Raw genomic sequence first — 72,089 nt, forward strand, 5'->3', positions numbered from 1 at the left:
GAGAAACCTCAAACTTTCCGTTCGGAATGGGAAAGCCACTCCCAAACTCTTTTGAGGCTATATCTGCTCCATATTCAACAGTAACATCCTCCTCGATGGCTCCCACTAAGCGCCAGAACTCTTTCTCCACCAGCTCTGTAGGTACCATCTGCAAGATACATGAACAAAAAAAAATTACTTTGAGGATTTAGATGTCTTTCTTTCGGTACAAACTGTGTTCCACTTACATGAACAGGCATGTTAAAATAATCTGATTTAAAGGCATCTGCCATTTGCCCAAAAGCACGCAGGGAATAGTCTCTGTAAGCCTGCTCGAAGCCAAATGCTTCGTGAGGTTTGCTGCATTCCTGAAAGAATAAGATAGGTATTAAAAACATTTGTGTACACGTTCCAGATATTCTTCATTTACACAACCACATATCATTTTATATATTAGAGTGCATCCGGAAAGTATTCACAGCGCTTCACTTTTTCCACATTTTGTTACATTACAGCCCTATTCCAAAATGGAACAAAATCCTACAGACAATACCCTATAATGACAAAGTAAAGTTTTTTTTGCAAATGCATTAAAAATGAAAAACAGATAACAAAAAAAATCACATTTACATAAGTAATTGAAAACAATGTCACAAGCTTGGCAGACTTGTCTTTGGGCAGTTTTGCCCATTCCTCTTTGCAGCACCTCTTAAGCTCCATCAGGTTGGATGAGAAGCCTTGAGCCAAGATGTTTCTGTACATTGCTGCATTCATATTTCCCTCCATTCTGACTAGTCTCTCAGTTCCTGTCGCTGAAAAACATCCCCACAGCATGATGCAGCCACCTCTATGCTTCACTGTATAAGGATGGTATTGGCCTGGTGATGAGCGGTGCCTGGTTTCCTCCAAACATGACGCCTGGCAGTCACGTCAAAGAGTTCTATCTTTGTCTCATCAAATCAGAGAATTTTGTTTCTCATGGTATGAGAGCCTTTCAGGTGCATTTTGGAAAACTTTTTACTAAGAAATGGCTTACGTCTGGCCACTATATCATACAGGCTTGATTGGTGGATTGCTGCAGAGATGGTTGTCCTTCTGAAAGGTTCTCCTCTCGTCACAGAGGAATGCTGTAGCTCTTACAGAGTGACCGAGTTCTTGCCGGACTAGACCAAGATAAAAGCAGCAATGTTCAGAGATATCCTGGATGAAAATCAATGCTTCCCATTCAATTTGATGGCGCTTGAGAAATGATGCAAAGAGGAATGGGCAAAGTGGAATGGGCGAAACTAAAAAGATAGGTTTGCTAAACTTGTAGCACAGTATTAAAAAATACTTGAGGCTGTAATTGCTGCCAAAGGTGCATCAATAAAGTATTGAGCTGTGAATACTTATGTAAATGTATTCTTTTTTTTTTAATACATTTGCAAACATTTTTGAAAAAACGTTTTCACATTGTCATTATTGGGAATTATCTGTAGAATTTTGAGGACAAAAATGGATTTGATCTATTTTGGATTAAGGCTGTAACAAAACAAAAGGTGGATACTTTCTGGATGCACTGTATATACTTAGAGCTGAGCATTTTTATTACAAATGCCATTGCTATTTATAACTATATAAAGTAAACAAATTCACATGTACCACCTGAATTGCTCTACGTATGTTTTAATAATATTTTTATAGAGCTTAATTTATTCTCACTTTTATTACTATTTTTACCTAACCTCTGTTCTTATTGTGTGTTTTATATATGATAATGTTTGTAGGTCGCTGCTGCTCACTGCTCCCCTCACCTCCCAGGGGATGATTAAGGGTGATGGGTCAAATGCAGAGAATAATTTCGCCACACCTAGTGTGTGTGTGACAATCATTGGTACTTTAACTTTTTAGTGCTTTGTGTCTCCTGTGTTGGTGACACACCAATTTTCCACCTCAGTGGACAACAAAGATTTATTCTAGTCTGTTATTTTTGTGTGTATATAATTTACATCATTGTTTACTTCAATTGCTCATTAAAGAAACACACTATTTGCATCGGACATTCAATTATCTTCACCTGAGCCAGACACTTGGGGCACCTCCAGTCCCCCTTGGGGACATCATGTAGCGGCGGGATGAGGCAGAAAGTGTGGTAGCTGTCGTCACAGCCGTCACATAGCAACAGGCGGTCTTCGTCTCCCCCACTGCCACACACCAGACACTCGACCAGATCAACCTGGAGAATGCAATAAAGGCTCGTAATTAATCTGCTGCAGAAGTATTAGTAATTCATAACCCATTAGTAATCTCTAAGAAAGGAATTTATAGTTTTTTTTCTATTAATTTGTTATTATTTCTGAATTTGAGAAAAATATTATTTCATTAGTTAAATTCCAACTTTAAAAAAGCCTTCTTTGGTCCCGCGCAATTAATAATAAATGAACACATTTCTGGTAACTTTTATATTCTTCTGGACATTTTTGTTTGTTTGTTTAAATATAACAAACTAATGGTGAATGATGAAAAGATAGTAGGGATGCACAATATTTTCTAATCATTTCAAGCCGATACCAATAACTTCCTGATTCTTAAGACCAATATCGATAACATATTTACTGTATATCTATTATTTTTTTAAATGTAGATATGACTGTACTTTGTGTGCACCTGGAGGTAAGAAAGACTCAAACAACGGTGGACTTGACTAACTATACCTGTAGATTTGGCATAGCCAAAAATGACATCAATGCTATGTTAGAGCAAACATCACATACATAAATAAGTGAAACTTATGCCCTGATTAGGGATGGGTATTGTTTACTTTCTAACCAATTGCTGAGTTGCAATCACGTGACCGACAGGCACATACAGCTTTCAGGCGATGGTCTAGAGTCCCATTAGGCTACTGTTTATATACCTGCATCAATGCAGATTTGGGCGTATTTGAAAGGTTTATGAGCAAATTTATAAGGGATCATGGAAAAAATATTTAAAAAAAGAATGCAGTGGATTTATACTCTCTTAAGAAAGGTTTTTTGGAAAGATTTAAACCATTCATCATCACCAAGACGTTGCTCGCTACGACCCCACATCATTTGACACACACGGAGCGAAGTATCGGCTTGAGAAGCAAAGATTGGAGGCTCATCATGTCTTTATATCTGGAGAGGTCTACAAATTAAGCATTAATCTGTGACAAAGTAGGATTTATTCATGCATCGCTAAGTAACGTATTTGATTGACAAATAGTACAGTGCAGCTGGGATCGTGACGCTAATGAGAAAAATTATACGTCTGTTTGCAGGTAATTTCCTGCTACAAATATTAGTCAAATTTACAATTCATGTCTGCAGTTGTTTTATTGGTGTGAAGTTAATAGTTTGTCTCATTAAAGGCACGACCAACGCCATGTTTGTATACACGGTGAGGTCTGGTGATCTTAGAGGCATTTTGTAACATCCTACCTAGCAGGAGCGCTTGATTTGTTCACCCTAACCCACCTACAGCATAGTATGGCTAATCTTGTTTCATTTGAGGGCTTTCTTAGATTTTTTTATCGGATATTGTTCATCATATGTGACATCTTATGTGACATCATAAGTCCTAATATTACCTCACACTTATCGGTCGGAAAATTATTGTGCACACCTAATAGATAGCTTTACAAATGTTATAGTACACAGATGCTTATAGATTAATTTGAATATATATGAGCCCCCGCGACCCCAAAAGGGAATAAGCGGTAGAAAATGGATGGATGGATGGATGGATATATATATATATATATATATATATATATATATATATATATATATATATATATATATATATATATATATATATATATATATATATATATATATATATTAGGGGTATAACGGTACGTGTATTTGTATTGAACCGTTTCGGTACGGGGGTTTCGGTTCGGTTCGGAGGTGTACTGAACGAGTTTCCACATGGACATATTAAGTAGCGTACCGCACGTTGTGTAAACAATGCACACCGAGGCACAACACACGGCATGCTAGCAACGACAGGGCTACGATAGACTGACCATACGTCCTCTTTTCAGCGGACATGTCCTTTTTTGCGGGGCTGTCCGGGCGCAGTTTCTTAAATGCCTCAAATGTCCGGCATTTTGAATTAGGGTTGCGTGTATTTTCAGTGTACGTTCAGGGTTACGAAGGGGTTAAAAACAAAACAAATTGTGGAGGTGTGCGCAGCAGCATTCGTGAGGGAGGGGCAGAGACAGAGAGAGCGAGAGAGTTATGATAAACGCGCATGCGTCGCCAGGCTCTGCTTTTTAATCGATAGATTTATCAGATTTAATTTTTTATTATCTATAGCAGGGTTGTCAAAAGTGTGCCCCGGAGGCCATTTGCGGCCCACAGCTAATGTTTTAAAGGCCCACGGCACATTCTAAAAATACTATTAAAATAAAAAAAACATTAAAAAAAGTGAAATAAAAAAGCTTAAAGGTTAAATGTAATTTCGAAAAAGTTGCAATGTTGACTAATAAAACAAAGCTGTTTTTTTTTCTTTCTAACTATCATTGCTCAAAACATAATATTGAATCAAAATCAATGTTATTATGAATTATTGACATATCCAAGGTTCCGATTACTTCACATCAATTATTCCACTAAGAAAAATATTTTTGGTGGAAGATTTTGCAAATTTGGTAAATAAATAACCCAAAAAATTTATATTTTGTTGTTTTCTTACTGTACCGAAAATGAACCGAACCGTGACCTCTAAACCAAGGTACATACCGAACCGAAATTAATGGTGTTTCTACTCACTGGACTTGGAGGAACAGGGGGGGTGTATTTCTTGTAGCGTTGTTTGAATTTGTCTGTTTCGATGACTTGTTCCTTGCTTTCAACTGGCTCCTGCTTAACCAGAATGGGAATCTCTTTCTCTGCAAGGCAGATAGAAGCACCAGTGACCCATCAGCATTTACTTTTATTTAAAGAACCACATGCACGTATGGGGTTGTTTCCAGCTGTGTGTTCTGAAGACTGACCTGGTTCGGGCTTGGCAACAAAAGAACCCATTCTCCTCCTCAAGTTCGGCCGACTGTCATCTGGCTCGCCTGGTTCGATTTTCACGCAGATAGACTACAAAAAAGGTGAAGAGGTAGGCAATTTGAAATAAGTAAATCTGTGTGGTGGGTCTGCAGAGAATAATCCCCACCTCAGTCTTCATGCGCTTTCCTCTGCGAGCGCTGGTGTAGGAATCAGGCATCGGAGTAGACTGCCCCAATGCTGGCTCCTGCAGCATGAGCTCCTTGCTGTCGACCAGCTTCAAACTTTCGACTCCTTCTTCTCTCTCTGCTGGCTGGACTGGCTTTTGAACACACTGAAGCAAATAATGCAGAGGTTAGACTAACTGCTCAGTGGTTATTTACAACATATGTACTTAACTGGAACTAACTGCAGGGCAATAATATTAGAAATCAGCTTTTATTGCAGTTAACATGCTGTAAATGTGAGGTCAAAATGGCTAAAACAGATCTGCTAGTAACATCCTGCATCATATGTCCTCCTTTGGAGGACAAAAGTACTGAATCATTGTGAGACTTAGTGCAACAATTTCATTTAAACTTTAATTCAGCAGTCAAAAGACAGAAAAGTCAAAAATAGGATGTAGTTGTTGTGCAACTTGACCAGAGAGCAAAGAAATAAAGAAGCAACATGCAAGCCCAGAAGAGATACAATTGTAATGAATGCAGAGAGGTGTATTTGATATTCAAATAAATAGAAGATACTTATATACAGTACTTGAACTGATTTATCTTTGTGAACATATGTTTACCTGGCACATAAACATTGGTATACTGATAAATGCTATGAGGTAGGCTGTAAGAAGTTATTTTACCATTAAAATGACATTTATGTATTTGTGTAAGCATTGTTTGACAAAGTATAGAACACAGCCAGAGATAAACATGCATCTAGTTAATTGCAAGGTGTCTTCATAATTTGACATAAACATACCTTTTCAAGCTCAGGATCAGCCTCCAAACGCATCAGTTTGGAAGCTGCCTCTGGTGCCTGAGGCAAGAGAGAGCTTATGTAATTAAACAATTTAGCGTGACCTTCCACAGAAGGTCACGTGGTACCAATCTAATGATCTTGGATGAGCTCTCTTACAGAATGATATAGATTTTTTTCTAATTATATTAAATTAGCAGTCAATGATTAGGCAACAGATAACATAATCAAAGGGGTAAAAGTGAATAGAATATATAAAAATGTTTTACAAGTTTCCCCTGCACATCCTATAAAAGCATTATTTGGCACATTCAAAACAAAATTAAACAATTTTTTGACAAAACATCATAAGCAAGTGATTAGATAACATGGTTGGCATATACAGTATAGAGACACAGTTTTTCATAAGGAATAAATTGTCTTTAACTTACCAGCAGGTTTGCGCCACTCTGAAAAAGATTGTAGGGGTAAAGAGTTTTCTCGTAATGTCCTCGCAAGTGTGAGCCAACAGCTTTACCAGGGGCAAAGCCCATCTTTATTGCGATCTTAGTCCATCGTCTGTCCTGACAGACAATGTCAAATCCGCCTTCCTCTGCTACAAGCTGGTTATGACAGTGATGAGCAGGTTAGTGAGGCAATTAAAACAGTTGAACAAGGCCAAGTTATATGTCACTTACCCTATTCAGCTGGTATAAATCCAGAATCTTTCTGTCCACGTGGGGAATTTTCAAGGCACATCCTTGCAAATCCCAGAATTTTGCAATCTGGTCCAAAAAATTCAGCTTGACTCTGGTCTGAGCCTGGGAGGACATAGAGGCGATCACAACAGTTAATTTGAAATATAACCTAGACAAGAAAAATGGCTGCCATACAGTATTATACAAAGGCTCTTATTAACCCCAGATAATGTGAGGGTCATTCTTTTTCAGTTTAATTATACCGTTTTACTTTCTGGATCTCAAGTTTAATTGACACTTAAAACACCCTGTAATGATGCCAGGTTCCAAAATATATGAACACTCACCTCTAGTTCATTGAGCCTCTGGATGCGAGGAACAAAGTGAAGTCTGTCAACATCGCAGGCAAACGGAGGCTGCCAGCCCTGGTGAATGTAAAAAAGGAGCATGCTTTGTTCAAATCGTATTTTCATATTTTAGTACAGTGGTACTTAGTTTTTTTGGCAGAAACTTTCCACCAAAAATATGTGTCAATTTTAAGACACTGTCTTGGTTTTAGTACATCCATCCATCGTCCACTGCTTGTTGCGGAGCATATCCCAGCTGCTCTCAGGCGGATGGCAGGCTACACCCTGGACAAGTCGCCACCTTATCGCAGGGCCAACACAGATAGCAGACAAGCATTCACACTCGCATACACACACTAAGGTCCCATCCATCCATTTTCTACAGCTTGTCCCGTTTGGGGTCGCGGGGGTGCTGGAGCCTATCTCAGCTGCATTCAGGCGGAAGGCGGGTACACCCTGGACAAGTCGCCACCTTATCGCAGGGCCAACACAGACAGCAGACAAGCATTCACACTCACATAATAATAATAATAATAATAATAATGGATTAGATTTTATATAGCGCTTTTCTATTATTAGATACTCAAAGCGCTCACAGAGAAGTGAGAACCCATCATTCATTCACACCTGGTGGTGGTAAGCTACATTTGTAGCCACAGCTGCCCTGGGGTAGACTGACGGAAGCGAGGCTGCCAGTTTGCGCCTACGGCCCCTCCGACCACCACCTATCGTTCATTCATAATTCATTCACCAGTGTGAGCGGCACCGGGGGCAAGGGTGAAGTGTCCTGCCCAAGGACACAACGGCAGCGATTTGGATGTCAAGAGGCAGGGAGCGAACCTGCAACCCTCAGGTTTCTGGCACGGCCGCTCTACCCACTACACCATACCCCCCACGTACACACACTAAGGCACTGCTGCAAAATAAGCCAACTATTGAGGAAAATAAAGTCGTTACATACAGTAATAAAAATCACTAATAGCATAGGGGTTTGTGTTTCCAGAGTGTCACTAAACACACCACACTGCTACGGTAAGTCTGATTAAACAATCAAGACTAATATGGCATGCATGTGATTGCATCAGTTAATGTAAACAAAGTCTTGTGAGAACACAGCCGTTTGTCAGTGCCTCCTTGGACTGACAACATTTGATTAAAAAAAGTGCGATCCACTATTGAAATCAAGAAAGAATGTGTGGTTAAATAGGTAGGTGGCGTCTGTTGGGCTCTCCCCCACATCCTGTTCCGCTCCTCGGCACTTATCACCAACAAGAGTCTTTCCTAAAATGGTTAAGTGATGAAAATGTTTATTAATTCATTTCATTTATCGTTTAAATGCATTTGCATCGTTTTCTGCATGTAAAACTCAAATTAGTCTCTAAAAAATGTGTTTCGTGTTAAAAACATTTTATTTATTTATTGTATTTACATTGTTTCCCATGGAAAAATGTTTTTGTTTTACATACGATTCAGTTTTCAAGCGACACAATAGAGCAGGGGTGTCCAAAGTGTGGCCTGAAAATATTCCAACGGCCTGCTGCACATTCTTAGAATCAGAATCTTTTTTCTTGGCCAAACATGTTTCACACACAAGGAATTTTAAAAGTACTATTACAAAAAACATACAAACTTACAAAGTGGAATAAAAGAGCAAATATGTGTAAAGTAACGGGAAAAGGACAATATTACTGCTTCTCAAGAACGAGACTGATAACCGATTAACTTATCTATATCTATTTTTTTTAATGTAGATTAAATGGTGCCCTTTCATGCAATTTTTATTTAGTTGTGGTCTAAAGTTTTAGTCAATAAGTCCCTTATTTTTCCTCTATCTTCTGGCTTGAAAATGTACATACATCCTCCGTTGTTGCCATTTCTACTAGAAAGCAGCGTAAAGTTCAAACGTATATCTGTCAGTAGACTTAAAATGGAAGTGCTAAAAACTACAACATGGCTGACGGGGTGGAGACACCATCGAAGGGGGCTGAGCCTGGAGGCGCTTTTGGCGCGTAAATAAGACCGGCCACAAAATGGAGCATTCTGAAGAGACAGTCAGAAAGTTGCTTCAAAATGGTCTGTAAAACAAAATCAATGCAAAAGTTTGACAAATCACCACCATTACATGTTATGCAGACCACAAGGAAGTGTTTTAAATGTAGGAAGAAAAAAAAGCATATAATGACCCCTTTAAATCTAGTTTGTGCACACAATTATTTTCTGTTTTCAACCTTTATTTACCCAGGAATATCCCATTGAGCTTAAGAATGTCTATTGCAAGGTAGCCCTGCCAGACACACATTCATACACTAGTGTTGGTAACACTGGTGTTGGTGAAGTGTCTTGCCCAAGGACACAACAGCAATAACTAGGATGGCAGAAGCTGGATTCATTCCGGGAACCCTCAAGTTTCTGGATGACCGCTCTAACGTCTAAGCCACGCCGTCCACACGCAGCCCTTTGCAGCTGGCTTTGAGGCAACTTCTTTAACATCGGACAATGTTTTCTAAACACTGTCGTAGCGATGCTTACTTCTCAGGTGGCTGATAAGGTTTCATGTGTTGACGCTTGATGTTTTTTCCCTCCTCGCGGAATGTTTGCAGAACATTTGGTCCAAATAGCACATAAAATGTCTTTCTCTGAAACAGTAAAGAAGTCTCAAACGATTAATGCCATGTTTGTTTACAGCTTAGGAAGTTTACAACACAAGTAGGAGAAAAGTCTCACTTGATTTGCTCACCCTAACCCAGTGGTTCTGAAATGGGGGTACGGGTACCCCTGGGGGTACTTGAAGGTATGCCAAGGGGTACGTGAGATTTTTTTTAAATATTCTAAAAATAGCAACAATTCAAAAATCCTTTATAAATATATTTATTGAATAATACTTCAACAAAATATGAATGTAAGTTCATAAACTGAACATCAAATCAAGTACCGGTAGGCTATTCCATTCATTACCATAAACCCAGAGTTCCCCCCCCATGCCATGATGGTTTGACCCTCACTAAAATGTCTGTCAAAAAGAACTGTGAAAACAAATGCAACAATGTAATATTCAGTGTTGACAGCTAGATTTTTTGTGGACATGTTCTATAAATATTGATGTTAAAGATTTATTTTTTTGTGAAGACATTTTTAGAATTAAGTTCATGAATCCAGATGGATCTCTATTACAATCCCCAAATAGGGCACTTTAAATTGATGATTACTTCTATGTGTAGAAATCTTTATTTATAATTGAATCACTTGTTTATTTTTCAACAAGTTTTTAGTTATTTGTATATCTTTTTTTCCAAATAGTTCAAGAAAGACCACTACAAATGAGCAATATTTTGCACTGTTATACAATTTAATAAATCAGAAACTGATGACATAGTGCTGTATTTTACTTCTTTATCTCTTTTTTTCAACCAAAAATGCTTTGCACTGATTAGGGGGTACTTGAATTAAAAAAATGTTCACAGGGGGTACATCACTGAAAAAAGGTTGAGAACCACTGCTCTAACCCACTCACAGCATAGTTCAGGTAATCTTAACTCATTGGAGCATGTTTTTTGTTTGTTTTTGAATTGGTTATCAAATTATTATTTTTTTGTTATAGGCATGACATCATAATTCCTATTATCGACAAGATGATTATCTGTCTGATATGTATTATGCACCCCGATTAATAACACAAATATGACAAGCAGCATTTGTTTCTTTTATCCATCCATTTCCTGCCGCTTGTCCTATTAAGAAAACAATATTTTGTATTGGCTTTGAAAATAAAATATATTATACAATGGATTGGATGGATGGATTGTTTTTATTTAGCAGCCCTCAGTTGAAAAAGTTTGGACACCTCTGCTCTAGAATTAATTCAGTGGTTCTTAACCTTGTAGGAGGTACCGAACCCCACCAGTTTCATATGCGCATTCACCGAACCCTTCTTTAGTGAAGTTTTTTTTCAAATTCAAGACAAAGTTATATTTTTTTGGTAACACTTCAGTATGGGGGACATATTCTAAGTAACAAATACTTAATTTAGAGTTTTTTGGACACTAGGGGAACATATTCTAAGTAACAAAGACTTAATTTAGAGTTTTTTGGTTAGGGTTAGGGCCAGGGTTAGAGGGTTAGGGTTATAATAAGGCCATGCCGAATAAGGCATTAATAAGTACTTAATAACGACTAGTTAAGAGCCAATATGTTACTAATTTGCATGTTAATAAGCAACTAATTAATGGTGAATATGTTCCCCATACTAAAGTGTTACCATGTTTTTTTACTGGTGCACAAAATTAACCGTGCATGAACATCACCTTGTTCAAAGAACAAAACCAACACAGTGCATAAACTCACAACAAATTACACACCTGCAAATCAGTGTGACTTCTGCTGTTGCTGTATCCGTAATACGCCGATAGGGAGAAGTTTTTATTTACACGATGAGTCGGGTGTGTCTTGACCTCCGCCGAACCCCTGAGCCCGACTCACCGAACCCCTAGGGTTTGATCGAACCCAGGTTAAGAACCACTGAACTAATTGTAAAAACAACAACAAGTAAGCCTTCCACTGTATTGATCTCCATGATACTATGCCTTTGTGGCTTTTTGCCTTTCTTTTTTTGATATATACCCTCAACAAGATATGCAATGTAAGGTAATGTATTAAGTACTGTATGGATGCATTTAACCTAGTCAAAATGCACGATTTTGGGCTGAATACCCCGTTTGACACAATATGAATAGAGCTGCCGACAACAGAGGAACCCTGCATCGTGCTCGGTTTGGTTACTACACACATCAAGCAGAAAAATATGAGCCAACTCCTCACACAGCTGAGCGCTTACAATAAAGATGATCCGTCACAGAAGGGGAGGCCCAAGTTTTTGTTACAAGTCAGTAGCATACAACCCCCACTGGTGTACAAAATGGCCAGATGGAAGACTCAAGTCAGTAGGCCAGCTTACCACAAAGCCAACATGGAGGACAACAAGACAAGCTCATACATGGAAATGTGCAACCATATTAATGTGCAATAATATTTATCATGTTGTAGAACATGGCAAGTAGTTACACCTCACATTTTTTTTTAACAATAATGAGTGTTATTACATAACCTGTTGTACTTGTTGAGCTACTAATTTTTTTAACTAATCAACACTGACACCATTAATGAACATTGTCCTGAAGAATAAACACACACAGTCACTGCTGTTTAATCTGTTGACAAGTGATGCCTTAAATCAGTGGTTCTCAAATGGGGTTACGCGTACCCCTGGAGGTACTTGAAGGTATGCCAAGGGGTACGTGAGATTTTTTTTAAATGTCTGTCAAAAAGAACTGTGAAAAGAAATGCAACAATGCAATATTCAGTGTTGACAGCTAGATTGTGGACATGTTCCATAAATATTGATGTTAAAGATTTTTTTTTGTGAAGAAATGTTTAGAATTAAGTTCATGAATCCAGATGGATCTCTTTTACAATCCCCAAAGAGGGCACTTTAAGTTGATTACTTCTATGTGTAGAAATCTTTGTTTATAATTGAATCACTTGTTTATTTTTCAACAAGTTTTTAGTTATTTTTATTTCCAAATAGTTCAAGAAAGACCACAACAAATGAGCAATATTTTTGCACTGTTATACAATTTAATAAATCAGAAACTGATGACATAGTGCTGTATTTTACTTCTTTATCTCTTTTTTTCAACCAAAAATGATTTGCTCTGATTAGGGAGTACTTGAATTTAAAAAAAAATCACAGGGGGTACATTACTGAAAAAAGGTTGAGAACCACTGCCTTAAATGATGATCAGCAAATAATCTATGGCGACAAATGGTGTAATCGTTTATGATTATGTTGTGGACCGCAGCAGGATGGCTTCCGCATAGCCGTGTATGGCAACACGATGTGCTACAACATCATGACAGGTTGGTGCTTGCTAGCATTAGCCTGCTAGCCCAACGACCACACGGGCTTTGTTGCCACACGGCGACTAACAAACATCGACTAAAAGACGCCCGTACAACTTGTTTAAAGGTGTACAGCGGGTCAAAGCTGGCGGTTCACGCCACGAATCACGCCGAAAGAGAGCGAGCCAGCCGTCGCAGCACAAAGAATGAACCTAGCCGTTCATCCGCCATGTTGAACAGTCCCTTTAAATATCACCGTGGTCGCTCCATCTCCGAGCTCGATGCAGCATCCACGTCCGAGCGACCTTTAAACATCCGCTAAAACACTCACCTGAGGCGGTCGGACTTTGCAAATGCCCGTTTTCTCAGCGATGGGACGGATCTTATTGATGAATGCATACGGGTCTGCAAATTCTTCCCAGCTGGGCTCGAACACCGGGCACTCCGGAGGAGGCTTGAACTCGTCCGGCCGAGGCTGGCTCATCGTGTCGGACCGAGCCAGTTGCTCCGACAGGTCAGGTCGCGTCTTCTAAAGCGGGGTGTTCCGTCTGCGTGTGTTTTTAGTTTCGTTATTTCAATATTTACTGAAAGGCCCAGTGGCTGCGGGTCGACATCAACACGAGATGAGGCAGCTGACACACGCACACACACACACACACGTACACACGCGCGCGCGCACTTCCACGCACTGTGGAGAGAATGTTCCAAGGCAGTGAGCACGTCCGCTCAAAAAAATAGACACCAAACAGTTGCGTTTATTTTCTTCATTGATTAACATACACACACAATTTGCACTTAAACATCTTTAAATAAACCTAAAACTAATTTTAATATTGAACTTTGTATTTTACTCATGCCCCACTTTGCACTTGGGACAAAACAGGGTTTAGTTGTTGTTGCTGTATGCACTTACAGTTAGTTCCCAGCTTCAAAATTATACATATTGATTAACTAAAACGCATTATGTACATATATACACCAATATGGCTGGGATTATACTGCTGTTATGTTTTCATGTCATTTTTAATAATTATTATTCAAACAAACCCAATTGAAACTGTTCATGTTTGTAGGCTCAATTACAGTAATAATCACACTGCAACATGCTTATCGTGTGTATTGTGTTGTGACAAAGCATAGTGTGTGAATAAAATATATTAAATTATTCTAAGTTTTGTCGTATAGGTTTTTTGCGTGGAATATTTCCTGTTTACTCTTGCGCGGATAAATATATGTTCAGGTAACACCTTAAAAAGGCTGCCGGAACTAGTTTTGAAATGGATGTTTTTTAACGTCAAACGTAACATAATTAGTCAAATCGAGAATAACGTGAGTACTTACTATAACATACTTTTTACTTCAGTTGAGTTTTCTAAATAAGAGTTTTGACAAAAATGCGTGGAATCCAAGACAAAAAAGCAGTGTCTTTCGGAAGATGTGAGACAGGCCTCGACGTTGGCACTTTTATTTACTTGTGCATTTGACAACGGAATTTATTTTATGGACACTATTTAATTGATTTTAATTGTAATTATGATTTATTATATGATGATTTATTTTCTGATTTTAATTGTAATTATTATTATTTTATATTTTCATTTTTGCCTTTTTGTAATTTTCTGTAAAACACTTTGAATTGCCTTGTGTACAAATTGTGCTCTATAAATAAACTTGCCTTGCCTCGCCTTTTTCAACATGGTTTATTTGCGTAAGATAAGTTAATGTGTAATCAACTTAAAATATTTTTCCCCAATGTAAACTACCGTATACAAATAATTCCACTGCAAAGCCCAATTGTTTATTTTCTTCGTAATAGGCTCAGCTTGATATAATCAGATAATACACATTTTGTAAAAAGTACTGTAAAGCTCAGAGTGACTTCTAGGTATCCAGTGAAAATTATGTAAATTTCAATATTCTTGGTCTTGGCATTTTTAATCCAATCCAATCCAATTCACTTTATTTGTATAGCACATTTAAACAACACACATGTTTCCAAAGTGCTGCACAACAATATTAAAAACAATATTAAAATATTATCCTTAGCTCTACCAATGACTGAATAAAAACAAAAAATAAATAAATATAAAACCAACATAAAAACAATATAAAAATAAATATAATTAAAAACTATTTTAAAGGGTAAAACCAATTAAAACAATCAAATTGTATTTATATAGCGCTTTTCTCTAGTGACTCAAAGCGCTTTACATAGTGACACCCAATATCTAAGTTACATTTAAACCAGTGTGGGTGGCACTGGGAGCAGGTGGGTAAAGTGTCTTGCCAAAGGACACAACAGCAGTGACTAGGATGGCGGAAGCGGGAATCGAACCTGGAACCCTCAAGTTGCTGGCACGGCCACTCTACCAACCGAGCTATGCCGCCCCAATAAACAATAAATAAATAATAAATAATAATAAACAATAAATAATAATCTAAATTTAAAAACACATAGGACCACACAACTCACGTAGTGTTAAAAGCCAGAGAATAAAAGTGGGTCTTAAGACGAGACTTAAAACACTGCACTGTGGGAGCAGTTCGAACATGGAGGGTCAGAGTGTTCCAGAGCTTAGGGCCGAACACAGAGAAGGCCCTGTCTCCCCTGGTTTTAAGTCTCGTCTTGGGCACCACAAGCTGGAGCTGGCTCTGGGACCTCAGAGCGCGCGCAGGAGTGTAAATTTGAATGGGGTCCGAGATATACTGAGGTGCCAGTCCAGGCAAAGCTTTAAAAGCAAACAGCAATATTTTAAAATCAATTCTAAAATGAACAGGAAGCCAGTGCAAAGTCTCAAGAATTGGGGTTATATTTTTAAAGTCAGTTCTGTTCGGTCCAAGCCCCTCTTACATGTAGATATTTTTCAAGAGACTCTGGGTCCTTCAGCAAACCTGCTCTTCATGCCCTCGCCTTCATACCAGAGGACATTGTCCATTGGACAAAGGCCTGTTTGGCATACATCAGGTCAGACTTGTGGTCAAGATGAGACCAGACCTCAATTAGCAATGGCTGTAATGTTGCTTTGCATGCACAACGCCCGCTGGACGTTGGCCAAGTCTCCTCCAGGAACTTCAATTACATACTGATTATTGATGCTGACCTGTGAAGACAAAGCACTTAGTAAAATGAAGCAGCTAAAATTGGACCTCCTTGAAGTGGGGGAAATAACTGATCTCCTGCTGAATTTATCAGTTTGCAAGTTGTCAGCTAGTCCATATTTTTTTGTGGGAGGTATACGAGAGTAAGATAGGCTGAGTGACTAAATCGCCATGAAGCCCACAAATTAGTCATGTCCTTTCAGCAAAAAGGTTGGTGATACAAAGACTACTCTAAGATAGAATGGATCTTTATCTAAGATTTCACCAAAAAGAGGTAAGGATGATTCTGAGAAAAGAAGAGATTTAGTCCACAATTACACAAGAGGTGTTGGTTAATGATGTCCAAGACGTTGTGCTGTGGCCACAGTCAGCAAGGACACCATTAGTGGAGTCAGGGGTGCAAGGCAAGGCAAGATTATTTATAGAGCACAATTCGTACACAAGGCAAATCATAGAGCTTTATAAAAAATTACAAGAAGGCAAAATTAAAAATAAAATATTCATAAAATGAATCATAATTCAAATAAAAATAATTAGAAAAAATCATCACAAAAACAATCCTAATTTAAATTAAAATCAAAGAATGTAGATATATTATTTGCTGTGTTATATGCACAATTAGATACAAGTTGTTAGCCTGGATTTGAACATTGCCAACCTTGAGGCCTGTCTCACAGCTTCTGGAACACTATTCCAGATTGAAATGCAGTTTCACCAAATTTCGTCCCGACTTTGGGCACCAGCAGGAGACCACTCCCTGAGGTTCTCAGAGCCTGAGATGGTTCATACTGTATGGTTCTAACATGTTAGAGATGTACTTCGGCACAAGACCATGACAATACTTGTACACAAGCATAGCTGTTTTAAAGTATATTCTCTGAGCAACAAGAAGCCTGTGCTGTGACCTAAGCACTGGACTAATATGGCCATATTTCCTGTTTGTAGTCTGGCCTTACCATGAATTGATTAACGTGGACCCAGACTTAAACAAGTTGAAAAACGTATTCGGGTGTTACCATTTAGTGGTCAATTGTACGGAATATGTACTGTACTGTGCAATCTACTAATAAAAGTTTCAATCAATCAATCAATCAATCAAAACTCAGGCAGCATTGTGGATGTAACGTAGCAGCTTTTCAGCTCGTTTAGAGAGCCTAGTGAGAAGGGCATTACAGTAGTCTAACCTGCTGCAGACAAAGGCATGGATTCATCTCTCTAAGTCTTCTTTGGACAATATTCCTTTGATTTTGACAAGGCTTTATGTGCTTAAGGTGGCTCTTTAAGTTAAAGTCTGAGTCCATTATTAATACTAGATTTCTAACCGGATTATTAGGTTTCAGAGAGATTGTTTCAATGTGACTAGTTTATATTTGCTTCTGTAGGCCACAGACAATGATTTCAGTTTTGCCAGAGTTTAACTCAATACAATTATTCTTGCATCCACACACTGATCGATGCAATGACAAAGTAAATCAACAAGCCAACGTTCACCTGCCGCGACACCTAGATCTGAGTGTCATCTGCATAGTTGTGGTAGGACAAAATGAACCTGCGTATTAACTGGCCAAGTGACAGGCACGTTGAACAATGGGGTTCCCAGTATCGAGTCCTGAGCAACCCCACAGGTAATATACAAATGGTCAGAGACACAGTTACCAATTTCAACTAAGTATGTCCTGTGATCTAGATAAGACTTGAACCAGTTAAGAGCAGAACCAGATATTCCCATCCAGTTTTCTAACATCTGTAACAAGATAGTATGGTCAATTGTTTCAAAAGCAGGGCTCAAAGACTGAAACTTTTCCTGCATTTGTGTTTAGACATATATAATTTGTCACCTTGATCGGAGCTGTTTCGGTGCTGTGGTGGGGTCTAAAGCCTGATTGGAAAGTATCAAACATGTTGCTGTACAGGAGAAAGTCACTAAGCTGTAAGTATACAACTTTTTCCAGGACTTTGTCCAAAAATGGCATGTTTGATATGGGAATTGTTCAGTTCTGTGGCATCAAGACTAGAGGGGCTTGATGACAGCAGTTTTTAAGACGTGAGCAATCTTCAAAAAATATCTGTTTAAAATTATTTTATTGAAAAATATTTGAGCAAACACAGTTATTGAAAAACAGTTTTTTTTTCTTATATTCAGGGTGGTCTTTTATTTAAGTGAGAATGCTAAATTTGCCTCTAAATGCAGTAAAAATGTTTGTTGGACAAGTCGTTTTTTAAAGATTGCTCACATGTGCAAACTTTTAATAAAACATTTTCATCAACACTAACATTCATTTGTCTGTCAAGTTTTAGAACTAGTAACTGACCATTCAGCGGATGCGCCCCATATTTGTAATGACCAGAGGCATGCATCCGCTTTTCTGGAGATCAGCTGCTCTGGAAGAAAAAGATCAAATTTACTTCACCCAAAAATAAATCGTATCACATCACTGACCACTGTGGGACGTGATGTACAGAATTTCGTCACGAGAGTTTGGTGCCACAGGTCTTGTCCAGGAAGTGCCTATCGAGGCAGTAGGCTCCCAACATGCACTTCCTGTCTGCACACCTGCCTGGTCCACATGAGTATAGATCAGTGACGTGCGGTGAGGTTCATGACTGGTGAGGCACTGACTTCATCACAGTCAGATTTACAAACATATGAACCCTAAAGAGTATTTTATTCACCATTTGATTGGCAGCAGTTAACGGGTTATGTTTAAAAGCTCATACCAGCATTCTTCCCTGCTTGGCACTCAGCATCAAGGGTTGGAATTGGGGGTTAAATCACCAACAATGATTCCCGGGCGCGGCGCCGCTGCTGCCCACTGCTCCCCTCACATCCCAGGGGGTGAGCAAGAGGATGGGTCAAATGCAGAGGACAAATTTCACCACACCTAGTGTGTGTGTGACAATCATTGGTACTTTAACTTAACTTTAACTTTACACATGCAAACTGTAGCACACAAAAAAGCACATTTAATAAAAAAAACGTTATTATGGTCTTACCTTTACTTATAAGTGCGGGAACAGTGGTGTTCGTGTTGGAGGAGTTGTGAATGAATGAAATATGAAATCCGTGCTGCAGTCTGCAGGTGTACCTAATGTTGTGTTCCTGCAGTCGTTCACGGCTCCTCCGGCGCGAGCATTGTTGTTATTGCACTTTTTGGCTTCTTGTTAAGTGACTTTTTTTGGGTGGATTCGGTCTTGCACGTGGAGGGTTTGGGTGTGGGCTTTGGTTGGTGTGGCGTTCCCGTCGGGGGGTGCAGTCTGCGGCGGAGGTGCATTAACCGGCACCAGGAGGCGGGATTACGCGAGCCTCACACAGTGCGTCTTCGCAGCAGTTTTATGATTGCTCAGCACAAGAAATACGTTACACACATACAGTTGTTGACAAAATACACTGTACATTATATACCTCAGCTAACTAAACTATGGAAATGTATAATATAATTCATATAGCAATACGGTCTCACTGCACAGCAGGCCAGCAGTTAGCCGAGTCCGCAATCCATGGTGAGGCACAATTGAGTGACGTGCCTCAACTGGCTGCTGATCACCGCACCGTCTCTTCTCAGTATTTGAACGGCAAATGTGAAAATTCAGCGATTTTGAATAAAAATAATCTAAAACTGGTGAAGTTAAATGGAAAATAACTTTATAGTATAATCACTGGATACATATAACAATTTAATTAATTTTTTTTCTTTTTACATTTTTTTTCTTTCCATGATGGCAGGTGAGGCTCTGCCTCACCTGCCTCTAGTGACCGCACGCAGGGGCGCCGCTAGGGATTTTGGGCCCCATGAAAAGAATCTTTACAGGGCCCCCAACACAGTGTCATTATTTATTTATTATTTCTGTATTATAATTTCATCATCATTAGGGGCCTCTCTGGGCCCCCCTCCATCATGGGCCCCTAGAATCCGTCTCCTTTACCCCCCCCCCTTTCCGCGCCCCTGACCGCACGTCACTGGTATAGATGCACTCTCTCTGTGAACTAAATTAAACTGCAGAGGTTGAGAAGCACAAAGTTGTTTCCCTAAAAGTGGCAAACGCCTGTTTTATTCCTAAACTGTAAGAAACCGAACAACAACAAAAATTGGAAGCTTGAAGTGAATGCGGTGTCCAAATATACACTCCAAACAAACAGCCTTTTTATTATTATTTTTTTAAATCATCGTTTCACCACATAAACACAGGAAGGATTTTAATTTGTTGTGAAAATGTACTCTGACAAGATTTTTTCTAATGTATTGATGAAGTTGAATTGTTTCTGAATCGATATCTCAAATATCACACCTTAAAATACCTCAGGGCTCAACAGATTTTGTATGTATTTACAAAAAAGTCAGTTTTTTTATTATGACCAAAAGTGGACTAATTGAAGTTCTGAAGGTGCAGTAGGAGATTTTGAACCCGGATCACCGATAAGTGTTATGTTATGACACAATTTTGAAATGCCCTGATATTAAATAATTGGACAGGATAGCATGGGATAGGATAGCGCTACACTGAAAAAGCACAACAAAATTACATTTTCAGCACAAAACCGTTCAAGAGCAGACGTACATTGTACAGGGTGACAGAACAGGAACGCTGATGGGTCTCCACTGGGCGGTCCCCCGTTAAAGGTGGGCGCCGGGGGTTGGGGAGTGGGGGTTGTAGGGGATGAGTATAAAAAAAAGTTGACCCTAGACTAGGCTTCTATGGGGAGGGGGGGCTCAGTCTGGGGCGAGGAAAAAAATTGATAAGCACATATACACGTTACAACACAGAAACCACGACGAGACTTGCAACAGGAGGGCATCCGGTGTGGAAGCTGCAGCCCTTCTGGCGCTGCTCCAGGCTTCCATCACACCTCAAGGGGATTAAGCGGTGGCAAATGCGTGGGTTGGGGCCGGGGGTATGTGTGCATATGTGGCAGTCCATGGTCCATGATGTGTGTTATGTCTGTAGGCCTGGAGTTGCTTTGCAGGCACAGCGAACAGAGTTCAACTCCACAGGTGTTGTTGACAGGAAAGCAGTTTGTTGAGTCTTCGCTGCATTGTCTTCTACGGTAATATCGAGGCAACAACCTTGCCAGGTTGCTTGCAGCCAGAGAAAACAGTCCAGATTAGAACGTTTGTGTTTGAGTGAACGAAAATAAATTTCAACTTTTCACTAATTGTCTCTTTCTGGTCTTTAAATTCATCGTACTTCACCATGCAGAGCAGGCGAAGAGAAGAGCAGAATTACAATTTAATTCAATAATGTCCCACAGTTATGACTGTTTTATCCATCTTTTAAATTGCTGCCTGTGATGACCTGTCACACCAGGTCTCACATACTGTCATGTTTCCTTAGTTTTGTGTTTATTTCCTGGTCATTGCTCTTATTTTAATTCCACTTCCTGTCTGTTTACCTGAGCCCTTTTTTTCCCTCACCTGTCGCTGATTGGCAGCCTGGCCACACCTGGTCGTGGATACCAATCAGGCTTATATTTATGCCTGCCTCGCTCTCCAGTCAGGGCTTGAGAATTGTTTAGTGTGACTAATGTTACTGACTCTGTAAGCTGCTTTTAGACTTAGACTTCCTTTATTGTCATTCAAATTTGAACTTTACAGTACAGATACGAACAAAATTGTGTTGCATTAGCTTGTGGTAGCGTAGGATAAAAGAACAATAAGGTGCAGAGTGTTTGCATTTACAAAACAAGGTGCAGATGATAGATAGATAGATAGATAGATAGATAGATAGATAGATAGATGGATAAATATATTGCACTTTTGCATATGCATCCACATTTACGAATGTATGTTTTATTGTTTTTATAGTTCAGCAAGATAATCCGTTTTTTGGGGGGAATTGAGGGGATTATTATGATGCGTTCAAGAGTCTTATGGCCTGAGGGAAGAAGCTGTTACTGGACCTGGAGGTTGTGCTACGGAGGCTGCAGAACCTCTTTCCAGAGTCCAGCAGTGAAAACAGTCCTTGGTGGGGGTGGGAGGAGTCTCTACTGATTTTCTGAGCCCTGGTCAGGCAGCGTTTTTTGCGATCTGGCAGACTGATGTGCTTATGTTACCTGTGTTACAATAAGTAAATACTTGTCTTGCCTGTGCGTCGTCCTCCAGTCTTCTGCATCCTGAGGTCGCAGCAATGCGTGTTCTTGACATTGTCCAACTATTTTCAAATATCTCAAAATGTTGACGATACAAAATGTCAGATGATGCAAAAAGTCGTGTTTTTCTCATTCCCCATTAAAGGGTTTGAGCATTTAATTTTAAACAATGCTTTTAAGTCGCGCTTTACAGTTTTATCTCCTGCAAGAATTTACCGACGTCATGTTTCAACATGTTGAGAATTTCAGCTTCTGTTTTTACTGGATGACAAACATCAAATATGATTCTTGAGTCTTAGGTGACAATTGCAAAGTTGGACATGATGTTCAAATCTTTCAAAAAATGTCAAAATAGATTCCAGGAGCGACGCTACATTAATGAAGCGTTGAGATAACGATCATTACTCTAATAGTGAGGTCATTAAAGACGTACACAGTTATACCACTGACATCACGTCTATTTCTAGTAGAGTAAATGATGCTTTTATGCAATGGATAAAATCAAGATGTTAGATTTACATCAGGAGAGAAAACATTAAAGATTAGCTTTGATTGTACTCACCAGGGCTGAATGTTATTTGTCAGACAAAAAGGCTCCAAGCTGACATTTTAATTCCTCTGCAGTCTGAGTGTCTGTCAAGGCTCGTCCAACAGGTCAGCTGTGACTGGCGCTCTTCGTGCGTCTTAGCTGTCCTGCTGCTGAGGAGGCTCTCAGTGGACGAGGAGGGAGGGAGTAAGATTCTACTCCATCATCTGCTTCCTGAAAGTCTTGTTTTACTCACATAACTTCCTTTTATTGTCATTCAAATTTGAACTTTACAGTACAGATAAGAACAACATTTCGTTGCATTAGCTCGTTGTAGTGCAGGATAAAAAAGCAATAAGGTGCAGATATAAATAAATAGATTACTGTACAGATAAATATATTGCACTTTTGCATATGCATCCAGGTTTATGGATGTATGTTATATTGTCTTTATATTCCAGCGAGTTAATCCGTTTTTGGGGGGAATTGAGGGGATTATTATGATGCGTTCAAGAGTCTTACGGCCTGAGGGAAGAAGCGGTTACAGAACCTAGAGGTTCTGCTACGGAAGCTGCTGAACCTCTTTCTAGAGTCCAGCAGTGAAAACAGTCCTTGGTGGGGGTGGAAGGAGTCTCTACAGATTTTCTGAGCCCTGGTCAGGCAGCAGCTTTTTGCGATTTCCTGGATAGGAGGAAGAGGAGTCCTTATGAGCTTTTCCGCCGTCCTCACCACTCTCTGCAGAGACTTCCAGTCTGAGGCACTGCAGGCTCCAGTCCAGACAGATGCAGTTGGTCAGTAGGCTCTCTATAGTGCCTCTGTAGAATGTGGTGAGAATGGGGGGAGGGAGCTGTGCTCTTTTCATCCGACGCAAAAAGTGCATGCGCTGCTGAGCTCTTTCACAAGAGCTCCGGGTGTAGGGACCAGGTCATATTGTCACTTATCTGCACCCCCAGGAACTTGGTGCTGTTTACGATCTCCACTGCTGTGCCGTTGATGAAGAGTGGAGTGTGGCTGGACTGGTGCCTCCTGAAGTCGAAGATGATCTCCTTGGTCTTGTCGACATTCAGGACCAGGTTGTTGGTTCTGCACCAGTCAACCAGATGTTTCACCTCCTTCCTGTAGTCCATGTCGTTGTTGTAATGTACTGTTTGTTGATGTTGCTCAGCGAGTCAATGGTATTTGGATAACAGACTTTAATAGTGTTGTACCTCAACTTAAAATAGTTTTGGGATAAGAGCTGCCTCTCGGGTAATGGTTATGCTTTAGGTTAGGTTGCACGCAAAAGTTTGAGTTACAAGCAACACCGCCATTAGTTGGTGTAGCAAATGTCAAAGTGAATTCCGTAAGATCAGACCGAAACATTTGGTCTTACTCGCTAGCAATAGCTTATGGCCAGAGATTGACATAACTTAATTTTCACAAGCATGTGAAGGAAGAACGTGAGTGTGAAGGACAGTTCTGAGAAAAAGTGACTCATACTTATTGAATAAAAAAATAAAAAATCATCAAAAACTTGACCGAGTGTATCACTGCTGGTCTGCACCATACTGAAGCAAAATGAGTCAAACATCAGCCAAGGATGTTAAAATAATATCTAAACGGTGGACATTTATTGATGAAATATGGAAAAGCTGCTGATGCTGTCTATGACGGTGACGCAGATGGAAGGCGATACTGTATAAGTCCACTCTCCAATGTAAAGGCTGTACATTATTATTGCATTACTTTATGAAACTACTACAGCTGTTTGTGGTTCATTCTATTCTTTTCAATTTTCAGAAAATATAATATTTTGTCTGTGAAAGTTAATAAAAAAAAATAATAAAAAAAATAAAACCGTGATGTTTATAGGGGCTCAAGCACCAATTAAATCGATTCCAGGAGGTGTTTGACGTACAAATGTTTTGAGTTAAGAGCTTTGTCAAAAAAACACAAATTGAGGTACTACTGCACATGGAAGAAAATCCTTGGCTACTTTCACCTGCTGGTAGCTTTATTGTAGGATTCTTATCCATTTCTCTTTAATTACATTTATCTGAAAGTGAGCATTATGAAATTACGTGTATGGAGGCCTATACACATATTCCGTATTTTACTTCAGTCAGCATTCATCAGTGTTGTTTGAAGTTACACATGCACATATCAAACAACTATCCTTGTTTAAAACAGGACGTGGTATTATAGTTGTTTTTGTCCCTAATTCTGATACAAGTTAGTTTCATGAGAGAATGTAATTCCAGAATGATAAAAAAAAAAAAAGAATAGTTTTCTAATCTGGCTGTCTTGTTCTTGCAGTTATTGTGGATTTGCGCTTCATTTCCCCCATATTTTGTTATGTTACAGCCTCATTCCAAAATGGAATACATTCATTTTGTTCTTAAAATTCTACAGACAATACCCCATAAAGACTATGTGATTTTTTTTTTGTTGAACATTTTTGCTAATTTATGAAAAAAAAAAACATACCAAAAAAAACCTAATTCACATGCACATCCTTTGCTCAATACTTTGTTGATGCACATTTGGCAGCAATTACAGCCTCAATTATTTTTGAATACAATGCCTCAAGCTTGGCACACCTATCTTTAGGCAGTTTCGCCAATTCCTCTTTGCAGCACATTTCAAGCTCCATCAGGTTGGATGGGAAGCGTTCTTTTTTTTTATCCAGGATGTCTCTGTACATGTGATTTTTTGTTTTTTCTTTTTAATACATTTGCATATTTTGTTCTGAAAAAAGAAATGTGTATTGTCATCATGAGTTATTGTTTGTAGAATTTTGAGGACACAATAAATTAATTCCATTTTGGAATAAGGCTGTAACATAAAATGTGGAAAAAGTGAGGCGCTGTGAATATTTTCTGGATGCACTGAATGAGGTAAATGTTTTTTCTTCACCATAAAAATGATTCTATGATCATCATACACTTTTGATTTCTATTATAAGCTCATTGGGACTTTTATAATGAAAACACACAAAATATCATTCAGTGGTCTGATCAAGACAATAGAGAATGTCTTTCACTTACTAAAGATAAACACACTCGACCATAAACAAAAAAGCAAGTAAAGGTGTCTACAGTAAAATATGGCAAAGCATCTCCAGAGTCCAAACTCAGATTTTAAAGTTACCAATACCAACTGCAAATTAATTTCATCTAATTATTTGAAATCATGGTTATATTTTTAATAAAAAGTAATGGTACATGTAAATGCTATACTTTTTTAAAACGTCTTCCTTCAATTATTCCCTATTTGTTTATTTTAAATCCATAGTTGAACATTAAAAAAAAAAAAAGTTGAGTGATACTTATTGAGGAGATTAAGGCCACAATTAGATTTGTTTTCACCAGGCTATAATGAGCATATACAGTGTAATCAATAGTCAAAATCAATACTATAGTATGAGTTGGAAGTCAACATGACAAATGAGTTTCTGGACTTGTGTTTGCATTACATAACACACATTCATAAAGCTAAGATATTAAGTGTCAATTAAGTGTGTTTATTTACTTTTCAAGCAATAGTGAAGTTACATATTTAAACTGAAATGCTTGAGCAATGACATGCACCTCAGATGTTTGTCATTTTCAAAAACATAATCTAACTGGTACAATTCAGTTATTTGAAAACCATATTCATCTCTAACATGAATGAAAACATTTTATTGAGAGGATTCAAAAAGCAATTCTAATCAATAGAAATGCAAAGACGTGGCAAATGCTAAATAAGCAAATGGCGCATTAACAAGAGGCACTATGAATGTTCACCACACGATGTAGCCAGAGTCAAAAGGCGCATAGCAGCATCTCCATTGTTCATGTTTTCTGATGAATTGTACAAATATATTGCACTTGAAGGACAAATTGAAAAAAATACTCTTACAGCTGTGGATACGGCGGCCACGAAAGAGTCATGCAAATGACGATGGGCTCCAGTTGGTGGTTGACCACGGCCAAGCTCTGTCTCTGTAGCAGTATTCATGGCAAAAGGTCCAGCTTCATTCTCATAGCATTGAATCACATTCTTGCTGCCTATCCTTAACGCCACTTGTGGCTCTTTGAGTTCTCAGGTAGGGATCACTTTTCTCGTAGAACACAAACTCCTGCATCGCACCGCTGCGTCACCATGGAGGTAACCACCTCCCAGGAGTCGATAACCGGGTCGTAACATTCAATGCTGCTGAGTAGAGAGTTCCCGTCATATCTAGGAAAACAACAAGAAAAGAGGCAGTGTGATCAAATATAGTAAGAGCTAGCAGATAAAATATGATATAAAAAATTTGATCTGGAACTCTAACTATACTGTTTTTTGCATAAAGAAGCATATGTCAAATCAAAATTATTGGTTGACAAGTCGCTCTATATAAAATTTTACCCCAAACGTAAATCTGGGGGTCACTGTCATTGTGTCCTTGGGCAAGATACTTTGCCCACCTTCTCCCAGTGCCACCCACACTGGTATAAATGTAACTTAGATAATGAGTTTTACTCTGTAGAGCGCTTTAAGCCACTAGAGCAAAGCGCTAAATAAAAATAATTCACTTCACTTATTAGATTGTCAACTTCCTACTATTTTGGTTTAACACTGAACTGCGAGGAACACAAATTAAAAACTAAACATTTTTGAATAAATCAACATACAGCTTGATCCACATGAAAACAATTTAAACTATAGGGGAGGTATAATATTTTACCAGCCTTCACCTGTCATTTCTTGGAATCACATTTTCTACTTACCTCCAGCAGGTGCTAAGCATGATATTTTCGGATAAACTGCATTTACACAGACATACAGTATGTACCTCATCTGTATGTACAGTATGTTTAATTCTACATACCGGTAAGTAACGCTGCAAACTACCGGAAAAGGAAAAACATGACGCTGGTGTCTTCACCCCGACTGATGTTTTTTTGCCTTCTTTAAATTTGTGTGAAATGATTTTTATGCTATTTGGCTCAAAACTTAATTGAATTACATGCATGTTTTAGACAAAAATCTTATGAAGTGGTACCTCAACTTAAGCGTACCTGAACTTAAAGGAGCGTACCCGAACTTAAAGGAGACCCATTATACAAAACCAACTTTTCTTACCTATTGGTACTTGTTTTTGTGTATTGATTAATTAGAAATCAAACCATGGAGGCATGGCGGAGATGTTTATAAAACAATATTTCCTTCCGTTATACTTCCTCCCAACAAGCCGTACAGAAATTTCCCAATGTTTTACGTTTTTCCCAAGTCTTTTGACAAACATTTATTTTAGTCATAATTTAGTCATCTAAATGTATTTGGTTTTCGTCTAGTTTTAAACCGACTAAATTCCTCAGCATTTTAGTCGACTAAAATTACAGTAAATTTTGTCGACTAAAAATCAAATTTAAAGGATAATGCAACTTTGAAGTAGTCTTGAAACACTTATATTAAGGTTACTGCACAGCATCTCAAAAATAAAATTCACAGCAAGATCTGCACTCCATGAATATATCATAAGTACATTTTACACTAAACTTATTATTTTAGCTGAAAAGATTTTTTTTCAAATGTTGAAAAATATATGATTAAACTAGTTGTATTCTATACATGGCCGTAGCTACCATTGAGGACACCAAGGTAATTTTCTCTGTATTTTTTTAAGTGACACAAAGAAGATAACATGACTGACTGCAAATGTACTTTGTCTAGGACATCGTGTGTGCTGTACTGTACATCACCATGCATTAGATCATCCTCTCACAATATACGATCTTTGGTCATGAACAGCCAGTTAGAACTCCAGCAACGTGTGTGTGTGTGTGTGTGTGTGTGTGTGTAAATGTCAAGTTGTGCTAGTAACAGCGTGCCGAGAACGTGAAATTCGCACTGTGCGTATGTTAGCTTATCAAATCAGCGGGCAATATTGCCAATGGTGTACAACAAAAGTAGTGGTGAAGTAAGGGGTCTTGCTCCTGCTCTACTGTCTTTAATAGTAACAGTAATTCAGTACAATAAGAGTAATTTCGAAATATTAGCTTCGGCCTACTTACTGTTGTGTAGATGTCTGGATGATGCCTGCAGACGTCGCTACAAGTTGGTTGTATTTTAACCGCAGAAAATCGAGCCATAGGGTTTAAAACGTGTCTTGTTGTCATTTTGTGTTATGAGTTTTACCTTGCCCGGATGTGGGTTTCAGATAAGGGGATGTCATTCGCCCCGTTTACACTACACAAAAAATGTAGATTTTTTTTGCCCTCAAGTTACAGAGATCAGATTTTTTGGCCAATGTAAACGCTCCAAAGCGCTTCACATCTCATCTTTTCACTTCAGATTTGGGCCAAATCAGAATATAGACTGAATCTGATTTGAAACGTATCTTTTCCAATGTGAATGCAATGCAATGCGCCCTGAATGTAAACTGAATGCGACTTTTATGTCAACTTTGGGCGAACGTCATTTCTGTGCGCAGCACAATGACTTTCTTTTTTGCAATTCTCTTCTTCCTCCTACAGTTGTTTTCCATCATCTGACTACTTCCTTTACACAACAGCCGCGGCACAAACCAGCTAACACGCCGATCTGTTCAGGTTTTCTCGCGTAGTAGCGACTTCCCTGTTAATTTTCTGAATTTAGTGTTCTGTTGAAATGAGCTACTTTATTGAAAAAAGCTTCAAGTGGTGTCTATCGATTTATATTGCTGCCGCATCAAAAAATTATACCTCAAGATTCGAAATGCCGATTTAAATACTCAATTAAAAATATATACGGTATGTAAAATAATCACTTTACTTTGTCAAGTAAAGTGATTACAGTCAACTTCATCTACAAGAGGTCGCTCATTTCAACAGATTAAGTTCCAGTGAACTTCCTTTGTTTATACTTTATTGAGGACAAGGCCACATTTGGGCCTGTGCGCATTTATACTGGAGTCTAATAACGATCACATTTTACTTTCAATGTAAACAGTCAGCTAGAAAAACATCTGATTTAGAAATTAATTAGATTTGGGCCACTACGGCCTGCAGTGTAAACGTAGACGTTGCGTTTTGTGCAGTCCTTGTAGGCACTTGTGATTAAGGGCTACATAAATAAATGTTGATTGTTAGAACAGTGGGAAAACCTTACCCTGCAATGGCATAGAGACGTCCTCTGAGGACAGTTGCTCCTACGTAGCATCGAGGAGTGGTCATACTGGTCACAGTGGTCCAATAGTCTGTTCTGATGTTATAGACCTCAACAGAGTCGAGGTGCGAAACACCATCAAAGCCTCCAACCACATAGATGTGGTCATTGAGCAAAGCCACACCGGCCCCTGAAACAACAGGACATTAGAGTTGCTCACACATTCCGCACTTGTAATTCGCATCCTGGGAACCCACCTGAGCGCTTTGTGGCCATCGGAGTGACACTTGTCCAGTGGCCTGTGTGTGGGTCATACCGCTCTACTGAATTAAGTATATTGAGTCCATCATATCCACCTTTGAGGAAATATTAAAGACAGTTTTCATAATTCAATGAACGTGACTCAAGAGAGACAACAAAGTGTGTCCTACCAAGACAAGTGACTCAAGAGAGACAACAAAGTGTGTCCTACCAAGACAGTATATCAGTCCACTGGCCACTACTAGACCAGCACCTTCTCTAGCTGTCTGCATATCTCCCAGCATGCTCCACTGGTCAATATTAGGGTCATATCGTTCCATGCTTGTGTGGCGTCTGCTGCCATCAAAGCCACCGGCAACATAGATCATGTCTGATGGAGGAAAAAGAAAATGAAATCAGATTTTTACTCATTTCTGTGTAACGTGGGTTACACAAAAGCTCACCTCCAAGTGTTGTGGCGCCAGCGAGGCCACGCCGCACATTCATGGTAGCAACGGTGTACCACACACCATCTTCGTCTGCCGTGTAGTCCAGACACTCCACAGAGCTGAGTCTTGACCGTCCATCATAACCTCCAATCACATAAACCCGATCATGGAGAGACACTGTGGCAACGTAACGCCTTTTCCTTGCAATGTTCTGCAAAAACAATGTGCTCATTAGCGATATTGTAAAAAAACTGCAGATGACAAGCAGGAATCTGAAAAAAAAAAAAGATTGATGTTTTCCTTGTTTTCACGTGTTTTTTGCCTTCTGGTTGACTGCAGTGGCGTGCTTTTTTGTAAACTCTTTTGGATACACCTCAGGGGACTTTTGCACCAGAAACTATTTGCTTGTTCTCAGCCCCACCTGAGTCCGTATAAAGAAACCATAGGAGATGCGGAGGAATAGCCTGCGGAGCTAGAGTTGAGCGTCGGGATGGATGAGCTTCAAGGAGCCCTGGCTGAATGAGCATGCATTGGGACACTTCGGTTACCCAGGATGGATTCTCACTCATCAGCGCGGATCGGGCTGAGAGCCGAGAGCTAGTGGGCAGCCTGGGACGTAGTCGGCTCTCTTGGTTGTTTTGTTAGTATAGAATAGGATATAGACATTGTTCATCTTCCAATGGGGAAATCATGTGGTTGCAGTGTAGATGCAAAAAGTACACCAAACCCGGGTAAAACACATGAAAACAAGAGGGGAAGCATCAAAGAACACACAGGACATAAACGACTTAAAAAGAGCAGAGCTGATGCAACCAGCTGCTACTTCAGCAGCGCTATTTCTACAGACAAAGTAAAACAACAAAAAAAAAACAAATTGCAATAAATTATACATATTAAACACAAATGAACAAAGCAACCAAGAGAGCGGCCTCTGTCCGAGACTGCCTGCCTATGCACAGTGCAATTGTATGTGCTCAATATGTATAATTTATTGCTCTTTTTTTGTCGTTTCACTTTTGTAGCTCTTAAGTGGCAGCCGGCTGCTTCCGTACAGTGATCTTTTAATGTTTTCCTCTTGTTTGCATGTGTTTTACCTTATTTGTTGTGGACTTTTTGATTCTGCACTGTCTAGCCATCCATTTCTACCGCCTGTCCATCTTGGGCTTGCAGGGTGCTGGAACCCATCCCACTGCACAGCAACCACATAATTTTCCCATTGTGGGACAAATAAAGTCTATTGTATCTTAACACCCTCAATTTATGCTGTTTGTTTACTTCAGTAACTTTTTGGATGAATTGTACTTGTCAGAGTACAGGTAGGTTTAATGCAACATACTTCTTACTTTTATTTGGTTTTTTTTTGTAATTTTAATCATTTCATTGATTACTGCTTTCAAAGGCTCATTAGAAAGACCTCTTCCAGCGTGCACAGTCTACATTGCCATCCTCTTCAACACACACTAGTTGCGTTTCTATTACCCCTAGAAATGCGCAGAACCTAATATTGCAATAAAAAAAACTGGTAACGGAAACACCCATATTTTGAAAAAACTCAAATATTGCTAAATCATTTTGCACTCTCATGAAGTGTTTTTTGAGACATTTCAATATTAAAGTGTTTCGCAAAAGCATGATGCAACTTGCAAATTTTGGCATTTACAGTTCACCCTAAACACCGAACCGGTGGGGCGCCAATAAGGGCAACTAAGGCAGACGGGCCCGTCTTGGTCTCGCTTTGGATCAGTAGGTTGGGGGCTCGGAGAGACCCACATACCCGAGCAATGTCAAGGGGGCCATAATGACGTTGCCTTCGTCGTTTATTGACATCACAGGCAACAGCGGTGGCTGCAATATCTTCCTCAAAGTGGCGTCTCACGGGATGAGATTTTACGAGAATTACGGCTCGCACATGTACTTTGTCGAAATTTTAGAAATATTTTATTTTGCAAAAAACTGCAATAAGAACACAGCTATTGACATACACAGTCAGCACTCAAACTGTCGCCATTTTCAGTCGGAAATCGCAAGCCACCCATAACTGCTGAAATACATTTTATAGAGACTAAGCCTAGTTTTACATGCAGAAAACAATGAAATATAATGTATGCAACAAATGGATGAATGAACATTTAACAGCACTTTCACCTTCATTAACAACTTCTTGGCTAATACGGCAGGGTGAGGAGTGGAGAGGAATGAGGCAACTTCCTGTACATCCCTTTGAGATCTGCCATGCGCCACCTTTGTACTTTGCAGCAAAGTTTTTTCTTGGATTCAATAGTGTTTCTCACTTTCTTTACCAAGTAATTTCATTTCTTTGTATACATGGCCGTGCGGCTCCCGACCCCAGCCGACGATGGATTGGAGCAATGCAGAGGCCACTGCGGTGTACAGTATGTGGGTGTTGAAATAGTGTTTTTGTTTTGTTGTTTGTCCATGCTTGGTGCAATCGTATGTGTACAATATCTATTATTTATTGCTAAATTTTTGTTTTTTCATTGTGTTTTACTTTGAGCTGTATGTACAAATTTTGTCACTAAAGTGGCAGGTGGTTGCATCAGCGCTGTACTACTTTAATCTCTTATATGTCCCTTGATGCTTCCTTCTTGTTTTCATGTGCTTTTGTAATATTATCTTTGTGGACTTTTTGCATCTGCACTGCAACATAATATTTTCTTTGTGGGATGTATAAAGTATCTTATCTTATCCTATCCTACAACCGAGAATGTGTACAAAAAAAATGGCTTTATTTTGGTTGAATTATACGAAAAGTGGGGTGTACGAACACCAAGGTTTGACTGTGTAGATAATTGCCAGGATAGCTGTTTCAGATTATATACTTACTGGAAGAAAGCTCCACTCTTGTGTTTTCGGGTCATATTTCTCAACTATGTCAATTGGTGATTGCTGGCTGCCAAATCCACCAATGACAAGAAGGATTTCTTTGGCACCTGAACAAATAGCAGAAACCATCGGTGGTGTAAACAGCAGTGTGGATGACAAACAGGATGCAACGAAAACTAACACCAAGACAGCTAACCTAATCTAGCTTGTGTGCGTGGGCCTTGCATCTCGCTCCTCAGCTCTGGTCTCAGATGGAATTTCTTTGCTTCATCAACAAGGTCTCGACACGGCAGGCTGCTGCGTACAAGAGGCTAATACGTGCCAGAGCGTGCTTGATTATGCCAAATACATCGGCACATATTTCTTAACGAAAAGAACCTGTGGCAGGTCTCACCTCGGCATCAATGACATCTGTAATGTAGCGCGGGGTCAGCAGAGGCATTCGGACGAACACCAGCATGTCTGGCAAATGTGGCTCTCTCTCTTTTCGGTTGTGTTTGACCCAGTTTAGCACAGCTTCAAATACAGGCTCCTCTGAATCCACCTGGAAACAAAACACACAACAAAAGAAATTATGTCTCTGAATGTTAGTCTTGACAAATACAAGTCAATAGTAATATAAAAATATTAAACTATAAAAATGTCGATGTAAAACCATTAGTCACTTTTACTGCAGTTAAAGCTGACATTAAAACAATTCAAAGTTGATTGAAAATGATGATAAACTCTGTTGCCGCCAAAATAAATTATGTCCAAGCTTGAGGACAACGATCATTGTTAGGCAATTGTTTTTATTTCCAGAGACGTGTTTGCTTTGGGGCAATACAGCAAAAATAAACTCAAAATATTTTGGCTCGTTTTTTTTTCGCAAGATACATGACGAGCTGAAATGTCTTGAGTTGAGCTATTCTATAAATCATTGTGTGATCATAACTAGGTTGTTGCAAAGGAGACTTGTGGTTGAGGACAGGAATTTCCTGAGCACTTAAAACTCGCTTTTCTTCGCTGCAATTTCAATGTGACTGCAATCGGTAATAATATGCAACAGTGGGAGCTGTGGGTGAACAGGCTTAGACCACGGCAGGTTTATACTTGCTTTTCTTTTTCCGTACTCAGGGTTTTGTCTTACAACAGGAGAGCTGTGACAGTTTGGCTCTGACAATTAAAACAAAAGTCTCGACATAAGTAGCCATTCATATTAAGCATTAAGAGCAAACATCTTATATTTGACGTTTCCAGGAACTGTGATTATGACACAAAAAACAGTCCCCCTGTTTTCTCACCTGGATTTCATCACATTTTATGAGCTTTTCCACTTCTGTCTGGCTCAGAAGCATGAACTCCTCGTGCTGAACCACCTCGGAGAAATGCTTTTGGGAAAAGAGCTCGGCAGCTTGCATCAAGTCGAGGCAATTGTGGGTGTCAGCAAAGTCACGTATGCCCAGGCAGTTTGACGGGTCGAGTTGACTCTCCAAAAATTCACAACACGCTCTTTTCACCCCTGAAGAAAAAGATGTGTTACTGGAGACGCACATGTCTTTTAACCGCTGATTTAGCCAGGATAATGTTAACAGTAACCTTTAAGTTGAAGCAAGCACGCTGCTGGTAACAGTTCTTGTACATTCTCCACAGTAACCAGCACTGTCTCTGTGTACACAAAGTCCAGCAGGATCTCCATAGTTGATGCTGTGAGCCCCTGAATGTCCACAAATGATTTCCCCTTTTCTGAAAGCTAACAAACAATAATATTCGTAAGAGGTGCATTAAGCTAAGTTGCCTTATTTCTCTCCTTGATAGGTCTCTTTAATTGGAATTGTAAATTGTGTAATAGGCTTTATGATGAATAGTTTGATGGTTACCTCACTGGTGAACATGGCACAGAAATAGTCACTGCAGGCAGCTAAGACAATCCGGTGAGCTGGAAAATGAGCATTTTCCACCCTTAAAGTTATATCGCACAGTGTGTTGCTCTTGCGGAGAGAGTTCATGGCATTGAGGATGGACTTGGCGTGGGAGTTGGTCATGATTTCCTTGGGAGCCATGCTGCATTGAGAGTCTTTCAGTGCTCTCAAACCACTCCAAGAATCTAAATGACATGAAATCGTATTCTTACTTGAGAACATATATTAGTACAACACTATATGTGTTTGCATTGTTGCACATTTATTTATATGTAAGTGTGATTTAAAAAAATAGTAACTGTGTGGATGGGTGGCTCAATTTATATTATAATACCGCCTTGCAAACAAATACAAATATAGTTGAATGTTTGTAGATAGTATGATCAACGTTCATGTAAATTTGTTTACTGGTTACATTATTTCGATCAAGAAACATATTTAAAAATAGATAGTTTTCTTTGATGTGTCATGGAACATGCAACTTACCGTTAAACGATTTCAATACTTTTTCCACCACAGGGAGGCAATAACTATAGCTACACATCAGCTAGCAGCCAAAGGACAGAAGAAGGCTAACGCCGACGCTAGACAACAGCCACAGAAATACAGCCATAGAAAGTCAGCCGCTGGCCAGAAGAGGACATCACACGAAGCCACAGACACAGGGGAGCTTTTAACAAAGTGAACATAATACCTGTCGCTGTGTCAAAGCTGAATCAAAGCGTCAAGCTAAGTTTCTTTGCTAGCAAGCCTTTGCATCAAAGCCCCTTGTCCCAGACAGCCTGGATAAAGCCTTTGAACTCTTCTCAGTCCATGTTGACAGATCACAAAATCCTCGCATCTTCAAATTTTAGAAAATGTGTCCAAATCTCAATTTACACCAAGAACATTTTTAAAGAGCTGCAGTTCTTAATGGCTCTACTGACTGGCTGAACGTAAACACACCACTACGTACGTGTACGTGCACGCAACACGAGTGGCGTCAGCACGTAGTGGGTAAGATGTCTTCCGTGCGCGCGCACGCTGCTCGGTCCACACAGCTGCCAGAGAAATGGTAAAGTGACTGTTCCGCCCGCTTAAAGTTATCCGTATCGGCGTGTAAGTTTTTAAAACTCCTCGTTTTATTCCGGAGGACTTTCAGCCACGTTGTATGTGTGAATACTTGTGTATTCTTTGCCACCAAGGACGGCAGCTAGCAACACCGCGTAGGAGGAGCCTGCGGCTTGTTTCCGCTAACAGCAGGCCGATTTCTAATCGAAGTCATCAATGCTGCTCTTCTGACAATTTGTCAACAGCGGTGAGGATCTTGTCCGCGTTTTCAGACACTTTTACGTGTGGGGAAACATCGCGGGTGAAGCGAGGTGAGGTTGTTGACAGTGGGACAAGAAGGCGCGACAGCTGGACTGTCAGCAATGGAAGCCGAGTTTCAGGAAATCGATGATAACGGGATCTGGAGCGCCATTTATCAGGTGGGTAAAGGTTTCTCTAGCCGTCCCGTGTAGCACAAATGATTGTGGTTATCAACTAAGTGTGCTTTTTTACACCCTTAGCTTATACGCACTCGCTCAAAGTGTTCCTGTTGTGCACTTTTTTATGTCACTTTCACTTGCATGCTTCAAGCCCATTGCTTCTCTTTGTTGCCTTCCAGAGCTCTATTTAACACTTATAATATTCATGATCATAGTATGATATATCCTGTATACTCCAACCCCCACGACAAAATTGTATAGTCATGTTAGATAATTCAATGTATTTGAACTAGGGCTGTCAAACGATTGAAATATTTAATCGCAAGTAATCGCAGTTTGTTCGGTTACCTCAAAATTAATCGCAGATAAATATAATGTTTTGGTCACAAGTGTTCTCCAGACAAATCATTTACAAGTTTTTAGTACCATGACTGGACAATTAGTTTGCTTTAAATAAATGCTTTTAAACATCATACTTTTTTAAACAGCTCAAAACAAAAATGGACATAAGCATGCTTTTAATGACAAGAAAAAAAATAACTGTAATGTGTAGGTACCTTGCAAGATTTTGTGTTTTGTAAGATTACAGCGGTTGTATTCCTGCTGTAGGAGCACTTGCATTCAGAGGAGAGGAGCTACACTTCCATGTTTAAATACCAGTTTCACTCAATAATAAAACAAAATGTGGATTGTTGCAATCATGTGTTGATTGTCAAAGAAGTTTGGTAATGTAATCTGTGATATTTCTACCTGAATAAATGCTTCTGATATTCTGTACATTACATGTTGTACAAATTAATTGTATTCATATCTCTCTGTATGACAATGTTTTGACCTTGTCTATTAATACAATGTTATATTCAGCCTGCTAAACATTCTGTAATTGAAGACTATCATTCAGAACAGAATATAAAAGAGTATACACTTCATTTAAATCTGCCAGAAAACATTTATTTCGGTAGAAAAATCTAAGATTACATTACAAAACATTTTTAACGAAGCATGATCGTAATGTAAGACGTTTTTTCACTTTGTTATGTATTAAGACCGGATGTGACGCGTAACCTATTATTGTGAAGTCGGAAGTGTTTGATTGGCATGAGAAGAGATGTCTTAACATGTTTTGAAGAAAGTCTCTGATTAAAAAGTGACTCTAGACTTCCTGTGTACCATGTTTTTCTGCTGAGTTTTTATTCCATCTTACTGAAGCAGTTACAGCAACAATCTACATTTGATGTTGCGTAGATTTATTGTATTGTAAAAACGGATGTGAAGCTCCACGAACCCCTCTGCAAGCGGCAAATCTCCCCAGCAGTTTTTCACGTTAACTTTGACAGACCTAATTTAAGCATCTTTTGAGACACCACTGTTGGCTATCATGCACCTTTCATGTTGCATCGACAGGCAGGCATTTGAAACATAAATTTTTGCGTCACAATATCACTTCTGTGTTTTTTTAATAGGATATGAGTGGAAATAGGATCAAAACTACATTTGTTGAATGCTGGCCTAAGCCGCAGGTACAGTATATGCTGTTCCTCTTGTCTAAACGCCACTCAGAGTCGCAGGGCGGGTAGACAATCAGGGGCACCAAAACAAGCTTGCTAGTTAGCGAACCATCGAGCTAGCTTACTTTTTGTTGCCTCTGTTTGCTCTCCAAGCCACAGTGTTGACAGCTGTCTACGTTGCTGCTAACCATATTTGGATGATTACAATCACATGGACAAAGATAAGACCTTCTGGAGTAAAGTTCTGTGGTCAGATGAAACACAAATTGAACTGTTTGGCCACAATACCCAGCTATATGTTTGGAGGAGAAAAGGTGAGGCCTTTAATCCCAGGAACACCAATTCCTACCGCCAAGCATGGTGGTGGTAGTATTATGATCTGGGCCTGTTTTGCTGCCAAGGGAACTGGTGCTTTACAGAGAGTAAATGGGACAATGAAAAAGGAGGATTACCTCCAAATTCTTCAGGACAACCTAAAATCATCAGCCCGAAGGTTGGGTCTTGGGCGCAGTTGGGTGTTCCAACGAACAATGACCCCAAACTCACATCAAAAGTGGTAAAGGAATGGTTAAATCAGGCTAGAATTAAGGTTTTAGAATGGCCTTCCCAAAGTCCTGACTTAAACGTGTGGACAATGCTGAAGAAACAAGTCCATGTCAGAAAACCAACAAATTTAGCTGAACTGCACCAATTTTGTCAAGAGGAGTGGTCAACAATTAAACCAGAAGCTTGTTGATGGCTACCAAAAGCGCCTTATTGCAGTGAAACTTGCCAAGAGACATGTAACCAAATATTAACATTGTTGTATGTATACTTTTGATCCAGCAGATTTGATCAAATTTGCAGTAGACCCATAATAAATTCATAAAAGAACCAAACTTCATGAATGTTTTTTGTGACCAACAAGTATGTGCTCCAATCACTCTATCACAAAAAAATAAGATTTGTAGAAATTTTTGGAAACTCAAAACAGCCGTGACGTTATGTTATTTACAAGTGTATGTAAACTCTTGGCCACGACTGTAAGTGTCAAAAAGACAACCAAAAGAGGTTGGTAGATGACAATCGAAGGGTTAAAATATTGTGTAGAAATGCACCCAATTGCAGGAAATGTAGTCTTGATTTTCAACATTTTCTTTCTGGGTTTGCATGGCAGCACTATGTGCTATCAGAAATGTTCCTCTTTTATTTCTCAATTTTCTTCTTTTTTTCCTCAAAGGGTGCTCATATCCCTGTATTAGGTCATAAAAGTTTAATTTCAAGTTTAAATTCTCTTCCAGGAGATTCGTCAGCAGTCATGCGAACTCCCCTGCAAGGTTGCCAAACTACCAGAAAACAAGAGTCGGAACCGCTACCGAGATGTTAGCCCATGTAAGTTTTACTGATAATATGGTTAAAGTGACAGGAATGCTAGAGTGACTGTTTAGCACGTTAAGGTTTCCTCACATCTCAAGTCTCTTTATACCAGTTACTAAACCCACCACTTCCTCCTGATGCTCTGTCATCAATGTAAATATGAATTTCCTACAAATGTAAAAAAGCAAGGCAGGTACAGTGTTGTCTTGACAGTTTCGTATTGCACCCACAGTACAACGTAGTTTAACCGCAGGATCCTGCGCTGATTTGAAATAAATTAATTTTACATGGGAGGCCAAACATTGTGTCATTGTGTAAAGTTCTAAATCTGTGCTCTAAATACACTTTATGAACACCTGTACATATATACTTGGACATTCATATTTTTTTAATGTACATTTTCATAACTTTTTTTCCCCAGTTGACCACAGCAGAATATGTCTGCAGCTGAGTGCCAATGACTACATTAACGCCAGCGTAATAACAGTAGAAGAGGCGCATAGGGAATATATCCTAACTCAGGTAAAACATTTTTTAAATTATATCTATGTAATAATTCTGCATCTTAATGATACATTTATTACCAGACCACTATATATTTCCACAGTCACGTGTCTTAGTGTGCACCTTTCTATGGCGGCCACAAAAATTTCCCCTGCAGAGGAAAGTAGTGTTTTATACTGTCTATATCGGCCACTTATTTTGCATTCCGCAATATTTTACTTATTTTAGCAGCCACTATTATCAACATTTACTGCACTCTTGCTTAATTTTGATTGAGTTTTACCCCTAAGTTCCATCAAGTGCATTTGCGTTCGCATCTGCGAGTTTCCTCGGTGCTCCTCCAACACTCACCAGTTGCATGCAGAGCAGCTTCGGCTCCCCCAAACAGCAGGAGTGATGTCACCGACAAGTGAAATAGCGCGCATTCATGCGAGAGAATTGGTATGTGTTATGTTTGTTTCTTGTTTCAATAACACAGGAACAGCAGCTTTCAGCAACATGGTAAAACTTTTTTTTGTAACTCAAGTTTGACCGGGGTAAAACTTCCGACAGTTAGTATTACCGTTTTAAATTTAAATGATCAAAAAACTGTGATTTATAACTTGGATAAAGTCACACATTTTGACTGGCACCAGCTCGCGAGCTGAGATGCTAACATGAAAACAAGAGACATTAACGTCGTCCCCCATTAAGAAACAACATATCCCAATTCAAACTTAAATGAACACAAATACTTCAAATATAAATAAACAATAAGTTAACAACCGGTCATGCATGCAACACACATTACTTTAATAATAAGTAGGACTGTCAGAAATATCGAGTTAACCTGTGATTAAACACTGAGCAACTAAGCTGTTCAACATTAAACCTACATGCTGTGCTCTCTTTGGCAGAGTGATCATTCTATACTCAAGAGGAACACAAGACAGGTGGTTTTTTTTTGTGCATTCAAGAACCGCTGAACATAGTGGGATGCCACGATGCCCCAAAATAATGAATAACAATAATAGATTTTATTTGTTACACACTTTTCATTTACTGTATTTTTCGGAGTATAAGACGCTCCGGAGTATAAGTCGCACCGGCCGAAAATGCATAATAAAGAAGGAAAAAAAAACATATATAAGTCGCAGTGGAGTATAAGTCACATTTTTTGGGGAAATTTATTTGATAAAACCCAACACCAAGAATAGACATTTGAAAGGCAATTTAAAACAAATAAAGAATAGTGAACAACAGGCTGAATAAGTGTACGTTATTTGACGCATAAATAACCAACTGAGAACGTGCCTGGTATGTTAACGTAACATATTATGGTAAGAGTCATTCAAATAACTATAACATATAGAACATGCTATATGTTTACCAAACAATCTGTCACTTCTAATCGGTAAATCCGATGAAATCTTGTACGTCTAGTCTCGTACGTGAATGAGCTAAATAATATTATTTGATATTTTACGGTAATGTGTTAATAATTTCACACATAAGTCGCTCCTGAGTATAAGTCGTACCCCCGGCCAAACTATGAAAACAAACTGCGACTTATAGCCCGAACAATACGGTAAATGAATCTTAAAGTGCTACCGTACAAATCAATGTTTAAAACAATAAAAGCTTAGCCATTAAAAAAGATAAATACTAAGACTAAAACATACCAGTGAAGCAAAATTAACACAAACCATGCAAAGTAGTGGATTTTCTTACAGTGTGTCTATTTATTATAGTTAAAAAAAAAAAATTGTTCAAAAGATTTTTGTGTGTGTAAGTCCTTTTTGAGCAAATTCAACATTACCACAATAATGATGATACCCGTGATCATTACTGGTCTCGATAACCGTGAGATGAGATTTTCGTATTGTTACATCCCTAAACTCAGCACAATACTCAAACTCGCTCGAATCTCTGCGAAGTACTACTACAGTCTCTACTTCCAGTTTTGAACCTGCTACATTATAAATGGTTTGGTGCTTTCCTACATTATGTTCAAACTGCGTTTACTGCAAACTGTATATAGCGGCCCTTGAGTGGTTGCAAAAGACAGGTTTGACTGTAATTATGTTTGAAAAAGTATTCAGGTGCCTAGATTTTTAATCTCTATCAATTATTGTTGTCACTAAATTTAAAAAGGAGCTACAATGTTTTGAAGGGGGTCCAAGGCTCTAAGTCAGGGGTGTCAAACTCAAATACAGAGTGGGCCTAAATTTAAAACTGAACAAAGCCGTGGGCCAAGGTTGAACAAATTAACCTTTTAATAGGGACCCAAACAAGTTTTGCATTGAATATTGAACAAGTAAGGCTTATATAACTTTATAGTGACATGCAAAATCGAGTTTCATATAATAATAATAATTTAAAAATATCAATGGCATATCAAATAATTAAATAAAAATTGAATGCCTCTTTTCTATTTGCAGCCTTCTGAGGTAAATATCAACATTAACTTTTTCCACAGGCTAATAAATGTGAAAATAAAATAACAATGAATAAACCAACCATTCAGGACTTTAAACTGCTCAGTTTGCAACACACTGATCTAATCTGATGTGCCCAAGCCAGATACCTGCCATCTTTTCTTGGATGCTAGTTTATTAATGTCAGGGCTCAGGCTTTGAGCTGAGGCAACCTTCATTACCGAACAAAGGTGTTCATCAGTCATTATATCTCGTAGTCCACCCAGACCACAGTCTTGGGGGCGTGCCTTAAAGGTACTGCCTTTAACGTCCTCTACGAGCTGTCGTTACGTCCGCTTATCATCCATTCTAACAACGTGCCCCCCCCCCCTTTGTGCGTCGGTTGAGGTGGACAAGGCTGGTGGGGGCGGGGTTTGGTGGTAAATGGTAAATGGGTCGTACTTGTATAGCGCTTTTCTACCTTTCCTTTTTTAAGGAACTCAAAGCGCTTTGACACTATTTTCCACATTCACCCATTCACACACACACACGCATTCACACATTCACACACTGATGGCGGGAGCTGCCATGCACGGCGCTAACCAGTCCCATCAGGAGCAAGGGTAAAGTGTCTTGCTCAAGGACACAACGGACGTGACTAGGATGGTAGAAGGTGGGGATTGAACCAGTAACCCTCAGATTGCTGGCACGGCCACTCTCCCAACTTCGCCACGCCGTCCCCAGTAGCGGGGGTGTATATTGCAGACCGGAAGAGTTAGGGCTGCAAGGTGTTCTGGGTATTTTTTCTGTTGTGTTTATGTTGTGTTACGGTGCGGATGTTCTCCCGAAATGTGTTTGTCATTCTTGTTTGGTGTGGTGTATATTTCTAACAGTGTTAAAGTTGTTTATACGGCCACCCTCAGTGTAACCTGTATCGTTGTTGATCAAGTATGCGTTGCATCCACTTGTGTGTGCGTGCAGAAGCCGCACATTTTTGTGACTGGGCCAGCACTCGTTGGACTGGGTGAAAAGCGGACGTGACGATTTTCGGTAGGGGCACTGAAATTTGGGAGTCTCCCGGGAGGGTTTGCAAGTATGAGAATTAGCGGTGAATGCGGTGTTACTGCGGCACTGCGGCTGTACATAATCGGCGGGCCAGCTCTACTGTTAATTTGATATCGCCTCAAAGGCCAAGTGAAATTACGCGGGCCAGAGTTTGACACCCATGCACTAAGTGATCTTGGACGATGCTGGGCATTGTACCTCGTTAGCAGCTTGTTCTTTAAATCTTCTTATGCTTATATTTAGTTCTCTAAATTTGTTCTTGCAGAACACTATATGTTGGCCTCTATTACGATGAATCATTGAGCATATTAGACAATTTTGAGAACAGTATGTACAGTATTTTGTACTACAGTATAATGTATTTTTTTTTACTGTAATCACTTGTTGATCTGTTTTAGGGACCCCTACCAAATACGTGTGGGCATTTCTGGGAGATGGTGTGGGAGCAGCGGAGTCGCGGTGTGGTGATGCTGAACAGAGTCATTGAGAAAGGATCAGTAAGCAGCAGTTTTGTCGCTCAATGTTCCTTATAGCTGATTTCTGCCCAAATTTATTTTGTTACAATTATTTGTTGTAGGTTAAATGCGCACAATATTGGCCTCACAGAGAAGAGGGAGATGCTGTCTTTGAAGATACCAACTTCAAACTTACCTTTGTATCTGAAGACATCAAATCTTATTACACAGTTCGTCATCTCGAGCTGGAAAATATGTCTGTAAGTTCTGCAGGAGCAGAGGTTATTGAAAATTGGAGGGTTTTGGTAACTCTTTGTGAATGTATCTCTCCCACTGCAGACAATGGAGACACGAGAAATTTTACATTTCCACTACACCACCTGGCCCGACTTTGGAGTGCCAGAGTCTCCTGCGTCCTTCCTTAATTTCTTGTTTAAAGTGCAAGAGTCAGGTTGTATGAATTTGGACCAGGGGCCAGTAGTGGTGCACTGCAGCGCTGGCATTGGACGTTCTGGAACTTTCTGCCTCGTGGACACATGCCTTTTATTGGTTTGTACTGAGACTTTAGCATTTTAGTTGACATTATACATGAAAAAAATACCACTTTGTGTTTACAGTGTTCGCATAACAATGAGGCAAATCACCTTTTTAAGGTTTAGTCTTTACTCTTGACAAAATACAATACTCTTGTCTGTTCAAAATTATACTTACCGTTTAATAAAAGTAAGTTTTGCCTTTCCAATTGGCATCGGTAGAACCACCTGGCAGACCTGCTAACCGCGTGCTCCACAGTGCTATCTTCAGGAATGATGTGTGACATTTTAATATTGTCGGCCTGAAGTAATGCAGCTGCTTAAAAACGATATTTACACCTTAATAAGAGGTGTAGTCACATTAGATCACACCCTTCTCTTTCACCTGACACACACAAAGCGCCTTAAAGATTGGTTTGCTTGGAGTTGTATGTAGATTGAACAATAGTAACAATATATTCACTTACCTAATAACTGTGCATGTTGTCATTTTTTTTGTTTCATACCAGTATAGTCACAACAAATCCAACCACTAATGTCAGTATTATATTCAACACAATGTTATTTACTTGTAATGTAGATGTCCATTCGCAAGGACCCATCCTCGGTCCGTATTCGCGATGTTCTACTGGAGATGCGACGCCATCGTATGGGCTTAATCCAGACTGCAGATCAACTTCGCTTCTCCTACCTTGCTGTCATCGAAGGTGCCAAATACATCAAGGGGAACATGTCTTTGCAGGCAAGTATTTTCTAGCCATTGTACCACTTTAAAGGGGACCTTTTGATGAATTTTCAGAATTATACATTTTGGTACAATGCTGGATACTCGTGCTAAGGTTAATGCATTTTGGTATGAGCTTGCACACAGTTTTGAATGGCTCTGTTTACGAGTTTTCAGTTTAGCTACGTTGTGAGGTCACCTTGAGGTGGACATACTTCTCTAGAAATTAATTAAAGCGTTAGGACCTCCTCCTCTTTTGCTTTAGGCTATGAGAAAACACAATAAAAGGTAAGATAAGGTATTATTTTCATCTGATCTTGGCATGTGCATAATAGCACTGACGTGCAACATGCAGTGACATGAATGCTGATAAAAGCTGCTGTTTTTTATGCAGGTCTGACTTGATCAGTGTGTGTGCTGGTGTACTTATTGTTGTGACCAGGTGAATCTATATAATGTTTACAATTTCGACCATGTCTGGAAAAAAAAATAGTGGTGACAACTTCAAGACATATATTTAAGCAGTATACATTTTCAAAAGATACACGGTTGATACTTTTGAAGAGGGTGGGGCATGGTTTCATTTACAATCTGGGAACGCCTCCAGTATCGACCATTTTGCAGACAGACTCAACAGACTGGTTATTAAAGTGATTGTGAAGCAAAATTCACACCAAAGCATATCCAATACATATTAAATGGACTGGTGGTTCTCAAACTTTTTTTTACCACGTACCGCTTCAGAAAACTCTTGGCTCCTAAAGTACCACCATAATTACCAACATTAAAATACAGTAGCGTATTAGGCCTAAGTAATAATTAAATCAGGGCAGAGGTCTTATTTAATAAGTATATTAAATATTTTTTGCCACTATAACATTACGCACAGTTTGAACAGTAACACTGGGTTTGAATATAGAAAAATAAAACACTTTACTTTAATCAAGTGATTCTTCCGGATACCACTAGATGAAGCTCACGTATTGCTGAATTCATGATGTACTCATTATATGTTTTTAATGTATTGTCTCTCTTATTAGGAATCATGGAGGGAGTTTGCAAACGAGGAGGATGATCCCCCTGACTTCACCCCTCCGCCTCCCCTCCTCCCTCCAAGAGACCCTCAAAATGGCAAAATTGAATCATTTCTTCCTGAGAAGGATCAGATTATCCAACTGAGTGAAATCCACAGCCTGGGGTAAATAAACATGAATCAAGTTGTTAATATTTTGTACATCAGGTTCTTGGAAAAGTCTGAAACACCTCACAGTCAAACGCAATCAATTCTGTAAACAGGAAGTGGTTACGATCACGAGTTGTAACATGACTCATAAGAAACTTTTTTTTGATTTTTTTTTAGGTTATTCTGACGCATTGTTGCTACCGTCACTCTTCAGATTTGATCACAATGCTGTTTGAAAGTTCAATGCAGAATGTTGTCTTTTCTAACTTTACACAGCATTCCATGTATGTATTCCTTTGCTCTCCTCATACAGGTCATCTCCAGACTCAGAGCTGCGGAGAAGAACCATTCCTCCTGCTGGTGCAGGTCAGTTTGATGCTCACATGAAAGTCCAAGATCCAACCTCCAAATGCGAAAGCGATGCTCAGCTGCAGCAAGAGTATCATGACGTGGCGGAGGCAGTCGAGCAGATAGTGGAAACCTCTCCAGCCCCTGAGAATTGGTCACCGCTACTTGCCAATGTGTGCCTGTGCACAGCGCTGGCACTGAGCGCTTACGTCTGTTATCGAGCCATTTACCACTGATGTCTGTGACTTCCCCTGCCATCACCACTGTTGGTGCAAAGCAGCCTAGCCTGGTCAAACAAGCTTCTCAGACTGCCAGTGAGTGGATTGCTGGAACTTCTCAAAATTTACCCCAGATTCATGGAAAGAGCTGGCAGCCAATTCTTATCACCCACTTTTCCTAACTCTAACCCTTTTCAAGGTGTCACGTCCCAGATACGTATGTCAACTTAAACACAATACGAGGCGTTCCACAAAGGGCTTTAGATAAGAGTGCATAGAGAAGCAAAAGCCAAAATACGCTACAACTATGGGACCATAAACACTATTTTTACTGCCCACTCAGTTTATGAGTGAGATTGAAAGCTTCTCAGGCATTAATGTGTGATTATTGGATGCAGCGCTTAACATTAAGTAAGAGGTTGCAAGAGCCTGTTTGTTATAATTGTTAACCAAGAACGCACTGTGGGTATCGCTGAAAAGTAAGCTGACAAGACAAAGTCTGCAGTAGATCATACATAACTTTTTCTATTACTGCATAAAATAAAAGTAATGATCTTTACATGGCTGAGCAGAAACTGTTCAGCTGTTTGTTAGCGTTGTTAACCAAGAACGTACTAATGTGTGTACCGCTGAAAAGTAAGCTGACAAGACAACAAAGTCCGCAGCAGATCATACCTAACTTTCTATTATTACCGGTAGATAAAATAAAAGTAATGATCTTTACAAGGCTGAGCAGAAACTGTTTAGCTTATCTCCATGGCTGGTTTTGTTCTTGCCAATAAATGACACACAATTAAACTTCTTATAACTAACTTGGCAGCAGTAATCGCAGCCACTGATCACACATTTTGCAGAGAAGACAAAGCTTCGAATCCCACAAGTTAAACATGTGCCGCTGTAAAAATAAGCAGCTTCAACTTACAGTCAAGGCCCAACATTTTAGGAGTCACAAAAATGATGGACTTCGGCTACATTACAGCCTCATTTTTCATGTTTGTGATCCCCATAAGTGAATGTTTGTTATATTCAGTATATAACAGACATTTTTCCTAAAACAAAATACAAAGGTAGCAGAGTTATTAAAACACCAAAAAAGTCACGGCAACGACCATACATTGAACGTGAAACTAAACTAGAATGTCTGGGTTTTCCAACAGATGGCTCCTGTGATAACTAGGCGTGTTCCGATCATCCATGAGTGAGATCGGCCAATACCAACGTATTAACTTTACATTTTTTAATTTATTCATGGTGAGTGCTATTGACAGTTTAACAATATCAATATGTTCGGCCTCATCCTCCAGTGATTAACTTAAGATAAAAAAAGCAGTTTATTTATGGTAATAAAGGTGATTATTATTATTAGCTGAGAGGAGTACCGCCACACTGTGTTGGAGACACACAATTAGTTGCGAGCCGCTTGTCAGCCTGGGGACTAAAAATAAATAGTGTCGCCAAAAGGGATCGGTGTTTGTGATCAGCAATAAAATGCATTCATTGGCAATGGCAATCACATACTTTTTCATGAAAATCATCTTATATTGATTGGTGGTCGATCGGCACATCCCAAGTAGTAACAGTAGTATCCATGTGTTACTGGGTAAGAGGACCAGGTAGATTTGTATGTCATCAGCATATATTGCCGCAGCGATGACAATGATCAGTTCAACGGGAGAATTGACAGCATTCAAAGATAGCCGCCCTGTAGTATTAATCTAATAGAACACCATGTCAATGTTCTGTTCTGAAGCCACAAACCTCTTTCCCTAATGAAATCTAAGCCACCAGAAGTCTCCCTACCTGTACCACACCATAGTCTCAGTCATGTGATCAACCGACGCTGCCTAATGGCCTCCTAATGATACATACAATATAGTAGGACGTATCTCCTATTTTACCTCCAGTTTTCTTTACTTCCCCAACCAAATTGGTATAATCAAGTGTCAGATTGCCTGAACATATGCCAGATGGAAAGAGGCTCCACGTGTATCATTTTTTGTGCTCCAACAGTAACGTTAAATATGCAAAAGTGTGAGGGAAGCGCCCCTGCGCTCATTAGATAAGAGATTAATACTGAAGTGGCCACTGACTTATCAGTCGTCATTAGTGGCCCACGGCAGGCTACACGTTGGCCTCACACAACATGTGTGTGTCAGTGTTAGGTTTGTGTTGGTATTGGAGCCACTAATGATTGAGTGACATCATCTTATCAAGAAATATTATCAAAGGAAAACATATTAGATGCAAACCAGGCTTCTTCTGCGTATTCTCTACCATGTATCTCAACAGTGCAAATATTTCCATTGGAGGACAAAATAGTCAATGGGGAGATTTCTATTTTCCCTGGCCTTGTCTAAATGTCAAATTTTGTGACTTACTAAAAGTTTTATGGGTGTAAGTCTTGGCTGTCACATGGAAGCTCCAGGGCATCCATCCAGCTGAGTGATGGTGGATGCAAACACACATCAAAGTAGCTGAGAGACTATTCACTAGCAATACAAACACGTCAAATTGTTTCGCCTTTTAAACACGGAACCAGGGATTATGAACAAAGTCAAACACCAGCACATGTCGGGATGAAAACAATACACTGTAGTGGTAAAATGGCATCGCCCTAAGATGGACATGTTGTTTGGAATTATTGAAGTTGTCTTTTAGCATGCTGCATTTGTTCGACAAGATTCGTTCTGCTGCTAATGAGTTGGACAGCTGTATACTTTTTTTGTTAAGAATGTATAATTGTCCTATTGAAGGATGCACTCTTACTAGATATATCTATGTACAGTATATCTTAAATCAGGTTTTTAGTGTGCTGAATCTTTTGTTGTGGTTCTGTTTGATTAATGGATTCCATTCAATCTCAGCATCGCAAGTCCTCCCGTTTTCTATGCTGAGCTTACAAATGTGTATTTTTTTATTTGTGTTTGTTTGCCTTTTCAAATAAAGAAATATGCTGCAGAACGGTGACTTTCTTTTGCCGTACAAGTTAAACATGCACTAAAAACTAGCTTTTTTGTTGAAAATATTTTTAAAAAAAGGACAACTCATCTATAAATTGCTTCAAAATCAATGAAAGAGCGTTCATATTGGAATATTGACGTAACTTAGGGACAAGCGGTAGAAAATGGATGGATGTTCAAATGGGTGGCGTTTTCTCTAATAACCACAAGGTGACTCTGTTGAGCTATACATGTTTCATTATAGACTGTCTAGTTTTCTTTACTGTACAACTTGCTCAAGCGCTTCTGTTTGTTTACAAAGAAGCACAGTCATACGTGCTGCTGGAAAAACTGTCATTTCATTCTTGTTTTTTTTATATTTGAAGTAAACAACACAGTAGTGAAGTGAATTATATTTATATAGCGCTTTTTCTCTAGTGACTCAATGCGCTTTACATTGTGAAACCCAATATCTAAGTTCCATTTAAACCAGTGTGGGTGGCACTGGGAGCAGGTGGGTGAAGTGTCTTGCCCAAGGACACAACGGCAGTGACGAGGATGGCGGAAGCGGGATCGAACCTGGAACCCTCAAGTTGCTGGCACAGCCACTCTACCGTATTCATGCTACACACATTTAATGATAAATAGGACTGTCAAAAATATTGCGTTCACGCGCTATTTATTAGAAAAATAATATTGCATTAATCATCTCTATACTCATATTAATCACACAATGTATTTTGACCCCACATGCTAATTTAGCTTAATTTATAGTTGTTTTAATATTTGAAGTAAAACACACATCATGCATGCTACATACATTACTTTAATGATAAATAGGACTGTCAAAAATATTGCGTTAACGCGCGATTTATTAGAAAAAGGATATTGCATTAATCATGTCTATACTCGGATTAATCACACAATATATTTATACCCCACATGCTCCTTAAGCTTAATTTATATATTTTTTCAAATATTTGAAGTAAAACACACATCATGCATGCCACATACCTTTAATGATTAATAAAGCTGTCAAAAATATTTCATTAACTTGCGATTAATCACAAAAAATATTGCATTAATCATGTACATACTTCGATTAATCACATAATTTAACTTGACCCCACATGCTCATTTAGCTTAATTTATAGTCGTTTTATATTTGAAGTAAAACACACATGCATGTCACACACCTTAATTTAATGATACATAAGGCTGTCAAAAATATTGTGTTAACTTGCGATTAATCACAAAAAATATTGCATTAATCATGTACATACTCCGATTAATCACACAATTTATCTTGACCTCACATGCTCCTTTAGCTTAATTTATAGTTGTTTTATATTTGAAGTAAAACACGCATCATGCCTGCCACACACTACTTTAATGATAAATAAGGCGGTCAATAATATTGCGTTAACTTGCGATTAATCACCAAAAATATTGCATGAATCATGTATCTACTCAGATTAATCATACAATTAATTTTGACCCCACATGCTCATTTAGCTTAATTTATAGTTGTTTTATTTTTGAAGTAAAACACACATCATACATGCCACACACATTACTTTATTGATAAATAGGGCTGTCAATAATATTGTGTTAACTTGCGATTAATCACAAATATATTGCATTAATCATGTATATACTCAGATTAATCATACCATTTATTTCGACCCCACATGCTCCTTTGGCTGAATTTATATATATTTTTTATATTTGAAGTAAAACACACATCATGCATGCCACACACTTTAATAATGACAAATAGGTATGTCAAAATAGAGAAGTGATTCGTGATGAATTACAAAAAAATATTGTAATAATCATGTATATACTTAGATTATTCAAAAACACCCTAAATAGACATTAGATAAAACTGTTAACAAGTTTTGAACAAATACATAAATAGCCTTAAACATTTTAAATATGTTCCTGAATGACATTCTTACAATTCAATTACATTTGTTTTCAAACAGTGAGGCCTTTTTAAAGTCAATTTAAGTCAAAACCTGTGATTAATCACAGGTTATTAAAGAATAATAATAATAATAATAAACTGATTGGATTTATACTATATATTTTAAAGCACTTTGATTTTGACAATGTGAAAACTACAACAAAACTGACTTAAGGTCAAAGAGAAAGACATTGATGAACTTCCCTTTGAGCAGAGAATATCTGCAGAGATGCATGCTTTGCTTGCAGTGAACCCCCTGACGCTGGTGGGGTGCATGAGATTTGGCAACAGTCTTTACAACTTCCTGTTTGGGAAATAAGAGGCAGTCTCTGGTACGTGCTGTACAGGAATGCCATTCAAACAGAGTGAGTAATATAGTACTCTCCGCCACCCCTTTGCTGACGTCAAGCCTACAAGATTGTACAAGCTGAACTTATCTGCAATAGGAAAACTACAATCAAGGTGTGACCAGCCAGGCCACCGGAAGTCATCTTAAATTTTTTGCTCATGAAACATGTTTTAAGTTCTCTCTCTCTGCCACCTAACTGAAGATTTTGGATAACCTCTAAGGACGACTTTCTACAAAGTCCTGATCGATCAAACAGGTCCTGCCCTGCTCACTCCTCTCTGTTCCCTGTTTAGGTATTAACCTGGAACTTCCCAATCGCTGGCCAGCTGCGAGGGCGGGATCAGGCTATTATGAAGTCTTTCAGTTCTCTTTGTAGTAGCCAACGTGGGATCAGGAAATTCCTGTATGCAATGGGAGCCTTTCCAAGTGTGACTCTGCAAAACTGTGTGAGTCACAGTAAGGTTGAAGCAGTTATACCAGGAAGTCTTAGTCCTCGGTCCATGAGTGGCATGTGTCTTCATGCCCCGCACTGCTCATTTCAACATCTCAAAAAGATTGTCAGTTTTGATGAGCAACTGAGTGCATACGTGTGTATGTCAAAGTGTACATACTCAACTACTAAAAAACACTCTAACATACAGTCATTTGAAGTATATAGCACAGTGGTTACCTCAACTTAAGAGCACCCCAACTTAAGTTCATTGCGGGTAATTATTTTGCTGGAAGTTACAAGCAAAACGTTTGAGTTACAAGCATCCCCACCATTAGTTGGGGTAACAAAGGTCACAGTGAACCTCCTTATAATCTGACCAAAACATCTGGTCTTTCTCGCTAGACTTAGTTTTTTCTAACCGTGGTAAGGAAGAGAGTGAGTGTGAAGGACAGTGCTGTGAAGAAATGGATGACAGTCCTTGAATTAACAAAAGGAATCATCAAAAACACAACAAAATGTGTGGTCGACTTGGCGACGCAATTAGAGTGTATCACTGCTTGTCTGCATCAGACTGAAGCAGAAAGGTGTTAAAACAATACCCAAACCGTGGATTTTTCCCCCCATGAAAATATGGAAAAGCAGCTGATGGTGTGTTTGACTAAGAAGCAGCCAGAATTCCAGTCTCCAAGGAAAATGCTCTATGTTATTTTTACATTGCTTCATAAAACTCCTGTAGTTGTTTGTAGTACATTCTATTGTAAGTTTTCTTAACTAGAAGTTTGTTTTACTTTTTTAAAGGTGTGTTGTGCTGCTTTGGAGAAGTCGAGCAGCAATTAAATACATTTTAATTCATTTCAATGGGTTCTGGGTTCGATCCTGGGCTCGGGATCTTTCTGTGTGGAGTTTGCATGTTCTCTCCGTGACTGTGTGGGTTTCCTTCCGGGTACGCCGACTTCCTCCCACCTCCAAAGACATGCACCTGGGGATAGGTTTGATTTTGAGTTTGAGTTTGTGTTTATTGCGAACATGCATGCATACAACATGATACATCACAATTTTCATGCACATGCACCTGGGGATAGGTTGATTGGCAACACTTAATTGTCCCTAGTGTGTGAATGTGAGTGTGAATGTTGTCTGTCTATCTGTGTTGGCCCTGTGATGAGGTTGCGATTTGTCCAGGGTGTACCCCGCCTACTGCCCGAATACAGCTGAGATAGGCTCCAGCACCCCCCACTACCCCGAAAGGGACTAGCGGTAGAAAATGAATGGATGGATGGGCATTTCAATGGGAGGCGTTGATTTCAGATACAAGTGTTTTGAGTTAAGAGATCCATCACAGAACCAATTAAGTTTGTAAGTTGGGGTACTATTGTACTTGCTTGCCTTTATATGGCGATACACATTCAATTTCCTGCAAATAGCATACTAGTTTGCTGTGAAAGTCAAAGCAGTGGTACACAAAGATATGCGGGCCATACCAGCCCACTGGTGCCATTTGTATCCCCAGGAAATTAAATGTATGAATCCACAATAAAATTAACTTTCTTTTGCGATAGTAGCAAGACCCGACGAGGCACCACCGGGCCCGGCAAGAAACTAAGCCTAGCGACAATCTCGGAGGAAGCCGACAACCCCCAGGCACGACAAAATCCCCAGAGGCAGCAAACATCCATTAGGCCTGAGAACAACCTCGGCTAGCGGGGTTTGTATAACCATTGGGCCCTGCGATGAGGTGGCGACTTGTCCAGGGTGTACAGGTGTCCAGGCCTTCCGCCCGAATGCAGCTGAGATAGGCTCCAGCACCCCCCGCGACCCCAAAAAGGGACAAGCGGTAGAAAATGGATGGATATAACCATTGGAATATGTCATAACAAAACCAAAACATTAATCAGTTGTATGTAAAGAAAATCTAAGTCAATTTTTGAAATGTTTAAGGACTGCATTTAGGCATGCTTCACTGAAATCAGCCAAAAATAAATGTTCTTATTTAGTGACTTCAACATTGACCTCTTCAACCCTAATAAGCAAAGGTCCATTGATGACTCCATTGATACAATGTATATCAATCAATCAATAAATCAATCAATCAATCAACGTTTACTTATATAGCCTCACAAATATCTCAAAGGGCTGCACAAGCCACAATGACATCCTCAGCTCAGATTCCACATCAGGGCAAGAAAAAACTCAACCCAATGATAATAACGAGAAACCTTGAAAGGGACCGCAGATGAGGAACAATCAACCATGGATGACGAATGCTTTGTAACAAGAATACATTATATAGAAATGTTTTAACACAAAGAAGTATGGAGGCAGAAAAAAACTACAAAAAGTATCAGAACAATCGAACTAGCATAGTACGAACATGTAGGAAATAATATTACAGTCAATTATTAAGACAGAAACATAAACAAAATGAGAGCAACATGGGGCAGCCTACATGGTTACATTAAAAGAAAGATTACCCTCTATACTTCTTAGACCGAAATATTAAAAATGACTAAATGAACTAAGTAGTTGAACACTTTAATAATGACTTTGTAAATATTGGAACAAATCTGGAGGAAAGGACTCCAGATGCCGGGTCAGTTGAGGACTTGAATGACATCATAGACAGGAATCCCAACTCGATGTTCCTCCCCAAACCATCACCCAACCATGCAAATTTTGCATTTCCTTTGGAAATCGAGGTCCCAGAGTCTGGAGGAAGACAGGAGAGGCACAGGATCCACGTTGCCTGAAGTCTAGTGTAAAGTTTCCACCATCAGTGATGGTTTGGGGTGCCATGTCATCTGCTGGTGTCGGTCCACTCTGTTTCCTGAGATCCAGGGTCAACGCAGCCGTCTACCAGCAAGTTTTAGAGCACTTCATGCTTCCTGCTGCTGACCTGCTCTATGGAGATGGAGATTTCAAGTTCCAACAGGACTTGGCGCCTGCACACAGCGCAAAATCTACCCGTGCCTGGTTTACGGACCATGGTATTTCTGTTCTAAATTGGCCCGCCAACTCCCCTGACCTTAGCCCCACAGAAAATCTGTGGGGTATTGTGAAAAGGAAGATGCAGAATGCCAGACCCAAAAACGCAGAAGAGTTGAAGGCCACTATCAGAGCAACCTGGGCTCTCATAACACCTGAGCAGTGCCAGAAACTCATCGACTCCATGCCACGCCGCATTAACGCAGTAATTGAGGCAAAAGGAGCTCCAACCAAGTATTGAGTATTGTACATGCTCATATTTTTCATTTTCATACTTTTCAGTTGGCCAACATTTCTAAAAATCCCTTTTTTGTATTAGCCTTAAGTAATATTCTAATTTTGTGACACACGGAATTTTGGATTTTCATTTGTTGCCACTTCAAATCATCAAAATTAAATGAAATAAACATTTGAATGCATCAGTCTGTGTGCAATGAATAAATAGAATGTACAAGTTACACCTTTTGAATGCAATTACTGAAATAAATAAAGTTTTTCAAAATATTCTAATTTACTGGCTTTTACCTGTATATATATATATATATATATATATATATATATATATATATATATATATATATATATATATATATATATATATATATATAAAATAACAAACAATAATATTACTAAACTAGAAAATGGAGTGTGACTAAATCCAAAAGTGTATGGTGTGTGACTATGTGTTGGAATTAATTGTTGAGTGTTAACGTGGAGTCCAAAAGGAGCGGGGCAGGCTCATAGATCTGTGAGACAAGCAGGAAGTTGGGGGCTGTAGCGGGGCGTAGAAGGTCCGTGTCCAGACGAGAGGTCGAGATCCAAGAGGCAGTCAGGGGAGCAGACGGAACGCGGGGAAGACGAGACACACAGCTCGTAACGTGGAACGAAGGCAGACTGCAGGAAGGACGACAAGGAAGACACGAGACCAATCAAACACGACGCTGGAGAACACAGAGAGAGAGCAAGATTTGCATGGAGCTAAATGATCGCTTACGGTACAGGAGAAGATGACTACGTTCTGGCCTGGAACGCAGGTCTGCACGGGCTTAAGAAGCCCAGGGAGCTCATCAGCGACAGGTGTTCAGATTGCAGATTGATTGCAGTTGCCTGCTGCAGCCGGAGTGGCGCGCGCAGGTGCGCTCTTGGAGGCGCAATCAGCAGAGCACGCAGATGAGTGCGCATTGGCATGCGCCCGGGCCGTGACAACTAGTTTGTTTCTTCATATGACGATTTTAGTCATATATTATTCAACATTTGAAAAATAACAAAATAACACACGGTAAGGTTAGTGTGAAATGTACTTTACATATTCACGGACTGCAGGTCTTGTTGTGAATATAGTTTTTGAGATGCTCTGCAATAACCTTAATAAAAGTGGTTTCAAGGCAACTTCAAAGATTCCTTTATACTTTATATATTTTAATTGAGGCAATTTACTGTAATTTTTGTGAACATTTAGTCAACTAAAATGTTGAGGGATTTAGTTGACTAAAACAGTACTAAAACTAAATAAATTTAGATGACTAAAATATAGGGATGGAAATTCATAAGATTTTTCCAGTCCTGATTCACTATAAAAGTGGGTGACATTGTTATCGCCAGGAAGGATGAGGTCACCTACCTAGGTTCCATTCTAGAGGCTAATCTTTCCTGTGATAAAATGGCAACCAAGGTAATCAAAAAGGTCAACCAACGAACGAGATTTCTCTATCGAATCTCCTCTCTGGTCAACAAAAGCACCATGAGGATTCTAGCGGGAACTCTCGTTCAACCCTTTTTCGATTACGCATGCACCTCCTGGTACCCTAGCACCTCCAAAACCCTCAAGTCTAGACTCCAAACATCCCAGAACAAGCTAGTCAGATTACTTCTAGACCTCCACCCCAGATCACACCTCACTCCTACCCACTTCTCCAAAGTGGGCTGGCTCAGGGTGGAGGACAGAGTAAAACAACTTGCACTGAGCCTTGTCTATAAAATCCGCTACACCTCCCTGATACCGAAGTACATGTCAAACTACTTCCTTAACGTAAATGACCGCCATAACCACAACACCAGGGGGAGCTCCACTAACCACGTTAAACCCAGATTCTGATCTCACAAAGGTCTTAACTCATTCTCTTTCTATGCCACATCAATGTGAAATGCACTCCCAACAGGTGTAAAAGAAAGGGCATCTCTATCCTCCTTCAAAACCGCACTAAAAGAACACCTCCAGGCAACTTCAACCCTAAACTAACACCCTCCCTCCCTCATCATACCTCTTCGGATTGTAAACAATCAAATGTAGTCACTTTTTCTTATAATTTCTGATCTCTCTCTCTGTGTCCACTACTTGCTGTACATATGTACCAAGTCAGACCTACACAGTTCCAATGTCAATTTCTCTGATGATGCAATTGTTGATGACTGAAGTGTTGATACCAACCAAACTGAACCCCCCCCCCCCATATTCCACACCCCGGATTGTAAATAATGTAAATAATTCAATTTATATACTGTGATGATTATCTTGTGTGATGACTGTATTATGACAATAGTATATATCTGTATCATGAATCAATTTAAGTGGACCCCGACTTAAACAAGTTGAAAAACTTATTCGGGTGTTACCATTCAGTGGTCAATTGTACGGAATATGTACTTCACTGTGCAATCTACTAATACAAGTTTCAATCAATCAATCAATCAATCAATCAATCAATCAATCAATCAATCAATCAATCAATCCATATTCGATTCTGCTTAATGATTTGATTCCTTTTCGGTTCTCTTATCCATTCTTATTTGGAAAAACAGACAACAAAAAGCTAGATTTTGTTTAGTTCAGAAGCAACATGGCCTTACAAAGCCGTGAGGTACACACATTGCGTAATGACGTCATCCCTACCTGGGGGAATCGTTAAGGAAATCGTTTGCAAAATGATACTCTGGAAACCAGTTCTGAATAAGAACCAGTTTTAGATTCTCATTACTACTAAAATATGACTAAATCTAAAATAAATTTGCGTGAAAAGACTATGATGAAACTAAATTAATAACTGCTGAAAAAAATTAGCACTGACTCTGAGTCCTTTCATACTTGAAGTTTATTTTCTTGAAAAAAACCCAACATTGTAGAATGTAATGTACACTCGGACATGTCCCTATGGTTTTCAGTGAGTCCTGTTACACTTTAGCATGAGGGTGTCCAAACCTTCTCCATCGAGGGCCGCATGCTAAATAATTAAAGAATGTGAGAGCTACTTTGATACATTTTGTATATGAAAGAGCCTAAAACCATTAATATAGTACATTATCTTAAGCTAATGGATATTTAAGAAAAAAAAAGAAATTTTAGCATTTGTGTTATCTAGTATACCTCATACCTCAGAATTACATATTAATGTAGTTGTTGAGAACAAGGGTGTCTAACTCACTTTCATTGCGGGCCACATTGCATTTATGGCTGCCCTCACAGGGCCACTTAGTGAATAATATATGAATATATTATATGTAAGGATTCACCTGATGATATCATTAGATAACTGCAGATGCATTTGATTATTATGTTTTTTCGTGTATACTGTAAAAAAAATATATTTTAAAAATGGTATTTTACAGAATATTACTATCAATAGAAAAAGTAGGCCTAACACTGCTTTTTTAAAATGGTAAAATCTACAGTTTTTTTTAAAAACTAGGAATAATGGGTTTTTGCCGATATCCGATAATCCGATATTGTCCAACTCTTTAATTACCGATACCGATATCAACCGATACCGATATCAACCGATATATACAGTCGTGGAATTAACACATTATTATGCCTAATTTGGACAACCAGGTACTTTTAAAAAATAATAATAAAATAAAATAAGATAAATAAATTAAAAACATTTTCTTGAATAAAAAAGAAAATAAAACAATATAAAAACAGTTACATTGAAACTAGTAATTAATGAAAATTAGTAAAATGAACTGTTAAATGTTAGTACTATTAGTGGACTAGCAGCACACACACTCATGTGTGCTTACGGACTGTATCCCTTGCAGACTGTGTTGATATATATTGATATATAATGTAGGAACCAGAATATTAATAACATAAAGAAACAACCCTTTTGTGTGAATGAGTGTGAATGAGTGAAAATGGGGGAGGGAGGTTTTTTGGGTTGGTGCACTAATTGTAAGTGTATCTTGTGTTTTTTATGTTGATTTAATAAAAACAAACAAAAAAAACCACAAAAAAAACCCGATACCGATAATAAAAAAAACGATACCGATAATTACCGATATTACATTTTAACACATTTATCGGCCGATCAGACATCTCTATTTTTTACGGTGCAATATTTTGTTGAACTAGATCTTGGACGGCTCTAGAGCAACCAGCTGTGCTATCGCGATGTCACTTTGCAGAATGAAGCACAAGGCCGTGACGCCAATCGGAGTGATTTCCAGGCTTATGTACATGCACGCATCCATGGATATCACTTTAAAAGACATGCAACAAGACACCCCACCCCCCATCATACGTCTTCGCCGCTTCACCCCCACAGCGCGGTACACTGGACCACGAAGCTGTGCTCAGTGTTGGCTGCGGCTGCGAGCAGCTGCCTGAGCTGGAACAACCCCTCCCTCATCCCCCTCCGTTGCAAGTCTCCAGTTTGTATTTATATTGTTTATGTTTGCTGAGGTTTTGTTCCTTGTCCAACACTGCGCCCCCTACAGGTGCACAGTTTGAGATCGGCTTTTTTTCCCTCCCTCTTCCCTTTTTTCCTTTTCCTATCTTTTACGGGGCGCTGCCCATGTAGCGACCCATCAGCCTTCCAGTCCTGTCCACCCGTGTCATATTTGTGTTTATGTTTCTTGGACGGGTTGACTGTAAACAAGCTTTGTTGTATTTTTTGGGTGCAAAGACAAATAAAACATATTGTATCTTGGATTACCGTAAATTAAAAACGGCTACCATAGTTTTTTTTAATGGTAAAATTCTGGTTCAGTTTTTACCCTAAAATTATTGTAATTTTTACAGTGTTTAATGTTATGCATAAGAACTGGTAAAATCATGAATGAAGAAGATATTTAAATATTTATTTGAACAAAAACATGTTTGGAATGCAGGATAATCTAATATTTTTTACATATTAGTTAATATTAAAATTTAAAAATATGCAATTGCATGCAGTAAAAATAAAAAATAAACTATTACGTTTCGTAAGAAAAGATAAAGTACTTTATGCCATCCATCCAGCCATCTTCTTCCGTTTATTCAATGTTGGATCTCGGGGGCAGCAGCCCAAACAGAGAAACCCAACTTCCGTCTCCACAGCCACTTCGTCTAGCTCATTACAGAGAATTCCGAAACATTCCCAGGCCAGCTGGGAGACATAATCCCCTCGACGTGTCCTGGGTCCTTCCTATGGCCTCCTACCAGTCAGAGATAGGGTGAGAAGCCTCTGTCATTTGAGAAGAGCTCAGAGTAAAGCCGTTGCTCTTCCACATTGAGAGGAGCCAGTTGAGGTGGTTTGGGCATCTAGTCAGGATGCCTCCTTCCCCAGGGAGGAGTTTAGGGTACGTCCGTCCAGTTAAGTACTTTATTGACGCATATTATTTCCAGGCTTTTGCAGGCCACACAAAATGATGTGGCAGGCCTTGAGTTTGACACCTGTGCTTTAGATCATGTCACGGGCCAATAAATCTCTTGACATGTGGGGTCCCACAAGGCTCAGTTTTGGGACCACTTCTCTTTTCTATTTATTTACTTCCCCTGGGCTCAATCCTAAGAAAGCATGATATTTCTTTTCATTGTTATGCCGATGACACACAAATGTATTTTCCATTAAAGAGAAATCATGCCTCTTCAATACAGCCATTACTTGCCTGTCTTGAGGATATCAAGGCCTGGATGGCCCTAAACTTCTTAAATTTTAATGAAAAGAAGACAGAAGTAATAGTGTTTGGACCTAGTGGTACCTGTGAGCTCCCCCCTGTTGACTTTGGCCCTTTGGCTTTGCACGTTAAGCCCATGGTCACCAACCTGGGCTTTCGTATTGACTGTGATTTTAAATTGGACCGTCAGATTGGCACAGTGGTGAAAGCCAGCTTTTTTTATTTACGTCAGCTGGCCAAGGTTAAAAACCTTCTTTCTAGGCAACAGTTAGAGACAGTAATCCATGCCTTTACTACATCTCGGCTGGATTACTGTAACTCTTTATATTTTGGAATTAGTCAGTCCTCCCTCTCACGTCTGCAGCTGGTCCAAAATGCAGCTGCCCGACTTTTAACTAACACAAGAAAAAGAGAGCACATTACTCCTGTTTTAGCCTCCCTCCACTGGCTGCCTGTGTCTTTTAGAGTCCATTTTAAGATTATCTTACTCGTTTTTAAATCCTTACGTGGTCTTGCCCCACCTTACCTCTCTGAGCTGCTCCATCTGTATGCCCCCACCCGGTCCCTCAGGTCAGCTGATCAGCTGATCCTGGAGGTACCCAAAACAAAGCGCAAGCTCAGAGGGGACAGAGCTTTCTCTGTTGCGGGTCCCAAACTCTGGAACGATCTCCCTCTCCATGTGAGACAGGCCCCTTCTTTGGCTATTTTCAAGACCCTTCTTAAAACCCATTTTTATTCACTGGCTTTTAACCCAGCATGAGACTTTGAACTGTTTTTAGCTTTTAACTTTTTGAACTGTTTTTAACTTTTAAACTGTTTTTATCTAACAAACTGTTCTTAGGGTAATTTATATTTGCTTTTTAATTGTGTATTTTTATTTCTGTTTTAAATGTTATTTTTTAGTCTGTCCTTTGCCTCTATTTCTTTGTGGTGTACAGCCCTTTGTTTTTCAACTGTGCTTGTTTTTAAAGGGCTTTATAAATAAAGTTGGTATGGTATGGTATGGTAATAAAAAACTATCAGCGGGCTGCACTTTGGACACCCTTCCTCTGACACATTACACTCTGAAAAATGTGTAATATTCCTCAAGTCACATGATCCACAGGAAGTTGCATCATTTAGATCCTTTGCGGGGTATGGGAAGGCCAAAATTAAGATCCATTCATCCATTTACTATCGCTTGTCCCTTTCAAGGTCGCTGGGGGTTGGGAGGCCTGGAGCCTATCCAAGCTGTGGACAAGTTGCCACCTCATCACAGGGCCAACACAGATAGACAGACAACATTCACACTATAGGGCCAAAAAGTTAAAGTTAAAGTACCAATGATTGTCACACACACACGAGGTGTGGCAAAATGATTCTCTGCATTTGACCCATCACCCTTGATCACCCCCTGGGATGTGAGGGGAGCAGTGGGCAGCAGCGGTGGCCGCACCCGGGAATCATTTTTGGTGTTTTAACCCCCAATTCCAACCCTTGATGCTGAGTGCCAAGCAAGGAGATAATTAAAGTTAAAAGTGAAAAGTTAAAGTACCAATGATTGTCACACACACACTAGGTGTGGCGAAATTATTCTCTGCATTTGACCCATCACCCTTGATCACCCCCTGGGAGGTGAGGGGAGCAGTGGGCAGCAGCGGTGGCCGCGCCCGGGAATCATTTTTGGTGATTTAACCCCCAATTCCAACCCTTGATGCTGAGTGCCAAGCAGGGAGGTAATGGGTCCCATTTTTTTTATAGTCTTTGGTATTAATTAACAATTAGTGTTGCCAATCATAATATAATCTTAGAGAAAAATGTAATTTAAAACATTTGTACGCACGTACAACACTTAAGACCTTCAGTATATCTGTATGTGGAATTAAATTATGAAATGGATAAAGAAATCAAACAATGCACTAATATGATCCACTTCAAGAAACTCTTCAAAGTTAAAGTGTTTACAAAGTACAAAGAAGAACCATGATAAACATTCTGAATTGATTTCATCCATCCATTAATTTTCAAGATAATCTTACTCATCTCACCATATGAAATATAACTTACTTCACCCATTATTAATTATTTATTTATTTGTATTGTTATTACTTATGTAGTATATTGTGAATACATTGTGAACAGGAAGTGAACAAAGGTTTTAGCAATTGCTATGTAAAGGAAAAGGGGTAGGATCAAATAAACTCTGCTTCTTCCTACTCCTTTTCAAACATGTTGAATACAGAAACTGAAAATTGTGATGTATCATGTTGCATGGATGCATGTTCGCAATAAACACAAACTCAAACTGAAAATCAAACCTATCCCCAGGTGCATGTCTTTGGAGGTGGGAGGAAGCCGGAGTACCTTGAGAGATTCCACGCAGTCACAGGGAGAACATGCAAACTCCACACAGAAAAGCCCTCAGCCGGGGAATCGAACCCAGGACCTTCTTCTTGTGAGCAATAACCACTGCTCCACCATGCTGCCAACATTAAGATCACTTATTTATTTTTATATATTGTACCATATTTTAACTATGACTCAAACTCTCAGCACAGTCCTGTTACCCAAGTTATTTTTTTATGTGTTATCATTATAATTTTTTTGCTCAGAAATCTTGGCTGATATGGGCCTCTTTATAGATCCTCCTCAATTTCTGAATACTGGAATGTGGTCTGAACTTTTTAGTTGAAGTGTTAACACAATAGAAACTTAAGGAGTTTATGATTTCTTGTGCTCACAGCTAGACATTTCTGTGGATGTTCATTTCCTATACTTTTACAAGCACAACAACACCATCATTAATAACAATATCATTAACGATGTAGTTATTGTGTGAAGATATGGCGGAACAAAAGAGGGTCATTAGGATAATCCACAATGCTGGTTATAGAGAACACACAAACCATTTGTTTTGAAACCAGAAATATTGAAAGTCACTAATACATTTTCAAACAGCTAAAATTGGTATGGTGGCGCATGTCAGCTGGTGGCGTGACCCCAGGTTGCAGAGACAGGTCAAATAATTAAATTCTTACTTCGATAGCATAACACGGTAGAAACAAAAGGCAAGACACGTAGCAGCAGCAGAGTCACATATGCACAATGACAAAATGCATACATCTAGCCCTGGCAAGGAGCAACAGGTGACCTTATATACACTTGATTAACCCATAGAAAACAGGTTTGCTGGCAGGAAACTTAGCAGAAAAATGAAGGTGCAGGAAAAGAGAGTCCAACAGGAAGTACTACTAAAACAAGAGCACCAAACAGGAAATAATACTAAACATAGGAAAATAAAGAACAAAATCCAAACTGTCGTGTGGGATCATCAAAAGAATCATGCAAAAGTCAAACGGGGGCGCGTATGACTTTGGGGAACATGCTTTTTTGTCGCACTTGGCTTCACTGTAACCACGGTGGGAGACGAGGAAAGATTGGTGTGTTGTTTCATTTAATCTTAATAAAATTACAATGTTATGCAGAGGTACAGTTATAACAATTTTATAGACTAATGATGCTATTTATAGTCACGGGGGAAAATGGGGGGGGTGCGAAATATTTTCTCATCCCTGGGGGGAGTGACAAAAAATAATTGAGAAGCACTGGGTTAGACTATGCACGGCTTGAGTAAAGTCAAACAAAGTACAGTAGTGGTACCTCGGTTAACGTCGATACGTTCTCGAAGATCGTACTTTACCTGAAGCAAGTAAATAATAGGAACTAAATATGTTCAAACATAACACTTGTAATATAGAACAGTTACAACTTAACATGCGGAAAACAATGTCACAAAACTATAAATGGCTAATGAGATTGACTAATAAATGATAATGATAAATGGGTTGTACTTGTATAGCGCTTTTCTACCTTCAAGGTACTCAAAGCGCTTTGACACTACTTCCACATTTACCCATTCACACACACATTCACACACTGATGGAGGGAGCTGCCATGCAAGGCGCTAACCAGCACCCATCAGGAGCAAGGGTGAAGTGTCTTGCTCAGGACACAACGGACATGACGAGGTTGGTACTAGGTGGGGATTGAACCAGGGACCCTCGGGTCGCGCACGGCCATTCTTCCACTGCGCCACGCCGTAATGAATATTCAACATCATTTTCACCTTCATTAGAGACTTTTGTAAACAAACACAGTGAGGAGACAGGAGGGGAGGAGTGGAGAGTGGAATAAAAGGTAGTCACACCATCCAAAAACAACCTCTCAACTTTTTTAATCGTTTTTGGTCTCTGTTTTGTTAACACCTTCACTCCTTTTGCAACATTAGCGTCCATGAGTTCTTCTTTCTTTGCCAGGATAGTTTTTAATTGTTGATGTAGATTTCCTGTACGTCCTAGGCAGATCGACCACTCCAACGCCAAATTTTGCAATTAGTTTTTTTTCTGGAATTTAAAAGTAGTTTTTACTCCCTGTCAAATAGCAAGTCTTTGGTCCCCTGGCTCGTTATCATTCCTTGTACCTGTGAATCGATACCAATAGTCAATGGCACCAATTTTTGGTACAATTGTGTGTGGTCATACATTTGTATTTGTTTGATAATGAAATCTAAAAAATGTTTGTAAACGTTGAACATTGATATGATATTGATAATTGTGCTGTCCAGTTGTTATATCTTGTTTCCTTATCATTTGTACGTAGCCCTTAAAGGGACATGGAGGGAAAAAAATGTTTTGCGACATCTCACAATACTTTTTGCGAGATCTCGCAAAAGGTTTTTTGCCTATGTCAGTGAACCGGAAGTAAAACAGACACCGCGATGGTGAACCGGAAGTGAAACATCGATTGAGGAGCCTACCCATCATCCGTGGGAGAAGTTTATTGATTTTTATTTTAGTATTGGCCTAACATATAAAGACATTAAAATCGTATTATGGTGCCACAACAGAGCACAGATGATGGGTAGGCTCCCGCATGCTCCAGCTCCTCCATCGCTGTGTCTGTTTCACTTCCGGTTCACCATTGCTGTGTCGGTTTTACTTCCGGTTCACTGACATAGGAAAAAAACCTTTTCATCCATGTCCTTTTAGGGGCTCCGTACATTTGCAAATATACTTTCATTTTATTTTGTTCTAGGTGTGTTGTTATAGTGACAACCAGGAAGCAGTAACATGCATCTTAGTTTTAGTTTTCATTCCCAAAATTGGGGGTGTTGATTTCGCCATGTAAAATCACTAATAGTATGTAAATGGGGTTCCAATGTTAGTTAGCATCGTGCTAGCACATTTTGAAAAGTGGAGCCTAAATTTTGAGCGCCTTCTATCAAGCAGGTTTACCCGCCAATTGCTCGGGCCGATGCCAAGTCTGTAACAGGACGTGACATCACGTACAACAAAGGTATCGAAATGTGGTCAGCAGCGAGTAGTTTCCTTCGTTTTGTCCCGGCGGACTGATACAATGCAACTATGGGATTACTTTCAAATCAGTGTTTGGGTTTGAGTTTGAGTTTGAGTTTATTTGGAACAAGTATGCATACAACATGATACATCACAATTTCCAGTTTCTCTATTCAACATGTTCGAAAAGGAGTAGGAAGAAGCAGAGCTTATTTAATTTTACCCCTTTTCCTTTCCATAGCAGTTGCTAAAACTTTTGTTCACTTCCTGTTCTCAATTTATTCACAATATACTCCATAAGTAATAACAATAAAAATAAATACATGTTGTTGGGTGTGATTCAAGATGACTGAATAAACAAGCGATTTGTCAACGCACACAGATAAAATACTTCTGTTTATTACACACAGTATTGGTCTGTAACCAAAAAAAAAAAAAAAACGTTAATGAAAGCAACATTTTGGCAGGAATTTCGGTCTTCAATCAAAAATAACTAATTATGGCATTTATTAACTGAGGTACCACTACACCTTAGCTCTGTTTACACCCAACGCCAAATCAAAATTTTTCGCCCTCAAGTGACAGATCAGATATTTTTTTTTGTCAGTGTAAATGCTCCAAAGTCCTTCAAATCTGATATTTTTGCATCACATTTGGGCAATGCGACCTGACCTGGCCAACGCGTTTGTACTGGAGCCTGTTAAAAGATCACATTCTACTTGTAAAGTCAGCTGAAAAAAACAGGTTTGAAAAAAATCGGATTTGGTCCACTTTGCTCTGCAGGGTAAACTTAGTTGTGAGTTTTTATGGATTTTATGAGTTGAAGAAACAAGCACTAGGTGTAATGAGGAAGAAGAAAGCTGAACCACAATGTCTGATATCATGTGTCATGGTTTTGCCTTTCTACATTATTCTCCAGTGTTTTGTGTTAGTTTCAGCATCAGCGCTCCTCCCTCCCTTTTTTCCACTTCCTGTGCGGTTCCCTTGCCTCGTCACAGCCAGTGTGGAGCACTGATTGACACACCTGCCTCCGTTTGGTAATTAGGACACTTTCCTGTTGACAGTACCCATCTGAGGGCTTTTTATGCCAGCCCCGCCTCTCAGACGGTGCTGGTGCATTACTGAGTGCACACTTCAGTTATTAACATCATGAGTAACTTTGCTTTTCCTATTGTTGGTCATTCGCCCTTTTGCATTTTCACCCGTGGTTGACTGCTCTTCCCTCGTCGGTGCTCTTTCTTTTCTTATGCTTTATTTCCTGGTACCTAATACATGGAACCTCTGCTCACACACCGCTTGCCTGCTCTACATCCTGGGATGACACCAACAATGCCAAGCCGCGACCTTACCGATCATGATCCTTATCTTATCATTTAATAAGGCATTATCTACTATCTAATTTAGAGTACATTTATCTGTTTTATCTGTAACATACTCATACTGCATGTATCCATTATACAATGTTTATGTTAGCATTATTCCTGTACTTACTGTTTAATATAATTTGGATATTATTATCATATATTTTTTACCTAATAAATAAACAATGTTTCTCATTTATTTATTCTTATTACTAAATAGGCAAACTATAAACTCTATTAAATGCACTGCTAAAAAATCGTTATTTTTTAATTTTATGTTAACTATTGTTACTATAGTTTAATACTAAACAATATTAAAATCACCCGGCTTAGTCAACTAAAGCTCTTTGGTTCTGTGCCCTATAAAAGGTTTTATCCCCCAGCCCTGCCCACCTCTTTAACGCATTCTTCTTAAACCCAAAAGATAAAGCAGCTATTTAAGTAAGTACAAATGGGAAAAAAAATAACAGTACATATGTATGACTGAGAAGCCATTAATCACTCCACAATCCCCTGACTTTATCTTGTGACCTTTTGGAGTTCGGGGGTCGACCCACAGGTCAGGCCGGGCTCAAACTTGTTCAGCTATTTAAGTCAAACGTTACCACAGTCCAACTTTCAGGTAATGTTTTGATAAAATATGCCAAATGCAAAATATTGCTAAAAATGTTGCTCTGAGCTAACTCTGATTTTGTAATTGTTAAAAAATCTCTTAAAATTTCATCTGAATTTAAAAGACATTTTGGACTTGACTATGTGCATCTCTGCTCTCGTAGTCACTTAAAACCTTTTTCACTCCCTCTGTTAACGATATGGCCTTTGTAGCCTTGGAAACTGCCGGGATCCGGTCCCTGAGTGATCTATACATCGACGAGACATTTGCCTCCTTTAACCAGTTGGGCCACAAATTTGGCCTTCATAGAAACCAGTTTTACCGGCATTTGCAAATCAGGGAGTTTGCCCCCCGCCCCCCATCTCTCACTCAACTTGGAAAAGATAAAGCACTGCCTTTGGGGGATCTGTAGCAAAGTTTGCCAAAAAAATGGCACTCATTTCAGGAACATGTTGGACACCGCTCCTTCTATTTAGGCACACCCCCTTGATCAACCCAAACATTTCACTTAATAGACTCCCTTTTTTTACTTTATATATTTTTCAAAATTAATGCTATTAGGCTTATTCAAATATGTTTGATCTTTTATGGTTTGTTTTCTTCCCCTTATTTGGTGTGATGTTTGACAAGCCTTTACATTGCAACATTTCAATGTATACTGCTGTACATGTGTTCTAAAATTTTAAATCTTAAATAAATATTTTTTTAAATAAAAACCCCCCACAAAATAAAGAATCAAAAATCAAACTGCACTGGAACTTTGCCTATCATTCTCAACCCCTATGTCTGGCAAGAAATTGTCTTTCTGTCTTTTGTGCAGTGTAACGCCTAAATAAACACTAGGGAGAAGTGGCTAACAATACAGGTAATGGGGATTTGATTTATTCCGCTTATAAAGTGCTCCAAAAAACATCCAAAAACCTCCATCAACATTTTACATATACACTGCAAGTATATACAGAATGTAATGTAATAACCGGCACATTAATACGAACATGTATTATTAACATACTTTGGTCATTTTAAGCATATTAATTTCACAACCTTTGCTATTTCCTTCAATAACAACTACTACCACTAACCATGGCGGACTTGATGAGAGCTAACGACTACTTTGGGACAAATGACGATCCAGAACCTTATATTTTTGAGACAGAATGTAAACAGGATGAGCTACAATTTTTAGAAGCTGAGTACTAAGCAGATCATGTTTTAATAAAACATAAGATTCAAGATGCTTTATTATTGTCCATTCTTTAACATGTACAAGACACATAAGAACTGAAATTTCATTTTCGGCACAGTCCCACTAAGAGCAGACATACGTTACAGGGAGACAAGACGGGACCGCCAACAGCTCAGCCACTTACGGCGCTCCTTAAAAAAGGTGGGAAAAGGGTGATATTGGGAAAGGGGGGAAGAGTAAAAAATATCAGTCTAAGGCTGGACCCTCGGGAGGGGGTCCAGACTGAGTCCAAGGGAATAAACCTAATTTAGCATAGCACACATAAACATGTTACATATAATCACAACAACTCCCTACACGGTGGGGGCGGCGGGGTGGGGGGTGGGGCGGCGGGGGGGTGGGGGTGGGGGTGGGGGTGGGGGTGGGGGGGGGCTACATGATAAGCATCATGTAGCATTATTGCTAAGTGCTAAACCAGAAATACAAACAACGGACATAATTTTAAAAATAACATTACTTACTGTACAATGTCCGCTCTCTTTCAGCACAAAACTTGTGCTCCCTGTTTAGCTAATGATTTCAAAAATAGAAAATGCTTGGAGCAAACAAGCATCTTGTTGCGTATTCCAAGCGATGCCTTCAGGTCTGATTAAAAATATAAAGTTGACCAACTTCTCGGCTTATGACCACAGCATGCACTATGCAGGTGTGAGGCAGGATGTATAATCCAGCACAAACTCACAATGCCGCTAATACTTGGTTAATATGCAGGTCACGACATGTAAATGGAGTATTGCTGGCAGTTTTGGATGTTTTTACAGAGGGCTTAAAGGCCAAAATAGATGATTCCTATTACAATGTTAACCACCTATTGCTAGCGTTTTTTCCTGATTTAGAAAAAAGAGAAAGACATATGTTCTTGTCTCACATAGGGGTTGTGAATGATTGGCACAAATCCCAAAAAAGGGCATTTTCCCATTTAATGCAGTGGTTTGTTTTACTGCACTACATTGCTCTTTACGCACCACTTGCATTACTGAAAAGTTCTTGGTATTTTTTTCCAATATTACATTTTTTTACAGTCGCTAGGACACATTTCCCAATACTTAAGTCTCTTTTTCAAAACTCTTCACACAGTGAGCACAACAGAAGAATAAATGGGCTAAACTGAGGATCAATTATCATTGCTTTGGCACAAAATGCGTTCAATGACTACATCTTTCAAATGACATTATTTATTTTCTCACTTCGACACAACAACCGCCAAAACGCCAATTTTCCCAAGCTTACATACTGTTTTCAAAACTGTTAAATTTAAGTTCAAAACAATAACATAATACAAACTCGAATAAGACAGCAATTTGCTACAATTCTACAGTAATATTTTAATGAAATATATTTCATATCCTAAAATTAGATGCTATAAAAAAAAATTGGACAATTCCACCATCCACATGATCAAATGTCCCTCTGGATGCAATGAATGCTGGATGACTGGATATATCAGCAGATCAGCAAAAGATTGGCCAGGGATGGATCAGAAGATTTTTTCCTAGGTGTATTGCCCTAGATCATGGGTGTCAAACTCTGGCCCGTGGGCCAAATTTGGCCCGCCGTGTAATTTCACTTGGCCCTTGAGGCGATATCAAATTAACACTGGCCCGCCGGTTGTATGCAGCGGCGGTGCCGCGGTACACCGCATTCACCGCTAATTCTCATACTTGCCAACCCTCCCGGGAGACTCCCAAACTTCAGTGCCCTTCCCGAAAATCGTCACGTCCCCTTTTGTATTTTCTAGCGTCCCGGAAGAGTTAGTGCTGCAAAGGGTTCTGGGTATTTGTTCTGTTGTGTTTATGTTGTGTTACGGTGTGGATGTTCTCCCAAAATGTGTTTGTCATTCTTGTTTGGTGTGGGTTCACAGTGTGGCGTATGTTTCTAACAATGTTAAAGTTGCTTATACGGCCACCCTCAGTGTAAACTGTATCGCTGTTGATGAAGTATGCGTTGCATTCACGTGTGTGTGCGTACAGAAGCCGCACATTACTTGTGACTGGGCGGGCACGTTGTTAGAAGGGATGAAAAGCGGACGTGACAACAGCTCGTAGAGGACGTTAAAAACAGTGCCTGTAAGGCATGCCCCCGAGACTGTGGTCCGGGTGGACTACGAGGTATAATGACT

General features: G+C 39.3%; 3 protein-coding genes across 6 annotated transcripts in view; 1 reads left to right on the forward strand and 2 right to left on the reverse strand.

The window, feature by feature from the left end:
• The window catches only part of kdm5bb (lysine demethylase 5Bb), a 20,733-nt gene extending 7,189 nt beyond the window's left edge, over window positions 1-13,544 (reverse strand). The window contains exons 1-11 of one of the 2 annotated variants that reach the window (XM_061983861.1): window positions 13,205-13,544; window positions 6,979-7,056; window positions 6,632-6,754; window positions 6,386-6,556; window positions 5,958-6,014; window positions 5,155-5,319; window positions 4,985-5,078; window positions 4,761-4,879; window positions 2,036-2,194; window positions 228-347; window positions 1-148 (exon numbers count right to left, since the gene is read on the reverse strand). The exon at window positions 1-148 is cut by the window's left edge and continues 11 nt beyond it. In XM_061983861.1, coding sequence (XP_061839845.1) covers window positions 1-148; window positions 228-347; window positions 2,036-2,194; window positions 4,761-4,879; window positions 4,985-5,078; window positions 5,155-5,319; window positions 5,958-6,014; window positions 6,386-6,556; window positions 6,632-6,754; window positions 6,979-7,056; window positions 13,205-13,357 — 1,387 coding nt within the window. In that variant the 5' untranslated portion in view covers window positions 13,358-13,544. The remainder of the gene's footprint in view (window positions 149-227; window positions 348-2,035; window positions 2,195-4,760; window positions 4,880-4,984; window positions 5,079-5,154; window positions 5,320-5,957; window positions 6,015-6,385; window positions 6,557-6,631; window positions 6,755-6,978; window positions 7,057-13,204) is intronic. The other variant, XM_061983871.1, reaches the window with a different exon arrangement.
• A 12,520-nt stretch (window positions 13,545-26,064) lies between these two features.
• klhl12 (kelch-like family member 12) lies at window positions 26,065-36,048 on the reverse strand. Of its 2 annotated transcripts, none has more exons than XM_061983903.1 (12): window positions 35,807-36,048; window positions 35,071-35,297; window positions 34,790-34,943; window positions 34,495-34,712; window positions 33,606-33,755; window positions 33,408-33,522; window positions 33,212-33,318; window positions 30,383-30,578; window positions 30,151-30,309; window positions 29,936-30,034; window positions 29,682-29,868; window positions 26,065-26,786 (listed from the first exon to the last, which is right to left on the reverse strand). In XM_061983903.1, the coding sequence occupies exons 2-12, from the start codon at window positions 35,251-35,253 to the stop codon at window positions 26,660-26,662; spliced, it is 1,695 nt and encodes a 564-aa protein (XP_061839887.1). In that variant the 5' UTR covers window positions 35,254-35,297; window positions 35,807-36,048; the 3' UTR covers window positions 26,065-26,659. The 2 variants fall into 2 exon arrangements, with proteins under 2 accessions (XP_061839887.1, XP_061839878.1); XM_061983894.1 differs by lacking the exon at window positions 35,807-36,048 and adding an exon at window positions 35,599-35,786.
• A 106-nt stretch (window positions 36,049-36,154) lies between these two features.
• ptpn1 (protein tyrosine phosphatase non-receptor type 1) lies at window positions 36,155-49,832 on the forward strand. 2 transcript variants are annotated; one of them, XM_061983916.1, is made up of 9 exons: window positions 36,157-36,581; window positions 39,370-39,460; window positions 39,867-39,967; window positions 43,809-43,907; window positions 43,988-44,125; window positions 44,205-44,414; window positions 44,979-45,140; window positions 46,163-46,320; window positions 46,619-49,832. In XM_061983916.1, the coding sequence occupies exons 1-9, from the start codon at window positions 36,525-36,527 to the stop codon at window positions 46,887-46,889; spliced, it is 1,287 nt and encodes a 428-aa protein (XP_061839900.1). In that variant the 5' UTR covers window positions 36,157-36,524; the 3' UTR covers window positions 46,890-49,832. The 2 variants fall into 2 exon arrangements, with proteins under 2 accessions (XP_061839909.1, XP_061839900.1); XM_061983925.1 differs by lacking the exon at window positions 39,867-39,967 and having other exon boundaries at window positions 36,155-36,581.
• Window positions 49,833-72,089: the final 22,257 nt, after the last annotated feature.

This window comes from Nerophis lumbriciformis, linkage group LG01, assembly GCF_033978685.3.
Source record: "Nerophis lumbriciformis linkage group LG01, RoL_Nlum_v2.1, whole genome shotgun sequence".
Classification (NCBI taxonomy): Eukaryota; Metazoa; Chordata; class Actinopteri; order Syngnathiformes; family Syngnathidae; genus Nerophis; species Nerophis lumbriciformis.

What these genes read in the sequence shown, in the direction of transcription:
- klhl12 (XM_061983894.1), bottom strand. Translation starts at nt 35,656, where the DNA reads ATGTGTAGCTATAGTTATTGCCTCCCTGTGGTGGAAAAAGTATTGAAA. An exon ending in GTGCTTGCTTCAACTTAAAG is followed by an intron (nt 34,713 to 34,789) that starts GTTACTGTTAAC and finishes CTTTTTCTTCAG; the next exon opens with GGGTGAAAAGAGCGTGTTGT. An exon ending in AAGAGTGGAGCTTTCTTCCA is followed by an intron (nt 30,579 to 33,211) that starts GTAAGTATATAA and finishes TTGTTTTTGCAG; the next exon opens with AACATTGCAAGGAAAAGGCG.
- ptpn1 (XM_061983916.1), top strand. Translation starts at nt 36,525, where the DNA reads ATGGAAGCCGAGTTTCAGGAAATCGATGATAACGGGATCTGGAGCGCC. An exon ending in GAGTCATTGAGAAAGGATCA is followed by an intron (nt 43,908 to 43,987) that starts GTAAGCAGCAGT and finishes TATTTGTTGTAG; the next exon opens with GTTAAATGCGCACAATATTG. An exon ending in AGGGGAACATGTCTTTGCAG is followed by an intron (nt 45,141 to 46,162) that starts GCAAGTATTTTC and finishes CTCTCTTATTAG; the next exon opens with GAATCATGGAGGGAGTTTGC.